Below are 72,089 nucleotides of genomic sequence, written 5' to 3' on the forward strand. Positions count from 1 at the left end.
CGTTATCGTTGGGGATTAGTACTTAACTAACATTCCTTCCTTGTATACACCTATCGGTGCACTGGAGAGGAGGTCCAATTGTAATTAATATAGATCATACGCTTCACTAAGCAGCAATCTTTGTGATATTACAGTACTGCTATTATTAAAAACAATTATTACATATATTAGATCTATCATTATTAATCCCCTATTCATCTGAATAATTTGTCATGGGTAGGACAATATTTCTATTATACAGAGACAAAAAAATCAGACGAGCGTCTGTACCCGCAAGGCAGTGGTCTAGTTTACAAAAGCATCTTCTAGTCCTACTTGCGCATCTGCAGACGATTAATTCGTAAGATGTTTTTGTTATTTTTCTGATCTCATAATGTTATATGTTTGCAATATTTAGGTTGTATGTATGCTAGGGATGGGAACGAATATTCGAATATTCGAAAATCGATCGAATATTCGAATATGAAAATCAAATTCGAATATTCGTAAATTATTGTATTTTTTTTTTCAAAATAAGTATCATTGATTTTGGGCAATATGAGCATGCTAATTCTACAGATTAAAACCATGTCATGTTTGTTTATCGCGAATCAAAAGATGTCCAATTAACAAGAAAATAGCAATGCATAATTGGCAGGGGCCATCGTTACGGATTAACAGTTTGCAACAGGCGTCAATGTGTCAGATGCATGTCAAAAGATGTCCAATTAACAAGAAAATTGCAATGCATAATTACCTGGGGTCATCGCTATGGATTAACAGTTTGTATTAGGCGTAAATGTGATCTCTTTTTATCTTTTGTTCATTTTTATTGGCGCCTGTTTTATGTAACAAGTTGTAGATTTTTTTTTTGAAAACAATACCAACTTGTAGATATTGTCGATCTTTTCACAATATTTTGTACGACGTTTCAGACCATCCGCAGAATCGGTTTTCATCCGCCATCGGCCGTATTCGAATTAAATTTTGAATTACTTTATAATAAAATCAAGCAATACCATATGATTGATGCATAAGTTCATGTTGAAGGAGGTTTAAGTCTGCCTTACTTGCTTTTTACACGACGATTTTTACACGCCGATTGAAAATTTTCAAAATGGCGGCGGTAATACAACAGCGCGTCACGTGTTTAAATAGGACGACCTGCTATTTTCAGATAAAATTGCGACGGTCTAAATTATAATCGTTTTGATTTTTTGTATCATTTTGAAGCTAAAACACTGAATTAGTTAAATCTGTTCATGATTATACTGATAGAATCGTGAAATAAAACGCTAGGATCGGCGGGATTTGCTAGGTTGGATCGGGTTACCCGAAACAGACATTTTTTGGCCTTATTACGTACGATGATCCACGCTTTAAACAAATGAATACGTTGTGTATATGCCAATCACTTAATAAGAATTTAAAGCTTCCATAAAAACAAACCGAATATTCGAATATATTCGAATATGGCAAACCGAATATTCGAATATTGATTTCAGTATTCGTTCCCATCCCTAATGTATGCACATGTTAATTGAGAGTACCGCAAATAATGAGAATGAAAACCATGATGGCCCTACATCACTTAACAAGTTAAGTTCTACAAAAAGCCTTGCTTTATTTTAGTGCTCATTACTTATAAAACATCAATACTGGACAACCTTTTCTTAATAAATGGTTACTCAAATTAACTACTGTACCCCAGCTTGAATATAGTTTCCAGATTTGTTATTTGTTTCTTTGTTTTGAGTTTAGTGTGGTATTTCAACAGTACAGTCAATCTTGTGTTAAGAGACCACCCAAGGGACAGGCAAAAAGTGGTCTCTTAAGACAACGGTCTCTTAGGACAAAGTACAGAAATTGGGCATAATATATTGGACTTAAGTTTTCATGTGGTGTATATAAGAGACACATTGGGTAAGGATGCAGATGAAATACATGTTATTCATATCAATTTAATAGTTTGAAATTCTCTTCATTTGATGCAAGTGTTTCAGAATAAAGATTAACATATGCATGAAATATTTACATACATCAATAAAACTTTAAAGTGTAATAAAGTGTGTGTTTTACTTCGATAAAATAAGCTGAATTTCACACAATGTTATTACATTTCAACAACGAAGCAAGCCATCCCGTCGATGCCTTAAAGTTAATGTCCCCAAGATCACTCGCGAACTTAAGAGCTTGAGTGCACATGATAGGCCCAGACACGGGCATTCTCCTAGCAGTCACATCCTTATACCACTCATATACCAAATTGTTTACATCCTCGTGAACAGTTACTCTCCTCGCACGTTTACGATCACCTGAAACATTGTTTTCAATATCCTCCAACACTTCTGCTTTCTGTTTCAGAATGTTTTGGATCTGGGTTTTTCCTACGCCCATTTCTTCTGCCAATTTACGAGCACTTTTGTTCTTAATTCCAACACACGAGCTCTATCATCCAACGTTAACACTTTCTGTTTAGACATATTCAAAATCAATCAGTTACACATAGGATAGCTTACAATGCATGTATAACACGATATGCGATTTTCCTTATTTATCAAGGTCAAGTTATTATTGGAAAAAATGGGCGGATCTTAAAATCAACAACGAATTTGATTGGTCATATCGGTCTCTCGCTAATAATTATGCAGTGATTTGGGATCCCATCAGATTTTACTTACATTTCTCACTTTTTGCAATCGAGAATTAAGTGTCAACACGTTCTCATAATTAATCGGCGGCAGTGTTTGATGTAAAGATGATTTAATATGGACATTGTTGAATTTTAGCAGTCGCTTAACCAAAAAAGGCCAGTCAGTTTTGCCGAAAATCAGCGGTCGCAGGTCGCGTTAGACAAAAGTCGTTTAGCACAAATATTTTAATAGTAAAATTGTTCGGGGGGAATTTAAAGTGGTCGTTAAAGACAAATGGTCGTTGAGGACACTTGGTCGCATCCACAATATTGACTGTATTTGGGTTATGTTAACTAACCAGTATTCGTGGATTGTGTAGCAGTACTTACCTTGTTTCCACAACTAAATGCCTACTTCTCAACATGGATCAGAGGTAAAAGACTAACTATTTCAGACTCAGCTTCTTTTTCAAATTATCATTGAGAACATATTTCACGCTCAGGATATGCCCTATGATACATAGAACTGCATTTCCCGAATTCAGTTAAGAAGATTGGAATTTTTCCAAACTGGAAGCAAAATTTGCATATTTTGTCTTAGAGAAACGCAGAAAATCTTGTGCCTGAAGTCAGCATCAAACAAACAGTTTTTGGGAGAAAATTGTCAAAATATATGCAGGATGATGATTCATCGCTGGCAGTCCTCTACCCTCCAAGTAAAGGAATAAATTTCACATTCAGATTAACCAGACCTTGAAATCACTTGCCCCTCATCGATGTGGGTTCAAGCCTCAAATCACTTGCCCCTCATCGATGTGGGTTTGAGCCTCACTTGGGGTGTTGAATTCTTTATGTGAGGAAGCCATCCAGCTGGCTTACGGAAGGTCGGTGGTTTCACCCAGGTGCCTGCTTGTGAAATAATGCACAGAGGGGCACCTGGGTCTTCCTCCACCATCAAAGTCGCCATATAACTTAAAATGTGTCAGTGCGACGTTAAATCCCCCCCCCCCCCCCCCCCCCCAAAAAAAAAAAAAAAAAAAAAAATAACCAGACCTTGTAAATTCTAAAATGGTATTTTTATTAACTTAAACGCTGGGTCCTACCTGGCTGATATTGCGGTGGTAAAGCCATTAAGCATATTTAGAGAGTAGGCTTGGTTTATCTGACAGATGATGGGTGATAACACTGAAACTTTATCACTAGTAAACAGAGCCACGTGTGCTTTTGTATATTTTTCAGATCCGAATAAATTGTAGTAAATACTCATCTACAAATTAAAAAGCCTATGTATCTACAAGGGTATCTACAAATATTTTCCATTGTTGAAATACTAATAATTTACATGACTGGATGAAGTTAAGAAGTTTAAACTTAACATTGCTTTTGTATCAATATCAGAGCAATGGTAAACAGGAATTAGCATTTCATGTAATAAATATTAAAATGTGGAAATATTTTTGCTTACTTACACAATTCTTTGAAACATATTCCATAGACTTTTTGAATCTCTCAGAGTTATAACAATATATGTCAGTATGTGTATTGCATAATGAATGTTAGAATATTTGTTTTTACATCTCCCAGACATTGAATTTTGAAACTACTGGCTCTGATATCCATATTTAATATGCATGTAAATACTAACAAACTGCACTAAAAACATACACCTGGTGACTAAATATCCTAGGAATGTTTTAGTTCAGCTTATCACAGTGACCAGAATACCCCCATTTTATAAAGTAGGGTACTCAGAGTAATCAGACCTGCTAATTTTACTAGTACTTATTTCAGTATACCAAAAATACTCATCTGGTTGTAAGAGCTATATATTTTAACTGTAACAGTTTCAAATTATACAGTTACTGTTCATTTGTTTGAAGTAGGTCAACACTGAAGGAAGTCAAATAACCTTCTAACCTAATGGGTCAACCAATGTTTTGGGAACTAGATATAAATCACTTTTATCTATAGCTTTCAGGTGGCGTAGCTAATTACTGTTATGTGTGCAATACAGGGATGCTGGGGATTATAACTCTTGATAATTGAGTGGAACAAATGTAGAATATGTGAACAATGTTGTAATGTTCTCTAATAGGGTTCTATCATTTTATATTCATATGGAATAGTATGTGTGAGTCCCTGATCCACAGATGTGGTTGAAAGAAACAAATACAAGTGTACTGTTCAACATTTATTCAGAAGACTGATGCTGGCGGGAAATGGTCAAGATCTTGTAGGCATGCACATGTAATGGAATTTTACTGGGTTCTTTGAGAGTTCATGAAACATGATCTCATTACATTTCCCTCTCTTAGAGATATTTAGAATCTTAATTTCTAAATCAAGTAATATTCATTAATTAAGATCTAACAATATTATTAACATAAACATGTTACAGAAATAAAGATATAAATATATAAATGCGTTTATTATTGAAAACTGTTGCTCATGGCTAATTCAAATGTTCTCTCTATGCATTTATTATTTCGGAAGTGTTGCTCATTTATAAATTAATCAAATGTTCTCCGGTGTCAGTTAATCAGCTTCTATTATATCATGTTTAACCATCTAAATCAATGTTCTCCAGTGTCCGTTTTGATCAGATTTTTTTATAACATGTCTAGACATCTTTCCCACGAGTGTTTCATTGATAGAATGCTAACACTTAATTTTTGTAAAGTTCTCGTTGTAATAACGTCTGTTCTTAATCACTTGTCTACCATAACCAGAGCGTGTTTTAGGACAAGGAGGGTTAGAGCAGGGCATATCAGGTAAATGCGGGGTCAATGTGTGGTCATTCCTGGCATTGGGGCGCGAAACGGGAGAATTCTGGGAATATTCCGCTAAAAGTTTAGGCGTGGTATCCCGTATTTCTGGAAATATTTCCTTGGTTTTGTTTATCATAACTCTGTTTCGGCGGTAAATACCACCTGATTCGGTCTGGACTGTGTACGACCTATCATTGTGTGTCTCTATGACCTTGGCTGGTTCCCACATTTTGTTTATCTGAATTCTGACGTATTCGTTTAACCGTAGGGGAGGCAGCTTTCTAGCTGTCTTGTCATAATTTGACTTTTGCTTTTCTTTGATTTTCTGCATTTTTGTTTTGATCAGTTTTGGTTCGATGGTTCTAGGCTGGAGCTGTGCGTTGGTTATGGGTAGAATAGATTTTGTTCTTCTACCCATTAGGAGCTGATTTGGGGAGAAACCACATTCAAGGGGTGTATTCCTGTATTCGAGAATAGCTAAATATGGATCTCTGTTGCTTTCTTTAGCCTTACGAAGTAAGCGCTTCGCAATTGAGACGGTTTTCTCAATTAAGCCGTTTGAGATCGGATGGAGGGGGCTGGATGTGACATGCGTAAAACCCCAATCATTTGCGAAATCTGCAAATAATTTTGATGACCATTCTGGACCATTGTCTGTAACCAATTTCTGGCAAATCCCGTATCTAGCCATATGTACTTTGAGTTTTCTGATGACCGTCAAACTTTGCTTATTGGTTAAAAGATCTATTTCAAAAAAGCGGGAGTAATAATCCGTCGTTATTAAATAGTCTTTGTCATCAAGAGTGAACAAGTCAGCGGCAATGTTTTGCCATGGTCTGTCTGGAATTTCATGTTGTTCAAGGGGTTCTTTCGCATTTGAGTATCTGTGTTTCTGACACACAGAACACTGAGAAACATAGTCAGAAATTTGTTTGGCCATGCCTGGCCAGAACATGAGTTCTCTTGCTCTTAGAGTGGTTTTTTCCACCCCAAAGTGACCTTGGTGAACTGCCTCTATCAGATGTTTCCTAGCAGTGGCGGGAATAACTATCGTCTGACCTCTGAATATTAGGTCGTCTGCAACGGAAAGTTCGTCCCTGTGATTAAAAAATTCCACTATTTCAGCTTTACAGTCTGCGCGGGAAATTGGCCAACCGTCAATTATTGTTTGTTTTAGGAGCTGCATGTTAACATCGTTTTTTGTGTCGAGCCTTAACGACTCTAGACGGCGGTCAGAGATGTGCAGACCTTTAAGAACTGTGTGAACATGAATGTCAAGGTCATTGTTTTCAAATGTCAGCTTCAGAGGCTGTCTAGACAGAAGGTCGCTAGTGGGAATTTCTTTACCCGGTACAAATTGCACGTCTAAGTCGTATTTGCTTAGTGCCAGTCTCATTCTTTGTAGTCTTGGCGGACATGCACATAGATGTTTTTGCATTATCGCACATAGAGGTTTGTTGTCGCTATGAACGGTGACCTTTCTACCATAAATATACTGGTGAAATCGAGAGCATGAAAATACAATCGCGTTCATCTCTCTTTCGATATTGGCGTATCGGGACTCGGTTTCCGTCAGGGTTTTACTTGCAAATGCTACAGGGCGGCCATTTTGGAAGAGGGCGGCGCCACACCCATATAAGGAACTGTCACATTCGAGTATCACCGGCTGTTTAGGGTCAAAATACGCCAGAACAGGACTGTGCGTAATGATGTCTTTCATTTTGTCAAATGACTGAGTCTGTGGTACGTCCCATAAAAACTCAACATCTTTTTTTAACAATGCTCTCATTGGGCTAGTTACCTCTGCCAAGTTTGGTGCAAATTTCTGCATGTAATTTGCCATACCAAGAATATTTTCTAATTCTCGTCGTGTCTTCGGGACTTCGAGGTTTGCAATAGCCTCGATTTTTGAGGGGTCAGGCTTTAATCCGGTTGACGTGATCAAGTGACCAAAGAACGGTACTTCTGTAACCCCTATCACGCACTTGTCAGGATTGAACTTGACACCTTTTGACCTTGCTCTCTCAAGAGCGTTCTTTAAGTTCAAGTCATGTTCCTCTCTTGATCTACCATACACAAGTATGTCATCTACAATTGCCGTCAGTCCGTCAAGTCCTTCAAATACTTCGTCGATTTTCTGCATGAATATGTCACTTGATGCAGATATACCGTAGGGCAGTCTCAGCCATCGGTATCGCCCGAACACTGTACTAAATGTCGTGAGAAAAGACGATTTCTCGTCGAGCTTTACGGACCAGTAGGCATGTGTAACATCAAGTATACTGAAATACTTTGCGCCGGTAAGTCGTGACGTCACATCGTCAATCGTTCTCATGGGGTAATGTGGACGTTTTATTGCGTCATTAAGATTCTTACTGTCAATACATACCCTCAACTGTCCTGATTTTTTCTCAACTATTACCAGGGAGTTCACAAAATCTGTTGGGACAGTGACCTTTTCTACGATTCCCTCTTTTTCCATGCGATTTAGCTCTTGCTTTAATTTCTCTCTCAGGGCTTCAGGAACTCTTCTAGGGGGGTTGATAACCGGTGTGGCGTCCGGTCTAATATGCAAACTAGCTTCCCCGGGCATGGTCCCCACCCCTTTAAATAGGTCGCCATATAGAGTCATCATTTTGCTCTTGTCTAAGGGTTCACAAGTATCGATAGAGTACGTTAACTTGACCAGACCTAGTGTAAGACATGTGTTTAAACTCAGCAGGGGAACAGAGTTGCTCTCTACAATGTAAACAGCTGATAAACAGCTGACTCCGTTGTGACCTAGATTTAACCTAATCATGCCACGAATTGGCAATGAGTTACCTGTATACGAGGTTAAACCATTATCAGGGGGTTCTAAGGGGTAACTGATTTTAAGTTTTTCAAATGGCTGACTGGGATTACATCAGCTGAGCTACCTGTGTCTATTTTAAATTTCAGTGGGGTCTGGGAGGGGCCTACGGACAAAACTACAAAGGCTTGCTCTGGAGGAGACAAATTTTTCGAAGATGTACAAGTATTTACCATGTCAACAAAGAAGGTATCCTGATCACTATTATCACTCATATTTAATCCGTTTAAATCCAATTCATGCACTGACTTGTTTCTACATACGCGTGCGAAATGATCTTTAAATCCACATTTATTACAAGTAGCGTTTCGAGCTGGACATTGTTCATGTCTTTGGTGTTTATTGTATCCGCAGTAGCTACACTTGGAGTTCGCCGTCGTCGGTGGTTTTCGCCTTGGTTGTTGTTGTCGTCTGCGTTGTGACGGTTGCGTGTCTGGTTTTGAGGGTCTTTTCTTCACTGCGTCGATGTTGTTTGCGTTAATTGCCTTCAGTTGTTCCTGGCAATATTCAAGGTTTTGCATAATTGAAATAGTTTTGTCTAATGTTAATTTCTCTCCTTCGTTTATCAATTTCTCTCTTGCCTTGGCGCTGTTCGTGCCAAAAACGATTCTGTCCCGAATCATTTCATCGTTGTTGTGGAATTGGCACTCTCTTGCACTTATTCGTAGACGGGTTAGAAATGCGTCGAATGAGTCCGATCCCTGGACTTCATTGAAAAACTTATACCTGGCAAAAATCGGGTTCAGCTTCGGTTGCACGTAACTTTTGAACCTTTTGTAAAACGTGTTCAGTTTTTTGGCTTCAGCGTTGCTGATAACCCATGTCTGTTTGATTTCTCTTCCGCGTGCACCGACCCATAGAAGCAGATAATTTACCTTTTGTTCTTCAGTTTTTTCACTCAGGGGTCCTTGAAAAATTAGCTTCACATGCTCTTCAAATTTTTCCCATTCATTAACAAGATTAGATGAGTTCCAGTCAATAGTTGGCGTTGGTATTCCTTCCATTGTTTATAAACTATGTAATCCAATTTTTTATTAATATTCCATACTGTCACAATAATCCAATAAAACACTTCTGATACCATGTAATGTTCTCTAATAGGGTTCTATCATTTTATATTCATATGGAATAGTATGTGTGAGTCCCTGATCCACAGATGTGGTTGAAAGAAACAAATACAAGTGTACTGTTCAACATTTATTCAGAAGACTGATGCTGGCGGGAAATGGTCAAGATCTTGTAGGCATGCACATGTAATGGAATTTTACTGGGTTCTTTGAGAGTTCATGAAACATGATCTCATTACAAATGTGATATAATATGTGCTCAACATTTTGAAGGTTAAATCAGAAAGTGAATTATCATTTATGGAATAAATCTAGCTTGTTTATAGAAAAAGCAGAAGATTTTATTTCTTTTCTTTATCTAAATGCTGAATGGAGTTATTTTTTCATCTCCCGCCATCTGTCAGATAAAGATGTTACTCATGTAAACTTCCCTATTCTGTTATTGGCTGAAAGGGAGGCCATAACCTTTATGTGGGCTGGCTTTAGCAAGTAGAGGTAAATTTGAATTTCTAGCAGACAACAAAAAACTTTTTTTCAGAAAGGCAGTAATTACTTGATAAAAATTTACAAAATTTTACACACTGAATTCTGTCATACTAGAGAACATATGTTCCAAATTTCAAAAAATAAAGTTCAATAAAAGTAGAGATATTAAGAAAAAATGTATGAGTTTTCTGTTGTTCACAGCACTGTGTTCAACTGACAAGTAGACATTTTCTGAGCTTGTCTGCCTTTTATACTTTTACCCTGGTGTTTAAGTGTAGTTAAGGAACTTAGCAGAATTTATTTATTGGTAGATTTTCATTGCCAGCAATACCAGAGACAGATAAATGACTTTCTTTTAAATGCAAAGATTTATGTTTGAAAGCTATAAAAACGATAGTTAACATTTTGAAATATGTGGTAAAATCCAAATAATTTACAATGCAAATTTCCATGTCCACCTGTATGGGTGATATTCCCAAAGAGATGAAAAAAGATCCAGTGATACTTAAACTTTAACCCTTAGCCTCCTAACTTTCTAAAATGGACTGGTCCATTATTCAATTTGGGCCATACCACATACTAATCAAAGGATTGTTAATCCCCCGCCGTGGCGGAGGGATTATAGGAATGGTCTGCGTCTGTCCTTCCATCCGTCAGTCCTTCCGTCTGTCCTTCTGTCCCTAACACTTTCGTGTCCGCTCCATATCTCCTAAACTCCTTGAAGGATTTTCATCAAACTTGGGTCAAATGATCACCTCATCAAGACGATGTGCAGAACCCATGAGTCAGCCTTGTCGGTTCAAGGTCAAGGTCACAACTCAAGGTCAAAGGTTTGAGCCTGCCATTTTGTGTCCGCTCTATATCTCCTAAACCCCTTGAAGGAATTTTATAAAACTTGGGTCAAATGATCACCTCATCAAGACGATGTGCAGAACCCATGAGTCAGCCATGCCAGCTCAAGGTCAAGGTCACAACTCAGGGTCAAAGGTTTGAGCCTTCCATTTTGTGTCCGCTCTATATCTCTTAAACCCCTTGAAGGAATTTTATAAAACTTGGGTCAAATGATCACCTCATCAAGACGATGTGCAGAACCCATGAGTCAGTCATGCCGGCTCAAGGTCAAGGTCACAACTTAGGGTCAAAGGTTTGGGCCTTCCATTTTGTGTCTGCTCTATATCTCCTAAACCCCTTGAAGGATTTTCATCAAACTTGGGTCAAACGATCACCTCATCAAGGCGATGTGCAGAACTTATGAGTCAGCCATGTCGGCTCAAGGTCAAGGTCACAACTGAAGGTCAAAGGTTTGAGCCTTCCATTTCGTGTCCGCTCTATATCACCTAAACCCCTTGAAGGAATTTTATAAAACTTGGGTCAAATGATTACCTCATCAGAATGATGTGCAGAAATTATGAGTCAACCATGCCAGCTCAAGGTCAAGGTCACAACTAAGGGTAGAAGGTTTGAGCCTTCCATTTGGTGTCCACTCTGTATCTCCTAAACCCCTTGAAGGATTTTCATCAAACTTGGGTCAAATGATCACCTCATCAGGAACTCATGAGTCAGCCATGTCAACTCAAGGTCAAGGTCACAACTGAAGGTCAAAGGTTTCAGCTCTGTATCTCCTAAACCCCTTGAAGGATTTTCATCAAACTTGGGTCAAATGATCACCTCATCAAGACGTTGTGCAGAATTCATGAGTCAGCCATGTCAGTTCAAGGTCAAGGTCACAGCTAAAATCAAAGGTTTACCCTTTCACTATCCATAGCAGTGGCGGGGGATTTAGCTGTCATTCAGACTGCCTTGTTCTCTAATAATAGACTGAATAGCGACAGTACAGAGGCTAATTTTGGTTTGCACTTGTGGCAAAGGCAGAATCACTTGCCACCAGCAGGCTAAAGGATCATACCTTAGTTCTTTGGGAGATCTATTACTCTGATTGCTTTATTATTCTAAATTATCATTAATAAAGATGACCATGAAAGGACACAAACTTTAAAATATTCCTATCAGAAATTGCTGGTTCTAAAAGAAGTGATGTTACATAAATTTTCTTGGTGAAGCCAAGTTGCTTGGTCAATAATTGAGGCCTATAAGGGTAAGGTCAGTATTTATTAAAGATAGGTAGGGGACAACAGTTGCATTGTTACATGGGGTTACATAAGAAATTATTTCATATCTGTGAAATAGTAACTGTAATTCAGCATATATTAAATTATCCTTGATGATCATTCAGATTGACAAACATGCAAATTGTTATTTCCAAAATATTACTTTTTCACTAATTCCTGCCTTTAAAGGTGCAAAGAAAAAAAATGCCAAAATTAAGATTTGTTATTTTGAATGGTGACCATGCCATGGATATGTTTTTGGTGCTAACTACTAAGTACAGATACTTGTACCTTCTTTTCAGTATTTATAAATATATTATGCTGTTACATTTCATATTTTAAGTAACAAGCAATTTCTATTACATCTAAAGGTAACAGTGTAATAATCCGCAGAAGAGTATGTTCCATTATGAGTTAAAAAGCAAAATTGTGATTTTGTATCTCGCATTTGAGTTGGGAGGCATAAACATGCATATCCAAATAGAAAGCAATTACAGTGGTGAGAAAAGGATGATTTTTACTGTGGTCACTATCATGCCTCTCAGAAATGTAAAGCCCGTCTTGCTGGAGGGTTTGACTGTGCTTTTGATGTTGAGTTGCTCATACACGACCACTGACAGTGTTGTTTCAGAATGTAGATACAACATGTGCCTGTCAAACACCAAAACACATTGGTTGAGAGAGTAGGTCGCTTTCTATGGAGCGAAGGCTCCTGGTCGATTCCTTGCTACTCCCAATGTGGTGCATTTTATCATGATTGCAGTCCGCCTGTTGCATGCATTGGTTGAGAGAGCAAGGTCGCTTTCCTAAGAGCAAAGGCTCCTGGGTCGAATCCTTGTTACTCCCTTTGCAATGACTACATTTATCATGACTGCAATCTACTTAGCTAGAGATGGAGGGGGGTGGGGGAGGTAAAATTTAACAATGAATGATGATGCTACAAAGTCTATTTTGCTTTGTAAATCTATAATGTACATATTCTACTGTAGGAACAAAATTCAAATGAAGTCAGATGAATCACTTGCAATAAAAGGGTGGTTAGCATCAAGATATAAGATGAGACAAGGTTATTGACAGTAGTAGAGGGAATTTCTCTAGAACTGACGCCTTCCACACATTGAATATATTACATTAAGGATGCATTCATATGAAGTCAATAACCAAACAGACAGACAGACAGACAGACAAAAAGATTGGGAAAGACAGTTCCAAAAACAGACCAAGTAATTATTATTCTTACCAAATAACTTGGCTTCTAAGAAAATGCATTAACATCAGTTGGAGGGTTACTAAGGGAATAAACTTCCAGGGAGGTATAAGATTTCCCATGAGGTGAGATTTTTTTGGCGCATAAATATTGTTATTTTAGTACTGGTAAAATGAGGAAAATGTATTGTAAATTAAGGATTTTGGAAAAAATATGATGGTGTTTAAAAGCTACCCTTCAGGAAGGGATTTCTGTTTCTAGGCACTAAATGCATAATAATTATAATGCAGCTGAGGTAGTAGCAGCTTTGAGGTTGAATCTGATGATTATCATAGGGATACCTCTTTATGGCTTTAATTTCTTGTTTTCACCTGGGGGGGGGCGGGCCTCCGTGGCTGAGTGGTTAAGGTCGCTGACTTCAAATCACTTGCCCCTCGTGGACGTTGGTTCAACCCTCACTCGAGGGGCTGAATTCTTCATGTGAGGAAGCCATCCAGCTGGCTTACTGAAGATCAGTGGTTCTACCCCGGTGCCCGCTCGTGATGAAATAATGCACGGAGGGGCACCTGGGATCTTCCTTCACCATCAAAGCTGGAAAGTCGCCATATGACCTATAATTATGTCGGTGTGACATTAAACCCAACAAAAAAATTGTATTTACCTGCTTTTGTGTACTTCTGTTAGTTTTTTTTTATACTCGTACAGTTGTTTGTTGTTTTTTGTTTTATTATTTGTTTTTGGATTTTTTTCACTACATTTTTACAAATTAAGCAAAACTGTTTGATACAGTCAGACTATGAAACCATATCAGTATATTGAGTCCCTAAAAATACCTGCCAGTGATGAACTCCGAGCATTTTTGCTATATAATAGAAACAGAAGATACCAAAATAATGTTAATAATGACATTTTTGGATGCTGACTTGATGCACATGATTTTCTGTGTTTCTCTCGGCCAAAATATGCAAATTTTGCTTCCAGTTTGGAGTAATCCAGTCTTCTTAGCTGAATTAGGGAAATGCAAACCTACGTATCATAGGGCTGATCCTGAGCAAGGAATATGTTCTATGATAATTTGAAAAAGACATTGTGTCTGAAATCATAGTCCTTTACCTCTGATCCATGTTGAGAAGTAGGTAGTTAGTTGTGGAAAACAGGTAAGTACTGCTACACAATCCAGGAATACTGGTTAGTTAACATAACCCAAAATACTGCTGAAATACCACACTAAACTCAAAACAAAGAAACAAAAGAACAAATTTGGAAACTATTTCCAAGCTGGGGTACTGAAGTCAATTTGAGTATTCAACTGTGTATTAAAAAAAAGTGTCCAGTAGTAATGTTTTATAAGTAATGAACACTAAAATAATTTTTTTTTTGTAGAACTTGTTAGTTATGTAGGGCCACCATGGTCTTCTTTTTTTATGAAAGAAAAAAATGTAATAATTGTATGTTAAACATGTCACAAATAAATGATATCAATAATATGCACAGGAACTAAATATCAAATGATAAACATACTCACATGATGTAAATGCTTATAAAATATTTTGTTCATATAGAAAATATTGATCTTAATTAAATTGAAAAATCTAAAAAAATGTTCAACTTATGAAGGGGTAAGCTTGTTAGACATTTTGGTTTCCAATCATTAAAGACTAAGGGAATACCTACAGAGATATTTTGGGATTAGTAGATCAAAAATCAAGATTACAGTGATCTCCAAATACAAAAGAGTAATGGATCAATAACTGTAATATTAATGTATAGGATAATTAAAATTATCAGAAACAGGCAACATTATGAGCCTTTAGCCACGCCAGTGTGTGTGGCGGGGAGAGAGGGGATCTGTGGGCACCTCACCCAGTTAAAAGTGATTTCCTGTGGTTTCTGGTTATTTAAATGTTGTTTTAAAGACATTAAAAAGGTAACAGATATGTGATTTATAAAGTATAACTTTGTTTCACTTCAATATTCAAGAATCACAAGTCGGGGAGAATCACTTAAATGAAGACTTTTCAAATTATCATTAGGTGTAATGTGGTGCCATTTTTAGCTAATCTGATTTTTTGAAAAAAAAATGATAGTTATTGTCATCACTTGATTGGCGCCGGCGTTGCCTGGTTAAGTTTTATGTTTAGGTCAGCTTTTCTCCTAAACTATCAAAGCTGTTACTTTGAAACTGACCCTGTACAGCAAGAAACATATCTCCATCCTGCTTTTTGCAAGAATTATTGCCCCTTCTGGACTTAAAAAATAAGTTTTCTTGGTTGAAACCAGTAAGCCGATTGTCCTTCATTGTCAATTTGGTCCAAGTCTTAAGTTGTCTTAAGGCAGTGGAGCTTCTTTCATACTAGCAGAATCCAGGAGGTAAACATAGAATGCAGCTGGAATATGGCATTTAATTTAATATTTGGAAAATAATTTGTTTCCATCTTGTTTCCATCTTACAAGTCTTGTCTCAGATTGACTTTCCATTGTTAACTTATGAGAAGCAAGTGTGCCAAAGTGTCACAAAATAAGCATTTTAAAGAAATCTGCTATCTGACTAAGTTTGCATATCATTTAGAGAAGAATTGCTTATTATATACACTGGGACCCCATTATAACGCAGTCGTCGGGGTCCAAGGTCAGAGACCCACGGATCTAGCAGGATTAAATTTATAATGTGGGTTGGACGTATATACGGTATATGCAATACTCCACCCACCGGTAATGTATTAGGCATATTTTGAAGGCTGTTTTATGTTACATAAGAAATTTATGTATAAACGGGACATTTATTTACCTTAAATGCTACTGAAAAACACATTAAAAGAATTATAACGCTGTGTCAGCTTCTCATTTCATCGTGATTCTAAAAGAAAGTTGGAATTGTGTAACCCGTAAGTAAACATATAACGCTGTGTGAGGAGTGCACGTTCGTGAAAATTACATATGCAATGCAATTGCAATACGGTTTAATATAACTTAAACACGTGGACAGTCTTTAAAAATTTAATTTTGAAAACATGAAGAAAATCGATAAATTAGATAGAAAATTGTTAATTCACTGTCGTTTGCAGCAGTCTAGTCGTCATTCCTGTGGTCTCTGGTGAAGAAATCTGTCAGTCTTCACTGCAAAGCCTTCTCTCTTGCATCGGCTATGGCATCGTGCATGAGATTTCTGACTTGCGTGACCTTGGATACTGTGCCACGCTCTGATGTTTCAATCCAGTGCATCATAGTATCCAAGGATTGCAACATTTTAGAAATTGCTGGAGGTGGTTCATACACGATGGACTCGTGCTCCTCATCTTCTTCCTCGGTGATGGTTGGTTCATTCCTCGCACTCACGATGATCTCCTCATCTGTCAGTCGCTGATACGTTGGTCCATCGTCGTCCACTGTGATCCAATTCTGCAAGGTTTCGTCGTCGAGGTCCTGTCCAAAAACCTGCCTGGCACTCTACAGATCCTCCTCGCAAAACATAGCGTTGTCCATGGCCCTTCGCTCCGAAATCCCTAAATCCTCGTTGTCTGAGCTGTCCTCTCCATCCTTCTCAAATGCTGGACCTAATCCCTTCCTCCAACACCCGATGATCGTCTTTTTAGTGACATCACTCCAGGATGTTCCGAAGAGATGAGTTGCCTCCATCAAATTCAACTGACGCAGGTAATCAAACATTTTGCTGTTAACCATGCCTGATTGATTACGCTGGTAGTTGCGCTTAAGTGTGGCAATTATCCCCTGGTCTAGAGGCTGTAGCTTTGATGTTGTATTCTTTGGTAAGAATACAGCCTTGATCTTCTTGTCCAGAAGTCAGTGACTCAACTCCTGGGTGGGCAGGACAGTGGTCCATGAGAAGAATGGCCTTCGCTTCCTTTTTATTAAGGCGCAGGTATTTCCTGACCGAGGGCACTAACTCCTCATGAAACCAGTCCTCGAAAATTACAGAAGTCATCCATGTATTTTTTGTGTACACCTATAGCGCAGGAAGACGTTTCATGTTGACATGATGAAAGCATCTCGGCTTCCCAAACTTGCCAATAACTACGGGGAGCAAGTTTATGCGTCCCTGCCATGTTACAGCATAACAAGACAGTGATGCGATCTTTCACTTGCTTAAACCCTAAAGTCTTCTGCTGGTCTGATTTATAAGCAAGAGTTTTGTCAGGGAGCATCTTGAAATACAGAGCTGTCTCATCACAGTTGTAAATCTTCTCCGCACTCAAATCATGCTCCTGGATTATCTTCCATAATTCCGCTAGATAATTCCTGCTGCAGCTTCGTCCGCTGAACGTTGTTGCCCTCTGATGGTGTATATCGAGTAGCGCTATAATGGGTTTTGAGTGTAATAAGTTATTATTTGGCAATTGTCAATTTTTGCTATTTTTGAAATTCAGGGGCTATAACCCAAGTTAAGTGAATATTTGATTAGAACTACTAAAGTTAGAAAGCAGACACTGTTAATTAATCCAAAGGCCATAACCATGTAGATATTGGTCCAAACTGGCTGGTTATCAATCCTTACCTAAATGTTATATATCATCTTTTTAAGTATGGTTTACATTAAAGAAAAATTAATCCATATCTAGTTCTGATACAAAATACTCTTATTTACTGATTGGACATGATTTGTTACAAGTATGAACTAGTAGAGCTGTACCATATGGAAAAAAGTGATTTTCTCAATGGAAAACTAACTAATCATTTTCCGGGTTTGGACGTTATTGCTAATACATAAATAAATGTATGATGCAATTTCAGTTTATCCTTCACTCTGTCAACAAGGTAGCTCTGAACATGTCCCACACTAACAACAATTTCTTATTCAGCATAGTACCAGGACACTTGAACCAGACTTCCTCAATCCACCTCATGAGTACAAATTCATCTACCCAACCATTTCCCCAAATGAACACCACAGTATCGGAAGGAAGCTTTTCTCTTGGCATTGTCTTCCTCTTAGATACTACGGCAGGTTTCAGTTTCGTTCTGTAGGCCAGACAGTTAAATGAGCTTTGTCACTGCCTGACATTTTCACCGTGACAGTTAGTTCCTTTTATATCAACTGTTCATTTCTAGCTAGTGTATTTAAGTGTAGTTGAAGCCTGACCCTGAAGTAATATATATATATATGACAATGTTTTCTGAAATTTCCATTCTTGTCACTGTCAAAATTTTGTTAGGTCCCTTCAGTTCATGGTGTCATCAGTGAGCATTAATTGCTCGTATCTTTCCTTCAGATGTCTGGTACAGAGGACATGGGTTGCTTCTGGAAAAACAGTTGTTACTGCTTTGACCAGAGCATGTTCATCATCACTGCTTATAACTAGTTTATTCCATGTTGTGTCAATGACCTTCATTTTAAGATGATGGAAAAAGTGGCAGTATGATTCAAAATTGCTGTTGTCATGTATGTACATTGGGCCAACAAACAATGGAGGTTGACTGGTGGTATTTATAACAACAGTTACTTGTTAGACGTAAAAGGCAAGTGCATATCACATAGGTTGAACATATTGTCAATGTCTAAAACAGTATGACCTTCACAGCACAATTTCTGTTAGTCCATAATTTGTTTGTCCATATATACAGAATAATACATGGTGTTTTGCCATTAGTTCAAACTGTTGACCTACCAAATTTGTCATTCTATGACACCATGTTCACTGAGATGTTTATTTGGTCACTACGATCTTCTAACGTCCAGATTGTGGATTTTCATTTTTACCTCGCCTGAACTAAAGTGCCTAGGGTGAGCTATTTTGATCGCTCACCATCCGGTGTCCGTTCAGGGTTTGTCCGTCCACACTTTACTTTAAACAACATCTCCTCCTAAACCACTAGGCCAATTTTGATGAAACTTCACAACATATTTTTTTTAGCTCACCTGAGCCAAAGGCTCATGGCGAGCTTTTGTGAACCCTCAGTGTCCGTCATGCGTCGTGTGTCCGTCAGTATTTTCTAAAAAGATCTTCTACTTAAAAAGCACTGGGCAGAATTACACCAAACTTCACAGGAATGATCCTTGGGTGGCCCCCTTTCAAAATTATTCAAAGAATTGAATTCCATGCAGAACTCTGGTGGCTATGGCAACAGAAAGGGGAAAAAAATCTTGTCCAGAACCACAGGGCCTAGGGCTTTGCTATTTGGTATGTAGCATCATCAAGTGGTCCTCTCCAGTATTATTCAAATTATCCCCGAGGGTCAAATATGGCCCCCGTCCCCACCCCAGGGGTCGCAAGGTTTATATAGACTTATATAGGGAAAACTTTGAAAATCTTTTTGTAGAAAACCACATGGCCTAGGGTTTTGATATTTGGTATGTATGATTATCAAGTGGTCCGCTAACAAGATTGTTCAAGTTATCCCCTCAGTGTCTAAGATGGCCCCGCCCCGAGATCCCAAGTTTTACATAGACTTATATAGGCAAAAAATTTAAAAAAAAATTCTTGTCTGAAACCACAAGACATAGATAGGCCATTGATATTTAATTGTCCTATGGTCCTTAACCAGATTTGTTCAAATTGTATCCCTTGGGTGAAAAGAGGCCCTGCCCTAGGGGTCCCAAGTTTTCTATAGACTTATATAGGAAAAAAATTTAAAAACTTTCTTGTCTGACACCACAAGACCTAGGCTTTTGATATTTGGCATGATGCATTGCCTAGTAGTCCTCTATCAAAATTGTTCAAATTATACCCCTGGGGTTAAAAGAGGCCCCACCCCGGGGTCACAGTGATATAGGAAAAAATACTCAAAAATTATCTGATCCTATTTCCAAGACTGTTTAATAATTACTAGCTGATGACCCCAAGTAATATGATGTCACTTTACTGTGACCTTGGCCTACTGACCTACTTTCTTTCACAAAGTGCTTAGGGTGAGCTATTGTGGTTGCTCGGCGTCCAGCGTCCGTCCGTCCACACTTTCTTTTAAAAAACATCTCCTAAACCCACAGGCTAATTTTGATGAAACTTCACAGGGATGTTCCATGGATGGTCCCCTTTAAAAGTTGTTCAAAGAATAGAATTCCATGCAGAACTCTGGTTGCCATTCTAACCAAAAGGAAAAACTTGATAAATCTTCTTGTCCAAAACCACAAGGCGTAGTGCCTTGATATTTGGCTTGTAACATCATCTTATTGTCTTCTTGTCTGAAAGTTCAAGGCCTAGACATTTGATAGTTGTGTAACATTGCCTGGTGGATTTCTAACAAGTTTGTTCAAATTATGCCCCTGGGGTGAAAAGAGGCGCCCCAGGGGTCACTTGATATGAGTTATATAGGAAAAAAAATACTTCAAAAATTATCAGGTCATATTTCGTAGACTGCTTAATTACAATTACCTGATGACCCAAGCGACTAGGGATCACTTGACTGTGACCTTGACCTACTGACCTACTTTCTTTTTTTTAAGATACAGCCTTGAAATTTTCATGACAGTACAATTTTGCATACCAATCTTAAAACTGTCTTTCAGTGACCATGAATGTGACCTGCTGACCTACTTTATAATATTTTAGTGTCAGTTTGCCATTTGAAACATGTGGCTCATATTACTCAGGTGAGCTGTTCGGGGTCATCATAGCCCTGTTGTTCTTTAAGATACAACCTTGAAATTTGGATGTCGTAAACAGTTTTGCACATAGATCATAAAGCTGAATTTCATTGACCATGAATTTGACATACTGACTTTCTCATTATTCATCTAGCATCAGTTTGACATTTGAAACATGTAGCTCATATTACTCAGGTGAGCGATCCAGGGTCATCATGACCCTCTTGTTACAGGGGAATACACCACATTGCAACAATACTGGGAAGGAAATCTTTCAAAACTGCCTGGTATCTCTTTTCTGTAAATACTTTGTGCTACATATATGTACCTTATGTACCTTATCCAACTTTACTACTATACTTCTACTATACTAATAGTGAACAGTGACAATATTGAAAGGAACTTCTTTTGAGCTTCTTGATGGCCCTTAAATGGACTTTTATTTCCTTTCATGACAGCTAAAATCAGCTTACAAAGCTGAGCATTGCCCCTGGCGTCGAGATGAACCCCATTCATTTCCAAGCAGTTGGGCTTTACGTGCTTATCACAGACTTCACATCTTTAACTCCATTTAACATGGAGTTTGGCCTTAAAGTTGGGTGAAAAAGGGATCTCGGTTCTCACAGGTCTACCAGGGCCCAACTGCAGCTTTCAGATCGAAGCTAAGTGCCTTCATTTCTTCCACAATTTCTCTGGCAACCCTCAAAGGACATTTCTGATTGAGCTCAGGATGGTTTGCAATCTTTGACTCAGTATTGTTGTTCCCGATATGTAGCACCATGTAGTTGCACCCTTTGCTTCTCACTATCTTAGTAATGGCGTTTAAGCCTTTATGATGTCAGATTCTTACCACAGTCGCACATCTGATGCAGAAACTGCATTCGACTTTGAAAGTCTTCTGAAGGCATACGAAATGACTGGATCCTACCAGGGCCATTTTTGAAAAGTAATATGGTCAGCTTTCTGGAGAAGTTTATACTGTTCCTAAGATAATTACGAGTAGGAAATGTTCAACCGTTTTCTCGTAGGTTCTCAAAATTGTCACACTGAGTAAATGACGTCTGTGTAATCATTACAGCAATTATACCAATCAAACAATTTTTTCAGCCAGTTAGTACACTAGTGATCTTTATCTATTCTGCTGGCAAATAGAGTAGAAAAAAAACAAGACCAAAAAAAAAAAAATTATAATAAAAATGTCCCCTTACTAGACAAATATTGAAACATGAAATTTTAATCAATTTTCATATATCTAAGCCTTATTTGCATCTATAGTTACAAGAATTAATACTTACTAGATATACAATATATATATTAGAGAATATGCATTTAAACTATGGACATTGTGAAAAAAGATTTAATGAAAGAGATGAAATGTCCATTTGTACCCACAATTAAAATACATACTTTTATGTATCAATATAGTTTTTATGTTGTCTATTAGTTCATTTATTTATCATGTGTACTGAAATCTTTATGTCTCCCGCCACCCCCCACCTCAGGGGGAGACATATTGTTTTGCCCTGTCCGTCCTTCCGTCCAGCCATTCCTCCTTACGTCAAACTTCATTTCAATAACTGGAGAACCATTTGACTTAAAACCTTCAAACTTCATAGGGTGGAAGGGCTGCTGGAGTAGACAACCCCTACTTTTTAGCTGATCAGTCTGTCAAAGATCAAGGTCACAGGTGCTCGGAACATGGATAACTCTTTCCAGTCAGTAACTTGAGAACCACTTGACCCAGAATGTTGAAACTTAATAGGATGATTGTCATGCAGAGTAGATGACCTCTATTGATTTTGGGGTCACTGTTAAAGGTCAAGATCACAGGGGCCTGAAGATAGAAAACCTTTTCTAGTCAGTAACTTGAGAACCATTTGACCAAGAATGTTAAAACTTCATAGCATGATTGAACATGCACAGTAGATAACCCCTATTGATTTTTGGGTCACTATTAAAGGTCAAGGTCACAGGTGCCGGGACATGTAAAATCCTGACAGTAACTTGAGAACAACTTGACCCAGGATGTTGAAATTTCATAGGATGATTGGACATACAGAGTAGATGACCTCTATTGATTTTGGGGTCAGCCTATTAAGGGTCAGTTACAGTGGACATAAAATGGAAATCCATTTTTGGTCAATAACTGGAGAACACTTTGACCTAGAACCTTCAAACTTCATAGGGTGATAGCACTTACACAGTAGATGCATGGCCCCTATTATTTTTGGGGTCACTCCATCAAAGGTCAAGTTCACAGGGGGCTGAACATAGAAAACACTTTCCAATCAAGAACTTGAAAACCACTTGACCCAGAATGTTGAAACTTAATAGGATGATTGGACATGCAAAGTAAATGAACTCTATTGATTTTGGGGTCACTTAATGTCTCTTTGACTTTCCCTCCTGTTCCCTATTGACTTTTTGCCTGTACGACTATGCATTGGGGGAGACATGCACTTTTTTACAAAAGCATCTTCTGGTTTTTCTGTTAATTAGTATGGAAAATTGTCCACTTTTCTGCACGATTAAAATACGTAATATATAAAATGAAATGATTTTAATAACAGCTTTAGGTATACTTTTTACTTTACGAAAATGGCCATTTTAGTTTTTTACGCTGCATTTTATCTTAAACGCTGCATGTATGATAGAATATTATATAATAATTTATCAGACTATATGGTTAAATGCTTATCAAGACCCATATAAAAATAAATCACGAGTCAATCTTCAAGCAATATCGTAAAATACCATTATGGTCATTTTGCAGACGGATTATTTAGATTGACTTAACATTTTGCACACTTGATCAGAAGTGATAATGTTAAGTCCCATGTTTAAGCCCCATTATATATTTAAACCTAAAAATCAAAGGGTAGTCAGTCTCTTTGGTTTGTCCTTCTTAGCTCACATGAGCACATAATGCTCATGGTTGAGGTATTTTGATCACGCTGTGTCCGTCGTGCATGTGTCTGTCAAGTTGCCGGCTGTCATCAACATCTGTGTTTAAGGTAGTTCTGCACATTTGGATTGAATTTTTTTCAGAAGTGATAATGTTAAGTCCCATGTTTAAGCCCAATTATATATTTAAACCTAAAAATCAAAGGGGAGTCAGTCTCTTTGGTTTGTCCTTCTTAGCTCACATGAGCACATAATGCTCATGGTTGAGGTATTTTGATCACGCTGTGTCCGTTGTGCATGTGTCCGTCAGGTTGCCGGCCGTCATCAACATTTGTGTTTAAATGACATCTCCTCCAAAACCAGTAAGTGGATTTTGGTGAAACTGGGCCATGATGTTCCTTGCGTGGTCTTCTACCAAAGTTGTTCAAACGGTTATGTTTGGTTGCACATAGTGACTGCCTGAGCTAAAAATAGAAAAAAAACTTTAAATGACATCTCCTAAACCCAAGGTCCAATTTTGAAATAATTTCACACAAATGGTCCTTATGTCACCCTCTACTAAGATTGTTTAAATTATTTTGTTTCATTAAAAAACATGGACGCTAGAGGGTGTGGTCACTTTTCCCTATATGTATATAGTGGAAACTTTAAATATCTTCTGTTTTAGAATAATTTTACACAAGTGGTCCTTGTGTGACCCTCTACCAAGATTGTTCAAATTATTTTGATCATCAAAAAACATGGCTGCCAGAGTGCGTGGTCACTTTTCCCTATATGTATATAGTAGAAACTTCAAACATCTTCTTGTGTGAAGCTGCTAGCCCAATTTTAGAATGATTTTACACAAATGGTCCTTGTGAGACCCTCTAGTAAGATTGTTCAAATTATTTTGTTTCTCCAAAAACATGGCCGCCAGAGGGCATGGTCACTTTTCCCAATATCTCTACCAAGATTGTTCAAATTATTTTGATTCGTCAAAGAACATGGCCACCAGAGGGTATGGTCACTTTTCCCTATAATGTATTATAGTGGAAACTTTAAATGACTTCTTGTTTGAAACTGCAAGCCCGATCTGAACATTTCTACAAGTCTTGCGATAGGAGTGTCCTCGACTTCATCATTGGAAACATCCAGGGTCAATTGTGTTTCATGTTTAAAGCCTGTGTGGGCATAACAGTTTTCAGTTGTGTCTCATTTACTAGTGACCATGATTGTCTTTGGAGACAACTCTTAAGGCCACTTTTATGACCGTATCTTAATGAAACTTGGTCAGAATGTTAATCTTGATGATCTGTAGGTCATGTTCAAATCTGGGTCAGGTGGGGTCAAAAACTAGGTCACCGTGTCAAATCAAAGGAAAAGCTTGTTAACACTCTAGAGGCCACATTTACGACTGTATCTTTATGTAAATTAGTCAGAATGTTAATCTTGATGATCTTTAGGTCAAGTTCGAATCTGGGTCATGTTGGGTCAAGAACTAGGTCACTGGGTCAAATCAAAGGAAAAGCTTGTTAACACTCTACAGGCCACATTTATGACTGTATCTTCATAAAACTTAGTCAGAATGTTAATCTTGATGATCTTTAGGTCAAGTTCGAATCTGGGTCATATGGGGTCAAAAACTAGGTCAACAGGTCAAGTCAAAGGAAAAGTTAGTTAACACTTAAGAGGCCACATTTATGACCATATCTTAATGAAACTATCTTGATGATCTTTAGGTCAATAAGTCAGGTGAGCAATATAGGGCCTTCATGGCCTTCTTGTCTTATAATTGGTGTCCAGCTCCAAAAAAGTATAATACCTGTGAATCGCTACAATCTGGAATATGTCAGACTGAGGATTAATAGGTAGAATACTGTTTTCCCTTTACCGCTGGATGCGGGTTAACTTACAGAGGAGGTTATTTTTTTTGTAAATGATGGACTGGTCACTATTACTGCTGCCTAAAAGATAGAATGTCTTGGGAGAGGTACCACTTTCAGTGTTCCAGATGCCACAATCGTCAGAAAAACTGTTTTTTTTTCCCTACGGGAACGCTTGTCAAAATTGTGTTTGTTATTTACTAAAATGTATCAATTTTCTTTAGTGCCCCCTGGAATTTTGCCCAACCCCTCACCCGAAACACTTGTTAAAAGATGGACAGCTTTTTCAGTCTCCATAAATGCTGAGTCAAGTTTCTCAGTGAAAATATTATTACACTGGTCTTCTCAGGCTCTGCCTCTGAAGCAGAATCAGTTGAACGTTTTTTGTATTTGTACCAATTTCAGCTGTCTTGTCACTACTACCAAGAGTTATGGCCCCTGAAATAGTCAAAAGTGCACATTTCGTCGTATGGCGCACTAAGCTCAAAAAGTATTTGATATAGAAACTTGCAGGAGTCTTTATTATGATATGACCTTGACCTTGTGCACATTCTATTTTCCAGATGGCACCACACACCCCTCCCAATTTCCAAAGTTGTGGCCCCTGAAATAGTGAAAAATGCACATTTTCATCTTTTGATGATGCACCTACCTCAAAAAGAATTTCATATAAACCTTGAAACCTTGCATGAGTCTTTAACATGATATAAACTTGGGCATCTCCTATTTTTTGTGGCTCAACTGCCTATTCCCAGAATTATGGCCCTATAAATAGTGACAAAATGCACATTTTCACCATGTGACTCACCTAGAATCTTTATCATAATGTAAACTTGCACATCTCCTATTTTACACATGACATCAACATCCAGTTAAAAGCAACATTGCAAGATTTATCATGTATATATTTACCTAAGGCAAAGATTTAAGTCACTTGATAAATGAATATCCACTGAAAGACAGGGTCTGTATTAAAAGTTGCAAGGGTAGGCCACCTGTCAGAATAGTCATCTGTCCAGTGTCTCCTAATTGCCTGCAATAAAGAATGCTGTCCATGCAGTGCATTATTCACCACTGAATTTCATTCTAAGATATCATTAAAGTACCATTTATATTCATTGATTTACCATTGATTTTCATTAGATGTCATTGAAATTTCATTTTTTTAAAGAGAGCTTATTTGCATATTTCGGCCCATTTCAATGGTTTTTCGATGGTGTTTCAGTGGTGTTTTGATGGTTTTTCAATGATTGCATTATAATGTATATGTGAATAAAAATGGTATTTCAATGGTTACTTTCCCAAAGAATAAATGGTAATTATGTCTCCCCACCTCTGGGGGAGACATATTGTTCATATTGTTTTTGCCCTGTCCGTCCATCGTCCGTACATCACACTTCATTTCCGAGCAATAACTGGAGAACCATTTGACCTAGAACCTTCAAACGTCATAGGGTTCTAGGGCTGCTGGAGTAGACGACCCCAATTGTTTTTAGGGTCACTCTGTCAAAGGTCAAGGTCACAGGGGTCTGAACATTGAAAACCATTTCCGATCAATAACTAGAGAACCACTTGACACAGAATGTTGAAACTTCATAGGATGATTGGTCATGAAGAGTAGATGACCCCTATTGATTTTGGGGTTACTGCATCAAAGGTCAAGGTCACAGGGGCCTGAACATTGAAAACAATTTCCGATCAATAACTAGAGAACCACTTGACCCAGAATGTTGAAACTTCATAGGATGATTGATCATGAAGAGAAGATGACCCCTATTGATTTTGGGGTCACTCCGTCAAAGGTCAAGGTCACAGGGGCCTGAACATTGAAAACCATTTCCGATCAATAACTAGAGAACCACTTAACCCAGAATGTTGAATCTTCATAGGATGATTGGTCATGAAGAGAAAATGACCCCTTTTGATTTTGGGGTCACTCCGTCAAAGGTCAAGGTCACAGGGGCCTGAACATTGATAATCATTTTTCGATCAGTAACTAGAGAACCACTTGACCCAGAATGTTGAAACTTCATAGGATGATTGGTCATGAAGAGTAGATGACCCCTATTGATTTTGGGATCACTCCATCAAAGGTCAAGGTCACAGGGGCCTGAACATTGATAATCATTTCCGATCAATAACTAGAGAACCACTTGACCCAGAATGTTGAAACGTCATAGTATGATTGGCCATGCAGAGTAGATGACCCCTAACCATTTTGGGGTCACTCTGTTAAAGGTCAAGGTCACAGGGGCCCGAACATTGAAAACCATTTCCGGTCAGTAACTAGAGAACCACTTGACCCAGAATGATGAAACTTCATAGGATGATTGGTCATGCAGAGTAGATGACCCCTAACGATTTTGGGGTCACTCTGTTAAAGGTCAAGGTCCGGGGGCCTGAACATGGAAAACCATTTCCAATCAATAACTTAAGAACCTGTCAACCCAGAATGTTGAAACTTCATAGGATGATTGAACATGCAGAGTAGATGACCCCTATAGATTTTGGGGTCAGTCTATTAAAGATCAAGGTCACAGTGACCTGTTTCATGTAAAATCATTTTTTGGAAATAACTTGAGAACCACTTGACCTAGAATGTTGAAACTTAATAGGATGATTGGACATGCAGAGTAGATGACCACTATTTATTTTGAGGTCACTTGATCAAAGGTCAAGGTCGCATGACCCTGAACAGTGACTTGAGAACCACTAGGCCAAGAGTGTTGAAATTTAGTGGGATGACTGGACATGCCAAGTAGATGATCCCTATTGCAGCCAACCATCAGTGTCTCTTTGACCTACGCTCCTGACTCCTATTGACTTCTTGCCTATAGGACTTTGCATTGGGGGAGACATGCGCTTTTTTACAAAAGCATTTTCTAGTTCACTGATGTTTCAGTGCCATTGCATATCGCAAGGGTTGTTACAATTAAAATGTATAACACTGGCGTCTACTGGTAGTACAGAAACATTTATGTCATTGATGTTGACCGAGCACTTTCAAGAGTTCTTCTAATTTTTGAACTTAGAACAAGCGGAACAAAGTGATTTGGCTGCAACTGTGACTTTTGCAAGGTCATCTGCATCCACATCATGCTCAGTTCTGGTGCCATATCTCTACATCCTCTACCTATCACTCAATACCTTCTGATGTGTAATCTGAGAAGTTTTGCGGTGGGTAATAGGATTTTATGGTTTGATTAAACACTGCACTTAAAACAAATATTTGATCTATTCCGGAGAAACTATTTATCACTATTGTATCATGCAGCAGTTTTGAAAATTCATGTTTATTTTGTTATCTGGCAAGAATTCACTTGAAGTGTAATAACTCTTGTTCTCTATCAACTCTAAAGCAGACGTGTGCTGATCATCAGTACCATTTACCGGTAAGCATAATGATAATACCACACCCTACACCGCACCCCTTCGGGGGAGTCCAGTCTTCAAAGATAGCAGAGTATTATACGCTAATGAAAACCGAAGGGAAGTACTTTTATATAAGAATAAGTACTTTATAAGGGACAATAGATATATAGTCATACCGCACCGCACCATCTATATTAGAAGTATAAGTGGGAGACTAGGAAAAGACCATTATGACCTTTTAATATATACAACACCGCACTAAGTAAAATATTAAGTAAAATACTGGGTGCAGGTGTGAAACTAACTATTAAAATAGTCGGTGTGAGGGTGTGGACATGTCGATGAAAGGGCATTATAGTGTTTTTCTACTAACTACAAATCAAACAAAGATTAAGTGAGTTTAACTATGTTTATTCATTCCTTGAAATCATAGTAAACAACAATATTTGATGCTGAACATATATACAATACATATTAGATTTTAAACAGTCTTGCAACTTTCATTTTGTCCTTTTCATATTGTTCCAGCACATGGCGTGGAACACTAAGTGGTACATAATACACAAAACAGAAATCTGAGAATGCATAAATAACATAGAATTTTGTGTTATTCAATATATACATCATTTCTACTTGAACAATAACATCTCCATGAAGTACAACTCTGTTATTAAATGCATTATTACAATAGTACATGTTAACAATTCTATAATCTGCAATTTGCCTATGGAATGGTACCATGTCAGGTGTGTATATTCCACTGAACGGGTACATGGAAAACTCAACCTGAAATAATTAAGGAATGACTATAGCGTCTGAGTAACCAAGTGAGTTCTCTTCATTTAAGCACCCACCGAAACCCATATGGGCTCTTTGGCCAGGGGCATCAATCTCACAGCCTTCACAAGTAAGTTTGAGCTTTTTCTTATCTGGGTTGGCCTTGTCTTCTAGCTTACGTTTTTTCAGAGGGGACATGGAAACAGTCATCTTATCTACTTGCTCATTGACATAGTTCAGAATTTTTCGGACAATTCCTCTCAGTATTGTTCGTATCTGTGGAGTTTTATTCATTCCTTCACAGAGAACTTTTGGCCAGCGGGATATCTGAGACCAGATGTAATTTAGATTGACCTGTATGTTATACATTTGTGTCTGGGTCAGTTAGATTCATTAGGGAATGTCAGATGATTCGAAGAATCAATCCTAATACCTAACGTGCCTTGACCTAAAGGAGCACAGCATATCTTCATTAGAAGTACTTTGATAGCATTTAACAACGTACCATCAGTGGTGTCAGTATCAATTTTACTCATGACTACATCTGAGATTTTTGCTTCTTCTATTGTTTCCCAATACCTTTCATCTTGAAAGACAACAGAAGATTGAAATTCAGCTTTAAGGCTGTATGGAGGGGATGTTGAAGACTCAGCCAGATTCTCAATGACAATAGCCATTGTGTCATCTAGTAACTGAGTATCTTCCTCTTCAGTATATGGCCAATGTTCATCTGTTGTGAGATAATTCTTCATGTACTTGAAGCACTCAACAAAGAAGGTTGGGTCTGGGGTTTCAGCAGACTTCAAGAGGGGACATTCGGACACTGAGTGAAAAAACATTCTATTTCTCATAGGCTCTTCCTCCTGTGAGAAATGTTTCCAAGGTTCAGTATTACTTGTCAATATGACAGGTGTTGTAGGAAGTACTGCTGACTTCTGATGCTTGACATTTACAAGAGTAGGTAAGCCCTCAGTAATTTTCTTGAACATTTCTACTTGATCATATCTGCCTAACTGTAACTCTGGGATATATATGAGTTCTTTATTTATGCACTCCTGCCACATGAAATCAGCACTGACTATACTTTCCCCTATTACATCTTTAAGAAAGCATAAAGCATTCATCCAAAAGGACTTTCCAGCATTAGAGTCTCCTATCAATGCAAAAGTGTTTATCTTTGGCAAGGCGCAGGAAAGGACTGTGTATAATTCCCTGATAATGGCTGGGGGGCTCAAGTTTTGCCATTCACACCAGTTTATAAATAGGGCTGCGGTGTCTGACAGACTCATAGTTTCTATGTCAGCAGAAGGGACGTGGTTAAGGAATGAGTCTATGAATGTTGTACCAGAGCTAAGTTTCTCTGCTGCCATCTCTTGGATGACTTGTTCCCATATTACATTGAAGTTTGGGCTAGTTCTCAATATCCTAAATTGTTTCAGGTCTTCTGTGTTCTTCCCAGATACAATAGCTTTCAACAGTTCACCCTTATCGAATCTGTTGTATTTCTTGACCAACTCAGTGAGGACAGTCATTTTCTTGACTGTTTGGGTAGTGGGTAAGGTAGGGACTTCCTTCTTATCTGAGACAATATCTGTAAAGGGTGTGGTGTTATCATTTTTAGGGGTTTCTTTCCCAGCAGCAAGGTTCATTATATACTGAGAGATTGTTAACTCTCCATGTATAGGAGACTTATCTGGGTCACTTACTGTAGATGTGTTTTTCCAGCCAGTAAGATCTGCCATGAACGACATCTGATTATCATCAGCACAGTCAGTCATGACTAACTGCTCATCCTCTGTAAAGACTGTAACAGTGTCATTAATACTCTGTTTGGTTTTGAACTCAACTAGTTTTGCACAAAGGAAGGCGTTGTTACAGCCTATGAGTACTCTAGGACTGCTCTGTAGATGGTGCAATAGGCCAGGGAGATATTTGATAATCTGCGTTTTGACAACTATGCCAGCACTCATCAGTTTTGACCTAGTACCCCTCCAAGAGTGGTCAGAAGACAGTTTTGTTGGACTATGAACTACTAGATGCATGTGGAATCCATTGATTCTACAGTTATCGTCAGTTTTCCCATTATGCCAAAAAGCAGCACATGGGTGTTCATTACAGAAGTTTTTCAATGCATTGAGTGGGGCTTTCTGATCAATAGTAAGGTTCTTGTAAACCTCATTGGGGGTAGCAAAGTTCAGTGTTGGTCTGGTGGCAATGCCATTGGGACTGTTGTAGTGTTCTACAGTGGCATTAACAGGCTGGTAACATTGCCCGATCGGGCTTATGACACAAAAAGTAATATTTCTTGACAAATAATGAAGATAATTCTTTCAAACTTGGTCCATTTATTAAGTATTACATATAATGCTTATCAAGATAGAAATAACTTTGTTGCCTTCAGTTTAATTAGAATTACTTCCCTTTTTCAGATTTTTATGATGCATAACTTTTGAAGTCCAAAAATATTATGTTTTAATGCAATGCATAAAACAGAAAAGGGTTCAATGGCTTTCTAGTGCTCCAAACTTGTGCGCCAATACCTTTATTCTATATATTTAGGGTAAATACTTTGTTTCTAGTGCAGATGTATGAGCAATTTTTTTAGGACTAACATTTCTCTATAATGTTGTAAGTGAAAGCAGAGTAAAATGTTTACATTCATGTACTAGCGCAATAATTTAGAGCATTAGAAAGCCATTTAACCCTTTTTTGTTTTAAACTTAGCATTAGAACATTGTTTTTTTGGACTTCAAAGATTATGCGTAATAAAAATCTGAAAAGGGGAAATAATTCTACCAAAACTGAAGGCAACCAAGTTATTTTTATTCTAAGTTGTATCATTTGTTATGCTTAACAAATGGACCAAGTTTGAAAGAAATATGTTCATTATTTTTCAAGAAATATTACTTTTTGTGTCATAAGCCCAATTGGGCAATGTTACCAGCCTGATTAATGCCAGTGGGCTGTTGTGACTTAAACTGTTTTTTTATACTGCCAAACTTATCCAAGTCATAAACTCTATTGTTAAAAGTATTTGGATTAATGTATTTCTCTATATCTGAGAGCACTACACTATACAGTTCATTTGTACTAAAGACATCATGAAGAATCTCTAGTGGAGAACGTTTCTTCCGACTGTCGTCGAACATGTTACTAAACTGTTGAAACCTGAAATTAGAAATTATTTGGTAACAACCCAGACGTGTAAGACATAACTAAGCCCCTAGTAACTGTTTCTTGGGAATCTATTTTGTCTATTCTCTCCTCTAAGGACCTGTACATTTTTGTGAACTTAGCTAAGTATTCACCCTGCAAGTAACCTTTGAGTTCTTCCTGCATTTGCAAGAAGCTTTCATGTAGCTCTGTAACATCTTTCCTAAGGTTAAGGACGCCAGGAGAGTCCTTATCAGGGAATGCATGACTTAAATCCATTTTTTCTAACCTATCATCTGTCTTCTTCATGTAATTGACAAGTTCAATGTTTGATTTGTTGATAATTGCAATTAATTTTCTCAAGACAGATGGCAGGTCTTACCCTATTTTATGTAACCCTGCATCCTCTGTTATTGCTGCAGTTAGTACATTTTGAGCAGCTAACATGACCACATTTCTTAATGGACCATTCCTACCTATACCCTGAGTAATAGCTTTCCCTAAAGTTCTATCACTATTAATGACTAAGTCTAGCCACAAGTTAGTATCAACCTTCTTCAAAGCATCCCCTATGTTCAAAAGTGAAGCTGGGTCATCTACTTTGGCCAATATATCATTCATACTAGCTTGGATATTCGCTAATTTTGTCCTTAGATCAGGTATATGTAACAAATCTATTTGTTTACCTACAGTATCTAAAATGTCTTGTAAACCAACTTCTGCGCCTTTATAGTCATACAATCTTTCATATTTATGAGTAACAACATTCATCATACATGGACATCCATAGTATTTATTAACACTAGTCAATGTTGAGTCAGTACTGGTTCCCCATCTCCAAAGAAATTTACCACTGTCTGGTATTGGTTCTAATATATGACAGAAAAACTGTAGGTTAACAATAATCCTTTTCTTGTCAGCATCGAACGATGCAGAGTTTGGCAAGGTAACTACTGGCGTCTGCTGGTAGTACAGAAACATTTATGTCATTGATGTTGACCGAGCATTCTGTCACTTTCAAGAGTTCTTCTAATTTTTGAACTTAGAACAAGCGGAACAAAGTGATTTAATTGCAACTGTGACTTTGGCAAGGTCATCTGTGTCCACATCATGCTCAGTTCTGGTGCCATATCTCCACATCCTCTACCTATCACTCGACACCTTCTGATGTGTAATCTGAGAAGTTTTGTGGTGGGTAATAGGATTTTATGGTTTGATTAAACACTGCACTTAAAACAAATATGGGATCTATTCCAGAGAAACTATTTCATCACTATTGTATCATGCAGCAGTTTTGAAAGTTCATGTTTATTTTGTTATCTGGCAAGAATTCACTTGAAGTGTAATAACTCTTGTTCTCTATCAACTCTACAGCAGATGTGTGCTGATCATCAGTACCATTTACCGGTAAGCATAATGACACTGCTCTGTAGAGACAATTGCTTCACCTAAGGATTTAATTGGAACATTATTCCCTACTTTTGAGGGATGAAAAATTCCAAGTAAATCAGTTGAGGTCTGATCCCTGCTGCTTGGTGTGTACGTTACATCAGTCTGCATGAAAGCTATGTTGTAACTCTCCAGAAGTTTTCTTTCTGATTTTGCGGCATTGTTAAGTGCTGTTGTTTTTTTTAAACTGCAACGCAGACTCAAATCTGTAAGTAAATATACTGTACAAGTATGGACACTAAATTACTCATAAATTAATAAAATAAATATTTGACGCCAAACCTGAAAATATTACCCAAGGTTTTTATATATTATGCTGTTATTGTTCACTTTACATTGTTATTTTATAAATACAGTCGAAACTCGGTATCTCAAACTCGCTTACCTCGAAATTCCGCTTAAGTCGAAGAAATTTTCAAGTCCCGTCAAATTTCCTTCTTTATTTATGTAATTCAACTTCGGTTACGTCAAAATTTGACTTACCGAGACTCCGGATGTCTCGAAAGGGATTTTCAGTCCCGTCAATAAAATTAAAGTGCATTGTAAACTCGGTAAGTCGAAGTGAGAAAAATATGCGAGTAAATTTCGCACATGTCATTGTAAATGTGGTTGGTTCTTAACACATGTCTATGTTTATTGCCTAACCAGAAAGCCGTGATGCCGACATATCAAAGGTGCGGCGATTATCAAAGTTAGATGACGTCATCCTTGTTTGCACGTGCCATAATGATAATTGTTTGATGTAAACATTAGATTTCTTTGATCAGCAGACATTTATTTTTTGAGACATTGTGTAAATTGCTTTTAATTTAAACTAATGAATTAATTGGTTTAACTAGTTGGGATATTTAATAAGGATTCAGAGGTAATCGCGATGAGACAGTATAAAAATTAACTTCTTGGGGGAAAGTATCATTCGTTCAAAATGTCAGATCGAAATGCTGTCAGTCCTCTGGGAAAAAAGCGTAGTACAAAAAAACTTGAATCAAGAACATTTGAGGTTAGTATCATTTTTATTCTTCGAAAAACTTAAAACTTTGATAAACACAAACTGTACAGAATCGTGTTCGCGTAATTGCCGACAACGTATACACGACATCAAGGAAACAGTTCTGATTTTTCATTAAATCTGTTTGTAATTTGTACTCATTTCGTCTGCATACGTCCCTTCTCATAACTCGAATTTCGGTTATCTCGAAATAAAAAGCATGGTCCCTTGAAATTCGAGATACCGAGTTTCTACTGTATATATTAAAGTGGAATTATACGCATTTTACAAGTGAAAATACAGCAATATATGCACTCATAATTTTACTGAAACTTCCAGGATGGATAGAGTAAATGCTTAACAAATACAAACAACTGTAAATCCAGCTCTCCTGAATCAGTTTAACTGAAACTTCCAGGATGGATAGAGTAAATACTTAACAAATACAAACAACCATAAATCCAGCTCTCCTGAATAAGTTTAACTGAAACTTCCAGGATAGATAGAGTAAATGCTTAACAAATACAAACAACAATTAATACAGCTCTCCTGAATCAGTTTAACTGAAACTTTCAGGACGGATAGAGTAAATGCTTAACAAATACAAACAACCGTAAATCCAGCTCTCCTGAATCAGTTTAACTGAAACTTTCAGGACGGATAGAGTAAATGCTTAACAAATACAAACTTCCAGGATGGATAGAGTAAATACTTAACAAATACAAACAGCCATAAATACAGCTCTACTGAATAAGTTGAAACTTCCAGGATGGATAGAGTAAATACTTAACAAATACAAACAACCATAAATACAGCTCTACTGAATAAGTTGAAACTTCCAGGATGGATAGGGTAAATACTTAACAAATACAAACAACCATAAATACAGCTCTCCTGAATCGGTTTTACTAAAACTTCCAGGATGGATAGAGTAAATACTTAACAAATACAAACAACAATTGATACAGCTCTCCTGAATCAGTTTTACTGAAACTTCCAGGACGGATAGAGTAAATACTTAACAAAATTTTAATACAAACAGCTATAAAAACAGCTCTCCACACATCTGCTTTCAAAAGCTGTGGTATATTCCACTTCTGAGGAAACTTGCTACCTTTACACATACAGTAAAGATCTGCTATTAAGACCACTCGAGGGACTGATAAAAAGTGGTCTTATTATCGAGTCGGTCTTATTATGGAGACCCTACAAAATGATACTCAGAAAAAAAATCCATGTTATAGAATAAACCTATGTTTGTCAGTTAATCTCTAATACATTGCACTAAAATAAAATGTCTAATTACCCGCTCTTACGCACCCCCCCCCCCTCCCCTCCCAACACAGCACAGACATTTACTCTAAACAAGTTCTGACCACGTTCTTCATTAAATTTTATCAAAAGATTGAATTTTCTAAAATGCAATAATGCAATGATTTTGAAACATTCATATCCTATTAAAAAGTAAAATTATGTTCAAAATATAATTAGTTTAATTGCTTGCTCATCTGAAAATCGGGTACAGTTACCACTTGCTGCAATTCCAATTATCTTATTACTTTATACATGTGCCGAATCAATACACTTCAGTTTCGTTACATAGTTTTAACTGAACAAACAATCAGTAATGCCACATGATATAAACAAACAATAAACAATTAGCCATTACTCGGTCGCTTATTTTGTTTTTCACACGTCTCTGCCGCATGTCATAAACCGTCCTTAGGTAAGGTTGCAAAATGAAACAGTCCGTGCGTAACCGCTAATTAGTTGACACTCAATAATTGTTGAGCGGTCACATTAAAGAGAAAACAACATAATTTGACAGTTTGGTTCTTTACAAAGTAGTCGTATTATGTAATAGCAGACCGGTTGCATTTTCGGACCTTACGACCATTAAATTATAGAGGAAAAAAATCGGTTCCTTAAAAAACTGCTCGTATTAACAGAATCGTCTCATTTTCGGACCGGTCGTTAAGCGGAACTTTACTGTACCTTGGAACATTACCGCATGGTTAACTTTCGGGAGCTCGGTCTCATACAGTGATACCTTTTCATGTAACAGAACAAGTGAAGACTGATCAATAAAATGTCACTTCCTCAGACAAACTTCCACAGTCTGTTTATGACCCACTTCTGGAAGTCTTCTTCATTGAACCTGGTTCTTTGTTTATTAGAACATTCTGCTCACATCCTGGAGCAAAAACTGGGATATTCCACTTCTGGTGAAAACTTGCTACCTTTACACATACTTTGGAACATTTCCTTATAGTTCACTTCCAGGAACCCAGTCTCGGCCAAGCCTAGAACAGACTAACAACAGTGTTACCTGTACAAAATCCAACCACTCTCCACCTGACCAATCACTGATCATGTATTCCAACACATCAGTGATTCCCACAGATAGATGTGCTACAGTTTTGCAGCTATACTCCATAACATGCATTAGATTGACACAATTCTAGTTTAATTTGTGAGAAAATTGACAGTTTTTAAGGAGACTATTACTGATCCTTAGCACAAAAATGTGTTGTAGCTAACTGCCAAATATATTACTGTAATTTTGCAGAAAAACAAAGACAAAATAATATGATCTCAAGTACCTATGACAAGCTTCAATCAGTTTAACCAAAAGTGACTAAGGTCACTGATATTTTTAAAATTGACAGTTACATTGGAAAAGTGGTTAAAAGGGGAGAAAAGTCTCCTGATATCTTAAAATTTAATACAAAAATTATAAAATGCTTTGAAATAGGTGAATTCAATACAGATTTGTTAGCAAAACACAGTAACTGATTCAATATGTTTTTCATTTCTTTGAGAGGTAAATACAATGACTTCAGTTTTATCGGCATTGATTTTCAACATGTTGCTGATCATCCAAGATATAATTTCTATGAGACAGCTTTCAACACGGCGTAAAGCATCCTTTTAAGAGATCGGATTTGTCGGTTTGAAAGATAAATAAAAACTTCCCATCGACGGCATAAAAATGATGATTTAGTCCATGTTTCTTGCATATTGTACCAACTGGTTTAGTGTACATTGTGAAAATTTTGGTCTGAGAACGGACCCCTGTGGGACACTGTATGTCATTTGCACGGTTTTGACAATTGACTATCAGATATTCTGTGGTCACTGTTTGGTAGCGGTCGCTTGGATATGAAGCTATCCATTTAAGTGGTTTCCCTGCGATACCAAAGTGGTTATGGAGGCAGTGCAATAGTGTCTTGTAGTTGATGGTATCAAAAGCAGCCGAAAGGTCAAGCATCACTAACATTGTTACATCATTTTGGTCAAGGGAGTTGAGAATAATTTTGGTACATCCCGTACGAAAAAGTACTCCCATATTTTAGGCGGAAACCGCCCAGAAAAATAAGGCGGTTTCCATCTTATGTTGCTATTAAGCGTAATATCAGCCTTAGGGAGACCTAAGGGAGAATAGGGCTCGAAATATGCAAATTTTTTCCTGTTAGTAAGGCGGAAACCACATAAATTGGCGTAAAAATGTTTAAGCAGGAAAAAATTCCATCTAAGGATATTTTCTGCTTAGGCGGGAAAAAAAAAACACAGAAAAGCTTGACCGGAATAAAATCCGCCTTATGTAAAACATAAAAAAGTACCCTTAGTATTTATCTTGAGCATGAAGCTTTTCACATTTCACTAGATTCATTTTGCTTTGCCAAATACAATTTATTAATAAGACAGCTTCAATTTTACAAATATATCAGCTGTGGCTTAATAACAAAATTACTGAAGCAAATGCACAACAATACTGATTAAATATCATGAACATTTCTTGTGTTGTGGGGTATACAAATTTTGTTTTACTAAACGCTATCTTTTTGAACAGCCTGTCTATAAGTTCGTTTAATAGTTTGCTTGGAAGCAGTGGTTAGCAGATTACAAGTAGTAAACTATTACGTCAGAATTACTGACACGTCAGGATGACACTTAGAAAGGGAAAATAAAAACACAAATACTGAATAAATTTGAAAACCAACCAAATTTTTACTTATCTTTCTAAACTAATATTTTACAAAGCGATCCAAATATACAAGTTAGAAAAATGCCAAAAATACTGATAAAGATGACAAATCAGCTTAGTGAATAAAAAGATGTAAGTTTCAAGTTCTGCCAAAAAGTAAATAATTATCTTAATAAATGTTATTATTAAAGTATCTAAATGTATTTTGTGACTCTGTACTTAAAATGACTCTGTGCCTAAAATAACAGCAATGTAAATTTATTACCAATAATTACTGAAGTATTTAAAGGTGAAAATCTGAAATAATTGCTGTTAAAACAATAGAATTTAAGTTACTTAATTAAAGAAAATTACTTACTAATTTAGAGAAAAGTTACAATGAATTTAGTAAAACTCTTAGGTATAATAAATAGCCAAAAATAAATGCAAACTTAATTGATTATTAATTACTAAACCCTAAGAGAGTTTTTAAGATGTTGTCAGTCCAAAAATTCCTTACAGAGAGAAGATGGCTGTGAAATTCTACTGAGGTAAACTCTTGGTCACAATAGCCTAAATAGTTTTCCCTATATATTCTATATAAAACTGACCTTTTACAAAGAGGTACCAATCATAGCTAGACCCATTTCAGAGAACAAATCCTTACCTCATTTTAAAGAGTTATGATAAAACTGATATAAAATGAAGAGAAAAGTAGGGGTCATGTATCTTCTAAGAGAGATTTCTCTGCTCACATTTACTTACTGTAAACTGACATCAAAATCACACTGCTGTGACCTGGAAGTACTACTCATACTAAAATTGAGCTTGACTTCACCAAATACAACCTGCTCTCCCATTTTTCCTACCAAAATGTCAACAATACATCCACAATGAAATTTAAACAAAAACTAGCCTCAATTTAGACCTCTGTTGCCATGCCAAGTGAAAAATTAATGTTCAAATACCTGGCAGCCATTACGCGACTAGACCAGATGGCTCCCACGCTGGTTCCTTTAGTTTAGTTAGGCCTCTTCCAGAATGCAGTCAACCATGAAGGATGTAAAGTACATTCTGATTGGTCAGCATCTTTCTGATAAGCCATTCAACATTTATCTTACAGATCAGCTATGACCTTGGCAACGCTTATGTAAACTCTTTGTCTATAATCTAAAAATAGCTCAAAGTTCTTTCATAACTGGTCTTACTTAAAATAGCTGATGAAAATACAAAATGAAAATATGTAATGATATCAAATGCAAAAGTTTGTTGCAATAAAGATAAACTGAAAGTACTGATGACTATGAAGTATATAAGCAATAATAAAGTGTCAAATGAATAAACTGAACTGAATGATCTGTCTAGGTAAATCAGCAGTCTTTAATAGACTAGCTGAATGCCCTTAATAGACTAGCTAAAGTCTATGCTTTCAAAACTTAAAATACCATACTATTTGTAAATGATAAAATATTAGACTGTTAGATAATATTATGCAATACTGAAACTATGTATTATGAAACATTATGTTGTAAAAATCCAACTTTACAACAACACACTGGTTTTGGGAAAAGAAAAAATTTATTACTTTAAGAAAAGTAATAAATTTTTTCAAGATGAAACTTGAAAATTCTAAAAACGAAAGCTTGCGAAACGTCAAATATGCTAAAAACTCAATGTCACTTCATATTAAATAATGACATTTTAGCTCAAGAAACAATCTTTTTGAGAGTCATGTATTCAGGAGTTATCGATGTAATCGTCATGTCCTGGAATATGAAAAGAAGTACATGTTTAATATAATGTGAGAATACAAATTACAATTATTGTCTTCTTGTTGTCTCTTCACATCATCTTCTTTTACGTCATGTTCGGGGTTTATCATACTAGTGTGCTGACACAATCACCTTAAATGTTCATTGCGCCCAATGTCTTTGCACTAGATTTTGTCACATTAGTTTTGGGTAATTTTATGTCACGTTCGGGATTTATCATACTAGTGTGCTGACACAATCACCTTAAATGTTCATTGCGCCCAATGTCTTTGCACTAGATTTTGTCACATTAGTTTTGGGTAATTTTATGTCACGTTCGGGATTTATCATACTAGTGTGCTGACACAATCACCTTAAATGTTCATTGTGCCCAATGTCTTTGCACTAGATTTTGTCGCATTAGTTTCGGGATTACTGATGTCTTCAGATGTGCGTTTATTTGAGAATATATATGTGTGTGTGGACACAACCACCTTAAATGTTTATATCGTGCCCACTGTTGTTAACTTATATTCAGTACGCGTGTTTGTGTGTGCAGGTACAATCACCTTAAATGTTCATTGTACCTAATGTCTCTGCACAAATTGATTTCTCTCAATAGCATATGTAAACGTACCTTAAATAGTCATGTAGATGTTGCACGGTGCTATTCTGATCGAAACACTTTTTCACTTATATATACACTACTATGCAAATGCATTACTTTTAAATAGTTTTTTGTTCTATCGAATAACGAAAACATTTTACTCTGTTACATCTCCATTAAAAATACAATACAATAATAACAATAAAACTATGAAAACTCAAGCATTAAGTAGTGCACATACTTAAAACTTAGAGTGGGCAGACCAGTGCTCGGCGCATACCAACGCTCGGCGTATATCACGTTTCTCTGGGAATTTCTTAATATATATATAAAATATCAGCTCTTATGAGTCCCCTTTCGTTTGTTTACATCACGCGTAATTTTATCCCAGTGCGGTTCATTTCCGGTATGGTCACATGGTCACAGTAGAGCAGACGATGCAAGGCTAAAAGCCGTTCAGTTTTTTGTGTTCTACTCTCGTTAAAACAGATTTTCTGGTAAAATTGGTATTAAAAAAGTAGCTTGCAGGCCGAATTATGGAGAATAAAAGCATTTTTATTTTTAATTATTCTATTTCTTTATACTTAAATAAACTATAAATCCTTATCATGGCATTTTATACGGACCCATTGTACTGCACTTTTCTGTAGCTTATGCTGTCGAAGTAATTGATATAGATCTACTATGTGGACTAATGACACTTTTGAAAAGATTTCAAAAATAATGGAAATAAATCATCAGATATCATAATTTATTGATTTCTTGAAGTTAGACTCACAGAATTGTGATAAATTATCTTCAAATGAATTCGTTAAGATAATTGTTGTATAAAATGTGTTTATTCAATTTATAGATGCAGAATAGAGAGAGGGGTAATTTATGTAACTGTTTATGTACTTTAGAAAATCAGTTAATCAATACAACCTATGTCTTGTGTTAAATATGTCTTATACTTTACTTTAATACATAAATAGTTCAAAATTACAACCTGCAGATTAATATGCCGTACGCCGAGCGTTGGTATACTTCCGCATGAACCGCATAGGTTTAATTGGTACTATTTTTAGCTCCCGCCTATTACGTCAGGGTGTGACTAGAAATATGTAAACAATATAGTTGAATACTCAAAGATTGTTCTACAAACTGACGATAAAAAAAGTACGGTAATTTAATGTAAAATCAGTTTTTAAATTTAAAATATGTAGTTTTTACGCCGAGCATTGGTCTGCCCGCTCTACAAGTTCAGACTAAGGTATTTTTATCTTTCACCTATGCATCATGTTTAAATGAAATTATTAAAGCAAAACTCATTGTCAGTCTGTAAATCTATATGTGAAGAGGATGTTTTTAAGTCTTCATAATCTGATTAACAGTTCTATAAAGAAATATACTCTGTATGTAAATATATATATCAACTAATCAACAAAATTAAAGTTCACACCATTGTGAAAACTCACAAAAATACTATGCATTAGACTTAGCCGCGAGTGGGGCTATATGCACCAATATGACACGATCGCTTATATCCCAGGGTTACAATAGCAACAAAAATATGTCTGTGATAAACATCCAACAGACGCCTATAGAAATTAGATCCTATAGAAAACACAAAAATTTGATACCTATTATACCTATATAATGATATCAAGCCCATAGAAACTTAGATTCTATGTAAACGAACCAAAAATCGCTAAGAACCCTAAGGAAGCCTTACAGAGACTCATTCTGAAAAACTTCTCTTAATATGACAGCTAATAAACATTTTCACATATACAAGACATTCTTAAGTAAAACTTTTTACTTATCGTATGTAAATATTGTTAAAATTACTGAAATATATCAGCCTGAATTCTTAGCATGAAAAATGTATGGTGAACATCAATTAATAGGTAAAAGCAAAAATCTTAACATGAACAAACAGAAAATCAAATGATATACAATGATTTACACAAAATTATTTTACACTTTAAAATGGCATGGCATGGAGTTGTAACATTTTAAATGTGTGATACTTAAAATCTTAGATCACCGAAATCATAAATTGAGCCGAAAGAAAGTGATGTTTCTTACGCGAATACTTAGTAACACTAATACTTAACACTGGTCTTTACCGCGATCAAGTGGAATATCTTTCATCATCTGGATTGAGCGATATGTAGTTGGTTGCAAAATTGTAGACATTGGCTTCTCTGGGTGATCTGGACATCTTGGAATGACATCATTGATGGTATACATCTGGTGGTTCTTCATGAACTTCTTGTTGACAATTCGATGGTTGATTGTAACCGCTTCATGGTTTTCTTTGGTAGTGTGTTTTGGTAGAAAACCTGGAGTAAACCATGTAGGAAGATGGTTATGGTCTGAACAGGGGTGGTCTTCTGGATAACTGCCTCTTGGTGATTTGGTGTTTCTTGTTTCTTCTTTGAAGTATGGCTTTGGTATTACAGTCCTCTGGTGTTTCTGGTTTGCCAAAGAAGGTACAATGTTGTAGTTTTGCAGTGGAGGACAGATGAGGCACTGCAGTCTGGTCTTGTTGTGGAGCCGGGTTGGTAGGTTGTGTCCCACTACAGGAACAGGATACAATTGTGGTAGTGGTGGTAGACCATCTTGAAGATAGTTGAATTTGATGTTGGCAAGAGCAGTGGTTTGAGGCGTTCTATGCTGGCCTGCTTGAAGCTTTCCTCTGTGACTGTATAAAGCTTCAAAGGCTGGCTGATGGTTTGTGTTTTCATCTGGTGTCTGCTTGTAGAAGATGGATGAGCAGGTAACGGATCATGCAGAGGTTGGAGTTGTATTGTTGCTTCGGTGGTGGTGTTTCTTCTGCCTGCTTCCAGTACAGGTCTATTCTGGTTTGTAGTTATTGTAACATCTTGCAGCAGTGGTGTTTTGTTTGTTGCCTGGTCTTCGTCAGAAATTAAGTTTTGACTTCTGATTTGGTTGCCTGATGATAAAAAGTCATCACATGTAGGCATGACATGATGGTTCAGTTTGTAGTTGGTGGAGAGCGGTAGGACTGGTAGAGTACTGGTTTCTGGTGTCATCTTCTGTAGTTTTGCTTGGCAGAATGTACGGCTGTTTTGTGTTTCTTGGCAGCTGACAATATCTTGGTGTGACAATTACTGAGAGAAATATTCTTTCTCTATTTGGTGGAAGCCAATATACGGACAGAATTTTGAGGTTAATTTAGTAAAATGCCTGTGGAGCGCTCTGATGTTGAAAATTTTGAGAGGGTAGCCTTTTCGGACAAAGTAATGAAATCATCCACACAATAAAGCCAAAAGTAAATTGTGGACTTAAAAATGTAGAGCACTTACGGACGCTGAAATGAATGAGTTATTAGTTGGCTAAAGACTTCACTTCATAGATCTGAAACTGGGTCTGCTGCAGATCTCAGTGTAATATTGGAGTACTTGACTTGAACTGCTTGAGGGTCAAGGTCTCTAAAGGGAGTTGGCCTTTATAATTTAAAAGAGAACAGTAGGCCAGGGCAGAAGAAAGAAAAGAGGTGTACAGCCATAAAAATCATATACAACACTTGCGTGCTCCAGCTTCCTCAACGTATAGCCAGAAATATGCTCTTACCGCTGTACTGAAATAATAATAAAACGATAAAGTCATACAACTCCCAGTTTTACCCGACTTCCACACCGTATAGTCGGAAGGTTGTCAATGCATTTACCGTTCTATCTTCTCCCACACCGTATAGTCGGAAGGTTGTCAATGCATTTACCGTTCTGTCTTATATGCTATTAAGCTGAAACTAAGCTTTCTGATCAAACTCACACCGAGCTTCAACCTTACGGCAATCCTTGTCAGTTGAAATAGAACAAATTGCTTAGCTCAGTTGAAGGAAGAATAGATAGGACAAGATAATACTGTAGTGTGGCAGTTCACTTAGATACTTAATTGCTGAATTTGCCTTTAAAAATAATTTTGAAAAATCTACTGTTTCAAAAATACAAAAATTTACTGTTTCCAAAAATAAGCTGCTTCCAAGTTGAGAAAATTAACAATTTTCAAAACTATCCCGATTCTGACGCCATTGTTGTGGTGTATACAAATTTTGTTTTACTAAACGCTATCTTTTTGAACAGCCTGTCTATAAGTTCGTTTAATAGTTTGCTTGGAAGCAGTGGTTAGCAGATTACTAGTAGTAAACTATTACGTCAGAATTACTGACACGTCAGGATGACACCACCCTTTACTTAGAAAGGGAAAATAAAAACACAAATACTGAAGAAATTTGAAAACCAACCAAATTTTTACTTATCTTTCTAAACTAATATTTTACAAAGCGATCCAAATATACAAGTTAGAAAAATGCCAAAAATACTGATAAAGATGACAAATCAGCTTAGTGAATAAAAAGATGTAAGTTTCAAGTTCTGCCAAAAAGTAAATAATTATCTTAATAAATGTTATTATTAAAGTATCTAAATGTATTTTGTGACTCTGTACTTAAAATGACTCTGTGCCTAAAATAACAGCAATGTAAATTTATTACCAATAATTACTGAAGTATTTAAAGGTGAAAATCTGAAATAATTGCTGTTAAAACAATAGAATTTAAGTTACTTAATTAAAGAAAATTACTTACTAATTTAGAGAAAAGTTACCATGAATTTAGTAAAACTCTTAGGTATAATAAATAGCCAAAAATAAATGCAAACTTAATTGATTATTAATTACTAAACCCTAAGAGAGTTTTTTAAGATGTTGTCAGTCTAAAAATTCCTTACAGTGAGAAGATGGCTGTGAAATTCTACTGAGGTAAACTCTTCCAGAATGCAGTCAACCATGAAGGATGTAAAGTACATTCTGATTGGTCAGCATCTTTCTGATAAGCCATTCAACATTTATCTTACAAATCAGCTATGACCTTGGCAACGCTTATGTAAACTCTTTGTCTATAATCTAAAAATAGCTCAAAGTTCTTTCATAACTGGTCTTACTTAAAATAGCTGATGAAAATACAAAATGAAAATATGTAATGATATCAAATGCAAAAGTTTGTTGCAATAAAGATAAAATGAAAGTACTGATGACTATGAAGTATATAAGCAATAATAAAGTGGCAAATGAATAAACTGAACTGAATGATCTGTCTAGGTAAATCAGCAGTCTTTAATAGACTAGCTGAATGCCCTTAATAGACTAGCTAAAGTCTATGCTTTCAAAACTTAAAATCCCATACTATTTGTAAATGATAAAATATTAGACTGTTAGATAATATTATGCAATACTGAAACTATGTATTATGTAACATTATGTTGTAAAAATCCAACTTTACAACACTTGAAAAAATTAAAAGTTATTAAACCTTCACTAAATTAGCATGGACATATCATGAACTACTGATTATTACTGAAATTATCATTAATGTTTGGTGCCAGTGCCATACTATTGTGATAAAATATCTATAATTATGGCAATAATTATGATACTAAGATAATAACAATTAAATACTAACTTAGACTTGAAATCTTATTTAAATTGTTTGCTACCTTGTAACGACTATGCATTATACATGTACTTCTGAAATGTAAGTAATCAATTAACAGATAGTGATTTGGTTAAAACAGAAAAGATGTTCATTAAATCCTCTACACCTTAATTTGCTACTTCTAAAGGTTTACAGATGTAAATTAATTAAATTCTAACTCACCACAAATATATAATGTACTCCTTAGTCTATTTAACTAACAACATCCCATGTATAAATGCCTTCAGAAAGGGCATGTTCTAATCTCTGGCCTGGCCTGGCCCGATGAACCCAATTTTCGACTGGGCCGGGCCAGGCCAGGCCAGGCCAGGCCAGATTTTATTGTACATAGAGAAAGGAATGGCATAAAATCTACATATACAGTTACAGTAGCAGGCAGTATTAACCTGTATTGTTTACTTGCTGCAGGTCAAACAAAATGAGAAACCAGGCCTATGGAGAATCATTAATTAGCGGTCATTCATCTTATTTGAAATACAGATTTGCACTGAAGAAAATGGTGTAACTAAATGATAACTACCCATTTTTTCTGTGAACAAATTATTTCAATTCAACTTTAACACTTGGTTTTAAAACTAATGGTTAATTTCATTGATAAGTTTACCTGCAGCAATATAACTGAATATTTGCATGCAGTGAATGCATCCCTTTGGGAATTGTAATTACAGGTTGTGTCCCTACTATCCTTAGCTGACCTTTTAACTGTTCAGTTGAACTTTTAATGTGTGTTTGGTTTAGTTAAGCTGATGTTCAATTTATGGAAGAGTAATAAAAATAATATTCATTGTGGGACCTCTAACTTATTGTCAGGGTGTTGGCATTTTAGATTGTTGATATATTTCTTGCACAAAAAAATAATGCTGCATTGTGTTTATGTTATTTCTAAGTGATATATTTAATGCTAAAAGATGCTCTTTAGCCTGTTTCACAAAACTTTGTAGGATTTTTTTCCACATACTTAGATAAATATAAAAACAATCTTACAATAATATTCAGTATGTGTTAAACCTAAACTACAAAATTTATTTATCGCTTCCCCGCACCATACTATCCCAGATTCTAGAACCGAGATAGCATTATTAGAAATTGAAAGTTGTTGTCCGTTAGTATTGACAGGTGCCACTCATTAATCTTCGCCAATATTTTTGGGCGTTTTCTTTATTTTACAACATTTGTAACCTGAAAATATCTAAATTGACCAAAATAAAATGCATAGTTTACCAATGGCACAGTGGCGTAGTGATAAGTTTTCCTACTTTCACACATATTAACGTGGGTTCGATTTCAATTCAGATTGTTTTCATCCAATCAATATAATGTCATTTTATTGATACTGTTTTTATTCTTACAACATTTAATGGTAATAACTTGTATGTAGAAGAATGTCAAATACTTGTGTACATTTTGTATTTCTTTCAATAAATGAACAATAAATCACGATAAGTGACAATTTTCCTGCATTCTAAGTTTACAGATGAAATTTTAAAAAAATGATAATGAAAATGGTCAAACAGGTGTTTCGAACTTACAGTCCCTTGATTGGTAGCTGAACGTTTTGTCAGCACAACTATACTAGTATCTGCATGTATAAGACCTGGCGGTAAAGAATTGTTTTTATTACAGACCTATATAAATTCTGTAAAAAATCGGTTTGTATTTCACGATTAAATATGAACAGACAGACAAAAATTCCGTATTGTACCTTTTAAATTCCGTATTGTATGCTGCCGGACTATTTTCATTAATATGCATGACCCGACACATTTCTATAAATAGCGCACATAAAAACTTCAGTAAGTTCCATTTATTATCGACAAACATTGAAGATTTCATTCAAGAACAAAACAAGAATCAAAATGGTAAAGGTATATAATAAAAGGGTCATTATAACAGTAGCTAGATCTGGGACTTTGTATTTGGCTCGAGTAGATTTTGCCAGGTCGAATCACACTCGGCGCTTGCACACCTCGTGCAATCCGATCTGGCAAAATCCACTCGAGCCGAATACTGCATCCCAGATCAAGCATAAGGAAGCATACGGGATATTCTTGAGTGCTAGTTCAATAATTTTGAACAATACTAAATAATCCTCAATAGACAAAATAATAAAAATTAGTTAGGTTATTCAATTGGGGGGAAAACAAACCACCAGTCAAGAGTCAATTGAGGTGGAGATCCCCTGATAATAGTCATAACAATTAATCAGGCATCACCTTTAAATTAGACTTAATAGTTATGTTAGCTACAGGCTTATTCCCAGGTGTATAATTTTACAGAGTGGGAATTCAAAATGTATTTATATAATGTCTGAAATATCCAAACTTATTCCTCAATAAGTTCCAAAAGTCAGATTTTAAAGATGCTATAGAAATCACTTTCACCTTTTACGAAATTGATATCTATGGCCTGGCCTGGCCTGGCCCGGCCCAGTCGAAAATTGGGCTCATTGGGCCAGGCCAGGCCGGGCCAGGCCAGGCCAGAGATTAGAACATGCCTTCAGAAAGTGCTTTCTCTCTAAACAGGAGTCACAACATCTGGATGTAATAAACTCACTGGACCCTTACAGTGATCCTATTTCAAATTAATTGATATACAATCACCACCTTCCAAAATTCCGCCTTATCTTAGTAAAGCCATTTTTTCTAAGTTCAAAATTTCCCCTTATTTTATCTGAAAATTCCGCCTAGTGAGAATGCACATTTTTCTGAAAAGCTGCTTAACCAGAATGTAAGAAAAATTCCGCCTTCCTGTTAGGTGTAATTTTTAGAATAATCCGTGTCCGCCAATAGTCCGCCTTTGAATATCCATTTTAGCAGGATTATGCCCTTAATACGCTTTAATTCAGAGCGGATTCCGCCTTATTTTTTTATACGGGATATGCTTTCTCCAAAGAATAATTGATTATTTTAGTGAGAGATGGTAGCAGTTCTAGAATTCTAAGTATTCTTTCAAAAGCCATGTTGGAAGTGGATCTAGCTCACACGATTTACTTGCAGATTTTAAAATAACTTTTTTCACTTCATCCTGTGAGACTGGACTGAATTCAATAAGTTTATCTATTTGCGTGTTCGAAACACCGGTTTGTAAGTCTGTTTCTGACCTAATTTTATGTCTAATTCCTTCATTTTATCAATGAAGAAATCGCTGAAAGTTTGCGCTAGTTCTTTGGAAGAAGATGTTGGCAGCGAGGCCTCCTCGTCTCTACCAAGAAGATTCTTTGTCACTTTGAATAAAGTTTTCTGATCTCATCCGCAGGACTTTATTTTTTCAGAATAGAAAGTTACACGTGTTTGCTGCAGCAATTTATTCACAGAAGCACAGTGATTTCTGTATATCCCACGATCCACTGTCAGATTTGTTTTTCTCCATTTGCATTCAAGTTTTTGTTTCAAATGTTTGGGTTTGCGTAGTTCTTCATTATACCATGGGCAAGTCAATCTAAACACTTATGTTAGCTCACCTGTCACATAGTGACAAGGAGAGCTTTTGTGAGCGCGCAGCGTCCGTCGTTCCTGCGTGCGTAAACTTTTGCTTGTGACCACTCTAGAGGTCACATTTTTCGTGGGGTCTTTATGAAAGTTGGTGAGAATGTTCATCTTGATAATATCTAGGTCGAGTTTGAAACTGTGTCACATGCGGTCAAAAACTAGAACAGTAGGTCAAATAATAGAGAATCCTTGTGACCTCTCTAGAGGCCATATTTTTCAATGGCTCTTCATGAATATTGGTGAGAATGTTCACCTTGATGATATCTAGGTCAAGTTAGAAACTAGGTCAACTGCGATCAAAAACTAGGTCAGTAGGTCAAATAATAGAAAATCCTTGTGACCTCTCTAGAGGTCATATTTTTCATGGGATCTGCATGAAAATTGGTCAGAATGTTCATCTTGATGATATCTAGGTCAAGTTTGAAACTGGGTTACATCCAGTCCAAAACTAGGTCAGAAGGTTAAATAATAGAAAAACCTTGAGACCTCTGTAGAGGCCGTACTTTTTATGGGATCTGCATGAAAAGTGGTCAGAATGTTCACCTTGATGATATCTAGGTCAAGTTTGAAACTAGGTCAACTGCGATCAAAAACTAGGTCAGTAGGTCAAATAATAGAAAGTCTTTGTGACCTCTCTAGAGGTCATATTTTTCATGGGATCTGCATGAAAATTGGTCAGAATGTTCATCTTGATGACATCTAGGTCAAGTTTGAAACTGGGTTACGTCCAGTCCAAAACTAGGTCAGAAGGTTAAATAATAGAAAAACCTTGAGACCTCTGTAGAGGCCGTACTTTTTATGGGATCTGCATGAAAAGTGGTCAGAATGTTCATCTTGATGATATCTAGGTCAAGTTCGAAACTGAGTCAACTGCAGTCAAAAACTAGATCAGTAGGTCAAATAGTAGAATTTTTCAATGGGATCTGCATGAAAATTGGTCTGAATGTTCATCTTGATGATATCTAGGTCAAGTTCGAAACTGGGTCACGTCCAGTCCAAAACTAGGTCAGCAGGTCAAATAATAGAAAAACCTTGTGACCTCTGTAGAGGCCATATTTTTCATGGGATCTGCATAAAAATTGGTCAGAATGTTCATCTTGATGATATCTAGGTCAAGTTCGAAACTGGGTCAATTCCAGTCCAAAACTAGGTCATTATGTCAGATAATAGAAAAACATTGTGACCTCTCTAGAGGCCATATTTTTCAATGGATCTTCATGAAAACTGGTCAGAATTTTTATCTTGATGATATCTAGATCAAGTTCAGAACTAGGTCACATGAGCTCAAAAACTAGGTCACTATGTCAAATAAAAGAAAAAACGACGTCATACTCAGTTCATGTGGGCACAGGTGAGCGATTCAGGACCATCATGGTCCTCTTGTTTTAGTCGGCCAAGGGGCATGCTGGTCAATGAGTGATATCAAACTGTTGTTTAAAGTGGAATTATATGCATTTTTCAAATACAAATCAAGCTTAAATAGATGTGCATGTAAAAAGGATGAAGGAAATTATAGCTTTTAACCCAACATAACCAAACTCTTCCTGTTACCAGTACAAAATAATAAGTTTCCAAATATGACTTTTCTTATTAGTCCCCTACTGGTTGAAAACCAGTTTCGGGGACTATAGGAATGCACTTTTCCGTCATTCCGTCTTTCCGTCATTCTGTCATTCCGTCCGTCCGCAATTTCGTTGTAGGGTAATGGCCTCTAAAAGCCACATGGCTCCAGTGTTACCAGACTTGTAAAACCTGTGGTAGAACTTTCACACACATATATATATGATAAAAGATCGAAGACACAATAGTTCATTTTTGATGTTTATTTAATTTCAGGTAGTTAAAGAAAGTCTTTTAATACAAGTAGTTTTATTGTCTCAGTGTCCATCTTTCAAATAATATTTAGCTACTGTAAAATGTTAAGAACTAATTATGTTTGAGTTGTCTTTCATGAAATCTACATATTTGGAAGGTAACCTAACGGGGCATAATGGTACTTTGACTTACGTTGGCAGAACCACGGTTGGTGGCTCTGCCGCCTCGCCTCCTCGAATGTCTAGTACATAGACCTTTTATATGCACCGGCCAGACTGTTGATTACCAAATTAAGATGTAGTTTTCCTGGTGTTATGTCTTAACCTGCCCAGAGCTACGCTAACTTGTCAGTTTAATATTTCAACATTTTAAAACAATAGCCTAGCACCCTTTTTTGCAATTACATTACATCGTGTCCGGTCCATAACTCTGTCATCCATGAAGGGATCTAATATTACTTGGCACAAATGTTCCCCATGATGAGACGACGTGTCATGCGCAAAACCCGGACCCCTAGCTCAAAGGTCAAGGTCACAATTGGAGGTCAAAGGTCAACAGGGCTTTTTTCCTGTCCGGTCCACAACTCTCCCATCCTTGAAGGGATTTTAGTATTACTTGGCACAAATATTCCCCATGATGAGATGATGTGTCATGCGCAAATCCCGGACCCCTAGCTCAAAGGTCAAGGTCACAATTGGAGGTCAAAGGTCAACAGGGCTTTTTTCCTGTCCGGTCCATAACTCTCCCATCCATGAAGAGATTTAAATATTACTTGGCACAAATGTTCCCCATGAGGAGACGACGTGTCTTGCGCAAAACCTGGACCCCTAGCTTAAAGGTCAAGGTCACAATTGGAGGTCAAAGGTCAACAAGGCTTTTTTCCTGTCCGGTCCATAACTCTCCCATCTATGAAGGGATTTTAATATTACTTAGCACAAATGTACCTCATAATAAGACGATGTGTCATGCACAACTTTCAGACCCCTAGCTCAAAGGTCAAGGTCACACTTAGCAGTCAAATGTTAACATAGCATGAACAGGGTCTGTTTCGTGTCCAGTCCATAACTCTGACATTCATTAAGGAATTTTAATATCACTTAGCACAAGTGTTCCCCATGATGAGACGACGTGTCGTGCGTAAATCCCAGACCCCTAGCTCAAAGGTCAAGGTCACAATGGGGGGTCAAAGGTCAACAGAGTTTTTTTCCTGTCCTGTCCATAACTCTGCCATCCATGAAGGGATTTTAATATTACTTGGCACAAATGTTTCCCATGATGAGACGACACCCAGTACCCTAGCTTAAAGGTCAAGGTCACACTTTGAGATTAAAGGTCAAGAGGATTTTTTTCCTGTCCGGTCTGTAACTTTGTCATGCAAAGCAGGATTTAGATATCAGTTGGCACAAATATTCCCCTGGATGAGACAACATGTCATTTGCAAGAACCAGGTACCTAGGTCTAAGGTCAAGGTCATATTTAGAGGTCAAAGGTCAAATTCAAGAATGACTTTGTACCGAACATTTCTTCTTCATGCATGGAGGGATTTTGATGTAACTTGGACCAAATGTTCACCACCATGAGGCACCCTTGTTTTTAGAATTACGTCCCTTTGTTTTTACTATAAATAGATTTTATTGTAACATTTTTATTACTGGCGAAGAGAAAAATCGAGACCACTTTTATGTGGTACAGCATGCATGTTACATCCAATTTTTAGGTGTATTTTGACCTATCTCTACCTGGTTAAGAGTTTCTTGTGGACTTATATTATCTTTTTTCTTTTTTTTTAAGATTAATTTTCCTTTGTTGTTACTATAAATAACTTACATGATAACATTTTTATAATCAGCCAAAAAAAATCAATATGAAAACAACTGTGGGTTTTTATATATGCATATTTTAATCCAAGTGTGTTGTTATAACATATTGTATATGTAGTACAATATTGTTTATACATCATTGACAGATATCAGTTCATTATGTTATACTGCAGTAGAGAAAATTAGATGCCTTCCAGTAGGGGACTTTGTATTGCATGGCAATACTTCATTCACTTGTTTTGACTGGGGCAGTCTTTTTAAAAAAACGTCAAACTGCAAGCAGGAGTTGCTTCTCTTTTACTTCAGAAATTTCCATTTTCAGGTATAGGAAATCATTGCGCAGAAGACTGAAAAAATATCTATTACTTTATCCATCCTGTTTCTTTATTTTTAAAGCATCAGCTTCAATTTACTAAATTAAATGCGACATAATCATCTAAATGCACATCAACCGAAAATTGCTGTTACAGAACACTCACCCAAAACACACTATATGCAGTATTAGATGCGCATAATGCCGTTTTAATGATTCCACATGCTCGTCCACATCAGAAATTAACAGGTTCGTGGCAACAGTCTCCAAAGATTCCTGAAATTTGTCTTAACAAATTTAAGGAGTAGGTCAGAGATGCCCGCCCAGTTAGCTCAGTAGGTAGAGCGTTGGTCTATGGATCTTGGGGTCGTGAGTTTGACCTCGGGCTGGGTGTATGTTCTCCGCGACTATTTGATAAACGACATTGTGTCTGAAATCATTAGTCTTCCACCTCTGATTCATGTGGGGAAGTTGGTAGTTACTTGCGAAGAACAGGTTTATACTGGTACAGAATACAGGAACACTGGTAAGGTTAACTGCCCGCTGTTACATGACTGAAATACTGTTGAAAATGACTGAAATACTGTTGAAAAACGGCATTAAACCCAAAACAAACACACAAACAAAGGTCAAAGATGTTGCATTGTCGTACAAGATCTTGCCTGTTTTTTATATGACCAAGGTATTATGTTTTCATCTTTTATAGGCGGGCTGAAAAAATTAACTTGTACAAAGTGTTAATCTCTATAAAATCTAGGTCAAGTTTGATAACCTGCCAGAAAGGACCAGTTTCTACAAGTCATGACCCTTGAATTTGTCAAAGTTGCCAAAATTTACAGAGTCTGCCAAATTACTAGTCATTTTTAGCTTGACTATTCAAAGAATAATCTAGCTATTATACTCACCCTGGCGTCGGTGTTGGCGTAACACCTTGGTTAAGTTTTTGCATGCAAGTACATACAGCCATCAATTAAAGGCATATAGCTTTGAAACTTATTTTTTCTTTTTCTAGATCAATTATTAACCTCACTGGATCAAGTCCCATAACTCTGGCATGTATTTTGGGCAAATTATGCCCCCTTTTGGACTTTGAAAATTCTGGTTAAAGTTTTACATGCGAGTTTCTATCTCCAAAACTAATGCAGATATTGAATTGAAACTTCACATGTGCCTTCGGGGTTATAAAACTAGTTGATTGCAGCAAGTCCCATAACTGATATGCATTTTGGTCAAATTATTCCCCCTTTTGAACTTAAAACTCTTTTGATATTTAACCTTTTTGGGTAATATTTTCCTGCTTCTGGGACAATATTTCGAATAGTCGAGCTTGGCTGTCTTATGGACAGCTCTTGTTATATGTTCGAAGGGACATATTATGTTATGACACCAGTGTCCATCTGTCTGTCTGCCCATTAGCAATTTCGTGTCTGCTCTGTAACTCTTGAACATCTTGAATTATTTGAAAGAAATTTGACACAAACGTTCACTACACTGAGACTACGTGCAGAGCACATGTTTTGGATGGCTTGCTTAAAGGTCATGGTCACACTTAGGGCTCAAATGTCATATGACTTTGTTTTGTTTCTGTACTGTAACTCTTAATATGTATTACAGTAACTATAAAATCTAGACCATGTTTGAAAACTAGCCATGTCAGACCAGTACCTCCAGAGTTATAGCCCTTGAACTGGTCAAAATTGCAAAACTTGACAGTGTCCTCTTGATACCAAGAGGATTTTTTTTCAGAACTAAACATAACTTATAAAAAAGGTGCACTTATGTAAAAATCAAAGTCAAGTTTGCTAACCAGCCAGTTTGGATCAGTATCTCCAGAGTTATGGCCCTTGAATCAGTCAAAATTTACATTTTTTGCATGATAACTAAATGAAGTTTTAGCTCATCTGAGTATGAAGTGCTTAAGGTTAGCTACTGTGAATTTCCTGTGTCCAAAGTGCAATGTCTATTAAGTCGTCTGTTATTAACAGTTTACTGATAATGTGGTGTTCATGTCCAGTCCATAACTTTGACATGCATGGTCCAATTTCAAAATAATTTGACGCAAATAATAAGCATGGATAGACAATGTGTCATGGGCAAAACCATTGCACTAGCTTAAAGGTCAATGTCACAGTCCTTAGTTGAACCTAGCCAATTTTCATTACATATACAGAATACTAAATTTTCTTGTTTTCCTACAATATTTTTATGCCCCCGGCATCTACTGAGGCGGGAGGCATATAGTGATTGTCCTGTCCATCCGTCTGTCTGTACGAAGTTAACCAAATGGGACCATTTCGTCCAGCATCAATACCCCTTGCTAGAATGACTTGATACTAATGCAGATATAACCTGTGACCATTCCTCATCTTCAGACATCACCTGACCTCAGTTTGACCTTGACCATGACCTCATTTTGGACTTAGGTTGCTTTATATGGGTCATCTCTTGGTTAACCAAATGAGACCGTTTCGTCTAGCATCAATACCGCTTACAAGAATGAATTGATACTAATACAGATGTAACCTGTGACCATTCCTCATCTTCAAACATCACCTGACCTCAGTTTGACATTGACCTCATTTTGGACTTAGATTGCTTCATATGGGCCATCTCTTTGTTAACCAAATGGGTCCGTGTTGTCTAGCATTAATACCGCTTACAAGAATGAATTGATACTAATACAGATGTTACCTGTGACCATTACTCATCTTCAAATATCACCTGACCTCAGTTTGGCCTTGACCTCATTTTGGGCTTAGGTTGCTTTGTATCGACAAGGATGCCACCAGGGGCATCAAGCGTTTATTGAACACAGCTCCTTATTCTTTTTGTAAATAAACAGGGCCAAGGGCCCTTCTTTTAGTTTGTGAGCAGTACCATGCCTGTGACCTTTCTTATGTTGCAGGGACATCCGTGTCTGTGACACATTTCTAGTTAGTTTATTTCTTCACACCTTCAACCAAGAAACTTTCTGCAAATATTTCTTGCAAAATTTTTTTTCTTTGTTTTCATTTTTAGCTCGGCTATTTGAAGAATAGTCTAGCTACTCTACTCACCCTGGCATCGGCGTCACACTTTGGTTAAGTTTTTGCATGCAAGTACATACAGCTATAATTTAAAGGCATATAGCTTTGAAACTTATTTATTCTTTTTCTAGGTCAATTAGCAACCTCACTGGGTCAAGTTCCATAACTCTGACATGTATTTTGAGCAAATAATGCCCCCTTTTGGACTTAGAAAATTCTGGTTAAAGTTTTACATGCAAGTTACTATCTCAAAAACTAATGCAGATATTGAATTGAAACTTTCATTGTGTCTTTGGGGTTATAAAGCTAGTTGATAGCAGCAAGTCTTATAACTCTGACCTTTATTTTGGCCAAATTATGCCCCCTTTTGGACTTAGAAAATTCTGGTTAAAATTTTGCGTGCAAGTACATACAGCTATTACTAATGAAACTTATTTTTTCTTTTTCTAGCTCAATAACCAACCTAACTGGGTCAAGTTCCATAACTCTGACATGTATTTTGGGTAAATTATGCCCCCTTTTGGACTTAGAAAATTCTGGTTAAGGTTTTACATGCAAGTTACTATCTCCAAAACTTATGCAAATTTTAAATTGAAACTTCACATGATTGTGTCTTCAGTGTTATAAAACAAGTTGATAGCACCAAGTCCCATAACTCTGACCTTCATTTTGGCCAAATTATGCCCCCTTTTGGACTTAGAAAATTCTGGTTAAATTTAGTTTTGCGTGCAAGTACATACAGCTATTACTAAAAGGCATATAGATTTGAAACTTATTTTTTCTTTTTCTAGGTCAATAACCAACCTCACTGGGTCAAGTCCCATAACTCTGACATGTATTTTTGGAAAATTTATGCCCCCCTTTGGACTTAGAAAATTCTGGTTAAGGTTTTACATGCAAGTTACTATCTCCAAAACTTATGCAAATTTTAAATTGAAACTTCACATGATTGTGTCTTCAGTGTTATAAAACAAGTTGATAGCACCAAGTCCCATAACTCTGACCTTCATTTTGGCCAAATTATGCCCCCTTTTGGACTTAGAAAATTCTGGTTAAATTTAGTTTTGCGTGCAAGTACATACAGCTATTACTAAAAGGCATATAGATTTGAAACTTATTTTTTCTTTTTCTAGGTCAATAACCAACCTCACTGGGTCAAGTCCCATAACTCTGACATGTATTTTTGGAAAATTTATGCCCCCCTTTGGACTTAGAAAATTCTGGTTAAGGTTTTACATGCAAGTTACTATCTCCAAAACTAATGCAGATATTGAATTGAAACTTCACATGTGTCTTCAGGGTTATAAAACTAGTTGATAGCAGTCCCATACCTCTGATATGCATTTTGGTCGAATTATGTCCCTTTTTGAACTTAAAAATCTTTTGATATTTAACATTTTGGGTAATATTTTCCTGCTTCTGGGACAATATTTCGAATAGTCAAGCTTGGCTGTCTTACGGACAGCTCTTGTTTATTTGTTTGTGGAGACTTAGGGCACCATTGCCTCATAAGTTCATAAAATGCTTGTAGCATGAAGTACTTCCACAATTTTAACTCTTACCCTGCTAAATTTTTAAAATGAACTTCTAATCCAATCTTTCAACTGTTAAAAGGTGTGCTTACCAAAAAGCTACTGACTGAATCGCGAACATTGCAGAATTTGATCAGATTGCATGGATGTGCAGGCTGATCATGATCTGCACTGGTTGCAAAGGCAGAATCATTCATGTCCAGCATGATAAGGGATTAAGAGAGACAGTCCAATTTTGGATCACCTTGAAGGGCTGTAGTGTGTGACATACTCATTTACTGGGTGGTGAAAGGTTAAGGGTATTGGGGCAAATCATAGTCCCATAATTTCAGTAAATATTTGCAGAGTCAGAACTATATACTTGGTGAGTTTAATAGGAATTCCAATGAAACTTATACATTGAATCACTAAGGCCGGAGTCTGTGAACTCAAATATCCAGGTGGATATATGGCTAGAGGGGTGGAGTTTTACAACACTGTTACAGCACTGACCTGGGGTCAGATAAGTTTATAAACATTCACTCTCTAGTAAATAGAAGCACATGGTCTGCTGCATAGATAAAAGCTTTGGGGAAAGAGGTGTAATTTTGTACAATTAGAATTCAATTTAGCTTCTATTTAAACACAAAATGTTACAGAAATCTATGTAATTAAGGTTATATACCTGCAGGATAAATAATTAAAATATTACTCACATGATTGTGAATTCCATTGTAATTTTTCTTATACTATATATGACATATTACAGACCGATATTTTTTAGAATGAAGCAGAAGCACTATTTAAACGAATACACTATAAATGTACTTTTTGCATCAATTTTGTCATTTTACATGATTTGTCTTTGATCGAAGTAATGCTCTAAAATGTCACTTATTCATTAATGTCCTATATATATATATATACGAAAAAATGAGCCACATCACCGGAATATGTTCCTTCGGATATTTTCACGAATTTCCGGAACGTGTTTTTAGGCTGTCCTGTACATTTATGCATCTGATCAAATTAGGATAAGAAAATTGCATCTCCAGGTAGAATGAGCCTTCTTTGACGTAACAGTAAAATTATAGTGTCGGGGGACCTGATCAACCTGCACAGATGTGCAGGCTGATCAGGGCCCACACTGGTCGCAATGCCTCGAAGATTCCCGAAGACCTATTTTCCCATGATGCGGCTCAAATGTTCTTTTGTACATTGTAGAAAAGCATTTTAACACAATTTTCATGGCCTGATCTATTGTCTCCTCTGACGGCGTCTTTGGTAAATGGAATTCATATATTTATTCCAAATTTCATCACGGTATTTATAATTTAGTGACTTGTAGTTTTTTTTACCACGTTTCCTTCTCGGTGCTCGTGGATCACGTGGGTTCCAGACTGATGTGTACTCCCGGTCCACATTGGCATTCCAGTGCAGGACACTTAACATTGATCTGGTGTTGTATGTGGCATCACTGAAGGCAATCCTTTTGTCTTGGAAAATGTTCATTGTATTGTTGAATGATTCCACATAAGATGTGTCCCTAGCAAGTATGTAGTCCTCAGGACTCTTGTATATCACAGACTGCTCAATGACAGTCTGAAGTATCTTTTCAGCCTTTGGATCCGTGATCACTGTTCTTGAAGGTTCGTAGTTTGCATCAGTTTGGCATCTTGATGTATGGTGACAACTGCTGTGTTCATTTTTATAATGTGAAACAATGTTCAGAAGCAGCTTTTTCAGTTTTGCAGGATCATTATGACAGTTTGGGATTGCCCAGTGAAAGTGTGTGGCAACAGGCTCAACCTTATCCAGCAATTGTTTTGACCAAGTTTGTCCTTGTTTATACAGTGGTCCAGAAGACACTGCTTTCATTGCCTTTTTCAAATTCTTCACTCCATGCCAGGAATCATTTTGATTTATAGTAACACCCCTGCCTTTAACCATTTTATTTATTGTCAAATTTCTGTCATGGGTATGAACGCATACACTGACATCCTTGGAATCTAAATACTCGTACACTTTTGCTGTGCCAACTCATTCATGCCGCTGAGACACTATGTCATCTTGCTTGGTCACAGTAACACACTGAAGAACCTTGTGGCTCTTTTCTCCCAGCGCAACGATGCTACTGTCTTTTGCATTTTTACGCCAACCGTGGCGGGCGTCTGTCATGATGTCAATGCCATCAAGGTTTTCATACCAGGCAATTTCCTCCAGTAATGCCTCCTCAGTTGAAGAATTGTATGCCTCCTGGACACTTTCATTTTAAATCCCTGACATGGTTTTTCTTTCCTTTTTCGTTATACATCCAATTCCAGCAGCATTGGCACACCTTGTGTAATGAACAGGAAGCATTCCACTGCAAATAAATGCATGATGCATTCTGTAGTTTACAAGGAACTTGTTATTTGGTAGGTATGGGGATGATGACCACTTCATAACATGAGGTCTGTCTGCCTTGTCACACTGTAATGTATTAATTCCCACATGTCCACGACATACTGTTTTCACAACCCTGTTCGAATGCCTACACGACTTAGCATGTTCCTCAGTCATTGTCACCAATCGTTGCAGTGAAGAGCCTGCCACCACAAACAGGCTTTCTTCTGTCTCATTCCTGTCAACTGTTGTGAAGGATGCAGTTGTTGTATTGTCTCCTTCACTTCCATTAAAGTTATCAATCCAAAACGAGAGAGCAGTATCTAATATGTCCAAGTTGTTGGCAGGCTTATTGTATGTTCGTGTTAATACATCCCTGACACTTTTTATTTTTTGCAGAAACTCTTTCTTTTTATCTTCATCTCCAGGTACCTCAATCCTAAAACTAGGTGGTCTTCTATTCATTTTCAATGTCCAAAATAATATGTATTATAATAATGTATGTAAGTTGTAATAGAGAGCAATATCTATTGTAAAAGAGATTAGGATTCTGCACACAGGAGTGAATGTATAATGGGGGAATCCTTTACAGGGGTATTAAAGGTTAATGTAACAGCCCAGTTATCCCTTTAATTGGTTGTTATAATAATAAAAAAAACATCTTACATACGTTATATTGTACTTCATTGTGCTGCTATTACACAAAACTTTGTTATTACATGCATATAATAAGATGTCACAGTGACTTTCATTCAAGTTTTAATACCTACTTTACCTGCATGAACATAATATTTGACTATTCCAATGCCTATCTTGATCTTTATCCCTTCAGCATTTCTTGACCACATGCTGACCATAAAGTACCAGTACATTATGCAATTTTATCTATGTTGCAAATCTGATACAGATGTTGAGTGCCATTTATAAAGAAGTGTTATACATTGAGTTGTTAGGATTAGGAAGTTTTTAATTTATTTCAGATCTACAGGTTTACAAGAAAAAATAAAATCATTTCTAATTGCAGTATTGGATTTATTAATATAACATAATATGTGTGACTTGATATTAAATTATTATGTCTGAGGAAAGAATCAGAGTAACTCTTGAATTATTACCAACCCAATTAGAGACAGTAAATCAATTATTCAATCATTATGAGTGGGAATATAAGGAAATTCAAAGGCAGAATGGTTGCACCAGTAATACAGAAGTTTCAACTCAAACATGTGTAGAAAATGAATCGCTTCATAATGAGGAAAACAGCAATTGTGTAACTGATTTTCAAATTGAACAGGATTATTCTCAAGACGAGTGTAGATACTGTCTATGTAAGGCCATGTATTACGGACGAAAGTATGAGGCAACTTTGGTGGGAAACTGAAAATAACCCTGCCAGTGCGAGAAACAGTAGCTTGCGTAAGGAACTGTACAAACGCTTCTGGACAATGCTACTTCACCGCAAAGCCTGGTTTGATCCGCGTTTTGTTGAAGCAAAAACTGTTGCATTACAAAGAGACAGGCGATTTAAAAAATATGTAAGGCACAGGCGTGATATTATGCCAAAATGTGTCTTAACTGTCGTGAGGGAATGGTTCCCAAATCCAGTTGGAGATCCATACATGGGACATTTATGGGAATAAACAGTGCACATCATAATAAAAACATTCAGATGGAAACATTAATTTTTGTGAAGTTAAAATCAAATTTTATTCAATCAGTATTTATTATAAATGATTTCCATATCTATAACCAACACCTTGTTTACATTTTAATCGCTCTTCAAGGAAATCATTCAAGAACATTATTAGTGTATACTAATTCTGTGAAGGAAGTGTTTAATATAGTAAGATTATTTTCCAAAATGTGCATTCTGAATATGCTTTGATTCCTTTATACTATTACTAATGTACATTTGATTCAATAAGATACATCTCGTATTCAGGTAATTCCAGCAGTTTGTAGTATTTACTTCCCGCCATATGTCAAAACCTTAGCTGAACTCATTGCTGTGAGAAAGTTTACATTCCTACAGAAATCTTGTTGGCTGCTGGAAAGGTCATAACCTCTATTCACCTGTCACTCAAGCAACCGTCAGATTTGAATTTTTTAAAACTGCTTTGTAAAAGATTTTTGGATTAACACATTTATAAGTGTCAGAATTAAATAAAATTTTCAGATAATATTGCTTGTGTTCTAAATAAACAGTATGCCAAATTTCAGAAAAAAATATGCAGTGTGTCTTTAGAAAATAAAAAAAATAGCATTTTGATTTCTCTGTTTCTGCTAGCAGACAGCTCAGAGAGTTCAAAACAAGTGGCCATTTTTCTGGCTGGCTGGCTTTTATACTTTTCCTCTGGCCTTTAAAACTATGTTGAAAAGGCTTTTCCGGTTTAAAAGACTATTTAGAGCTGCCTCACAGCACTTGACGTGTGGCAGTTGTAAGATATATCTGTTTTCACCTAGTCTTCAGTGCATATTAATTGTGAAAATAGAGTACCACTGGAGTAGTTTTCACCAGTGCTCATGGATAGACTCAGTGAAACCATGCCTGCTATCTTATGTCTCCAGTACTCGGTAGTACTAGTAGCAGTACAACAACGGTAGCAAAATGTATGTCCGCACTGCCTTTTTTAGCTCACCTGTCACAAAGTGACAAGGTGAGCTTTTGTGATCACGCGGTGTCCGTCGTCCGTCCGTCCGTGCGTCCGTAAACTTTTGCTTGTGACCACTCTAGAGATCACATTTTTCATGGGATCTTTATGAAAGTTGGTCAGAATGTTCATCTTGATGATATCTAGGTCAAGTTCGAAACTGGGTCACGTGCCATCAAAAACTAGGTCAGTAGGTCTAAAAATAGAAAAATCTTGTGACCTCTCTAGAGGCCATATATTTCATAAGATCTTCATGAAAATTGGTCAGAATGTTCACCTTGATGATATCTAGGTCAAGTTCGAAACTGGGTCACGTGGGTTCAAAAACTAGGTCAGTAGGTCTAAAAATAGAAAAACCTTGTGACCTCTCTAGAGGCCATATTTTTCATGAGATCTTCATGAATGTTGGTCAGAATGTTTACCTTGATGATATCTAGGTCAAGTTTGAAACTCGGTCACGTAGGGTCAAAAACTAGGTCATTAGGTCTAAAAATAGAAAAACCTTGTGACCTCTCTAGAGGCCATATTTCTCAATGGATCTTCATGAAATTTGGCCAGAATGTTTATCTTGATGATATCTAGGTCAAGTTTGAAACTGGGTCACGTGGGGTTAAAAACTAGGTCAGTAGATCTAAAAATAGAAAAACCTTGTGACCTCTCTAGAGGCCATATTTTTCATGAGATCTTCATGAATATTGGTCAGAATGTTCACCTTGATAATATCTAGGTCAAGTTCGAAACTGGGTCATGTGCGGTCAAAAACTAGGTCAGTAGATCTAAAAATAGAAAAACCTTGTGACCTCTCTAGAGGCCATATTTCTCAATGGATCTTCATGAAAATTGGTCAGAATGTTTACCTTGATGATATCTAGGTCAGGTTCGAAACTGGGTCACGTGCGGTCAAAAACTAGGTCAGTAGGTCTAAAAATAGGAAAACCTTGTGACCTCTCTAGAGGCGATATTTTTCAATGGATCTTCATGAAAATTGGTCAGAGTGTTTACCTTGAAGATATCTAGATCAAGTTCGAAACTGGGTCACGTGGGGTTAAAAACTAGGTCAGTAGATCTAAAAATAGAAAAACCTTGTGACCTATCTAGAGGCCATTTTTTTCATGAGATCTTCATGAATATTGGTCAGAATGTTCACTTTGATGATATCTAAGTCAAGTTTGAAACTGGGTCACGTTGGGTCAAAAACTAGGTCAGTAGGTCTAAAAATAGAAAAACCTTGTGACCTCTCTAGAGGCCATATTTCTCAACAGATCTTCATGAAAATTGATGAGAATGTTCAGCTTGATGATATCTAGGTCAGATTTGTAACTGGGTCATGTGCGGTCAAAAACTAGGTCAGTAGGTCAAAAAATAGAAAAACCTTGTGACCTCTCTAGAGGCCATATTTTTCACGAGATCTTCATGAAAATTGGTGAGAATGTTCACCTTGATGATATCTAGGTCAAGTTTAAAAGTGGGTCACGTGGGGTTAAAAACTAGGTCATTAGGTCAAATAATAGAAAAAGCTTGTGACTTCTCTAGAGGCCATATTTTTCAATGGATCTTCATGAAAATTGGTCAGAATTTTTTTTCTTGATGATATCTAGGTCACATGTGCTCAAAAACTAGGTCACTATGTCATATAATAGAAATAACGATGTCATACTCAGTTCAACACTGGGTCATGTGGGGATTGGTGAGCGATTCAGGACCATCATGGTCCTCTTGTTGTAAAACGCGTTGCTGATTTCACCCAAAAACCCGCTAGACTCTGTTGGTTCGGATCCAATTTGGTCTTTTTTTTTCGGAGGCATCGTGTTTATATCCGGAGATTTGACAAACACAGTTTCCAATCGCGTGTACATACATTTTTCTACTGGTGTCTCGTACAGACATTGCAACCAAAATTTTACATGATGATCATTTTATATTTATAAGTGTCTGTTGATTGATTGTGCAATATTATGACCAATCTTCTCTTCCATTGTGGTGCTGATTGCATTCAACAGTTCTGACAATTGATTCTTCACTAGTGCCGAGTTGTGTTGGGTCTTGAAGATCAGGACACTTGTTCTTTATCTGAAATTAAAGGATGTCATTGTATATACAGTTAAGGACAATGCTGTTATATGAATTGTCTCATGAACAACATATTTTCAGCACATCTGAGCACGAAGTGCACGAGGTGAGCTTTTGTGATCGCCCTGTGTTTGTCGTTGTTGTCGGCTGTCAACAATTTGACATTTTATATACTAGAGGTCACAATTTTAGACTAATCCTAATGAAACTTGGTCAGAATGTTACCCTCAATAAAATCGTGGACAAGATCAATATTGGGTTATCTGGGGTCAAAAACTAGGTCACTAGGTCAAATCAAACGAAAAGTTTATGTAAATGAAACTTGGACAGAATGTTAATCTTGATGATCTTTAAGTCAAGTTTTATATGGGTAAGGTAGGGTCAAAAACTAGGTCACCAGGTCAAATCAAAGGAAAAGCTTATCTAAATGAAACTTGGTCAGAATGTTAATCTTGATAATTTTTAGGTCAAGTTTAAATATGGGTAAGGTAGGGTCAAAAACTAGGACATCAGGTCAAATCAAAGGAACATCTTATCTAAATGAAACTTGGTCAGAATGTTAATCTTGATGATCTTTAGGTCAAATTTAAATATGGGTCAGATAGGGTCAAAAACTAGGTCACCAGGTCAAATCAAAGGAAAAGCTTGGCAACACTCTAGAGGCCACATTTATGGCTGTATCTTCATAAAACTTGGTCAGAATGTTAATCTTGATAATTATGTCTCCCCCAGGAGACATATTGTTTTTGCCCCGTCCGTCCGTCCGTCCGTACGTCACACTTCATTTCCGAGCAATAACTGGAGAACCATTTGACCTAGAACCTTCAAACTTCATAGGATGATTGGTCATGAAAAGTAGATGGCCCCTATTGATTTTGGGGTCACTCTGTCAAAGGTCAAGGTCACAGGGGCCTGAACATTGAAAACCATTTCCGATCAATAACTAGAGAACCACTTCACCCAGAATGTTGAAACTTCATAGAATGATTGGTCATGAAAAGTAGATGACCCCTATTGATTTTGGGGTCACTCTGTCAAAGGTCAAGGTCACAGGGGCCTGAAGATTGAAAACCATTTCCGATCAATAACTAGAGAACCACTTGATCCAGAATGTTGAAACTTCATAGGATGATTGGTCATGAAGAGTAGATGACCCCTATCGATTTTGGGGTCACTCCTTCAAAGGTCAAGGTCACAGGGGCCTGAACATTGAAAACCATTTCCGATCAATAACTAGAGAACCACTTGACCCAGAATGTTGAAACTTCATAGGATGATTGGTCATGAAGAGAAGATGACCCCTATCGATTTTGGGGTCACTCCGTCAAAGGTCAAGGTCACGGGCCTGAACATTGAAAACCATTTCTGATCAGTAACAAGAGAACCACTTGACCCAGAATGTTGAAACTTCATAGGATGATTGGTCATGAAGAGTAGATGACCCCTATCGATTTTGGGGTCACTCCATCAAAGGTCAAGGTCACAGGGGCCTGAACATGGAAAACCATTTCCGATCAATAACTAGAGAACCACTTGACCCAGAATGTTGAAACTTCATAGGATGATTGTACATGCAAAGTAGATGACCCCTATCGATTTTGGGGTCACTCCGTTAAAGGTCAAGGTCACAGGGGCCTGAACATTGAAAACCATTTCTGGTCAGTAACTTGAGAACCACTTGACCCAGAATGTTGAAACTTAATAGGATGATTGGTCATGCAGAGAAGATGACCCATAACGATTTTGGGGTCACTCTGTGAAAGGTCAAGGTCACAGGGGCCTGAACATTGAAAACCATTTCCGGTCAGTAACTTGAGAACCACTTGACCCAGAATGATGAAACTTCATAGGATGATTGGTCATGCAGAGTAGATGACCCCTAACGATTTTGGGGTCACTCTGTTAAAGGTCAAGGCCACAGGGGCCGGAACATGGAAAACCATTTCCAATCAATAACTTGAGAACCTCTCGACCCAGAATGTTGAAACTTCATAGGATCATTGTTCATGCAGAGTAAATGACCCCTATTGTTTTTGGGGTCACTCCGTTAAAGGTCAAGGTCACAGAGGCCTGAACATTGATAACCAGTTCCGATCAATAACTTGAGAACCACTTGACCCAGAATGTTGAAACTTCATAGGATGATTGAACATGCAGAGTAATGCCCCCTATTGATTTTGGGGTCAGTCTATTAAAGGTCAAGGTCACAGTGGCCTGTTCATGTAAAATCATTTTTTGGAAATAACTGAGAACCACTTGACCTACAATGTTGAAACTTAATAGGATGATTGGACATGCAGAGTAGATGACCCCTATTTATTTTGAGGTCACTTGATCAAGGGTCAAGGTCACAGGAGCCTGAACAGTGACTTGAGAACCACTAGGCCAAGAGTGTTGAAATTAAACAGGATGACTGGACATGCCAAGTAGATGATCCCTATTGCAGCCAACCATCAGTGTCTCTTTGACTTTCGCTCCTGACCCCTATTGACTTCTTGCCTATAGGACTTTGCATTGGGGGAGACATGCGCTTTTTTACAAAAGCATTTTCTAGTTTTAGATCAATTTTGAATCTTGGTCATGTGGGGTCAAAAGTTTGTCACTAGGTAAAATCAATGAAAAGTTTGTCAACACTTGCTACATTTATGACCATATCTTAATGAAACTTGGTCAGATTGTTAATCTTGATGATCTTTAGGTCAAGTTAAAATCTGGGTCAGGTGGGGTCAAAAACTAGGTCACCAGGTCAAATCGAAGGAAAAGCTTGTTTACACTCTAGAGGCCACATTTATGACTGTATCTTCATGAAACTTGATAATCTTTAGGTCAAGTTTGAATCTGGGTCATGTGGAATGTGACCCACTGACCTACTTCCTTCTTTTTAAGATACAACCTTGAAATTTGGATGACATATACAGTTTTGCACACATATCTTAAAACTGACTTTCGGTGACCATGAATGTGACCTACTGAAATACTTGCTTGTTTTTAAGATACAGCCTTGAAATTTATATGACATGTACAGTTTAGCGCACCGATCTAAAAAATGACTTTCAGTGACCATGAATGTGACCTACTGTTGTATGTTATGCTCAGTATGCTCAGTACTTGCCACTGAAATTCTTCACCATTTTATTAATTCAATGTAATTGCTTCATACAACATTTTATGCATATAAAAAATGTTCTTACTGTAGTATATACTCAGTCAAATGTTTGTGTCTGTGCACTGCCATTTATTGTCATAAATCTTTTAAAATACGTCTTTTTGTAATAAATATCATCACACTGGCCATAGCTTCCGCTCCTCAGGGGCGTTACTGCCCCTGAAAGGGGCAAAATTTTCCATTTTGGCCCTTTCAGCCATATAGAGGTTTGATTTATGCTTTGATTTGATACAAACTTGCACAGAATGATTATCTTGATAATCTCTAGGCCTGGATTTAAACTGGGTCAAAAACAAGGTCATCCGCTCAAATCAAAGGAAAAGTTTATTAACATTCTTTAGGCCACATTTATGGGTCTATCTTCATGAAACTTGGTCAGAATGTTTATCTTAATGATTTCTAGGCAAAGTTCAAAACTGGGTCATATGGACTCAAAAACTAGGTCACCCAGTCAGATCAAAGTAAAAGCTTGTTAACACTCTTTAGACCACATTTTTGACAACTGTCAAAAACCATTGTGCCATTTAACAAAATATTGTTGACCTTAGTTTTACATAGTTGTTATAATGACTATGAACTATTGACTATAGACCAATGCAAGTTTAGCCTGTTTACTTTCATTTTCTTTATTTCCAGAAATAGCTGAAGGTTGTCTGTTGTCAAATACATAATACCTATGGCTTGTGAGATTGTGTATAAAAGTGTCGTAAAGGAGCTCAATTCCAGCTACATTTTAATCTACACTAAAGGCATGCTATGTACAGCAATTGTTTCAAAGTGATAAGTTCTCTTTCTCTCACATAATTACTTCTTCATAACCTATATAGAAGCCACGCCATGAGAAAATCAGCATAGTGGCTTTGCGACCAGCATCAGTCCAGACCAGCCTGTGCATCCATGCAATCTGGTCTGGATCCATGCTGTTCACTTTCAAAGCCTATTGCAATCAAAGAAACAGTAAGCGAACAGCATGGATCTGAACCCATGCTGGTTGCAAAACCATTATGTTGGTTTTCTCATGGCGCAGCTCATATTTGCTTCTTTGTAAGCTCAGGTCAACAAATCTGTTTATACCAGTTTCACAAGGCAGTCTGAAAGACAGCAATATCCCTAGCTGATGTTATGGAAAGTGAAAGTGTTGATGGTATAGGACGGAAGCATTAAACATTTATGTTGTGACCTTGACCTTAAGTTGGCTTGCTTGAGTTTTGAGTTCTGCACATCGTCTTGATAAGGGGAATATTACACAGGGTTCTTCCAAGGATTTTGTTACAGCCGGGCTCTCAAAAGTTATAGCCGGGTACACTTTTGTTGTAACTTATTGTTAACAGAAATGAATTATACAGTTAAAATTGTTTTATTCAGAGTAAGATAATCTAAAACATAATTAAAACAGCAAAAGTCTTAAAATCAAGGTATACAAGAGCTGTCACAGGAGACAGCGCGCTCAACTATTTTGATGCTGGATAGTGAAACTGGGCACATTTGTTGAAGCCGGAGCTGTCACTGGAATGTTTAATGACTCCTACGTGGATGAAATATTGGATAATAGCTCGAGTCTGTGTCAAAAGTATCAAGTAATAAGAGAGATAATTGTCAAGTGTTCAAGTGTATCAAAACATTAAATATTAATTATAATTCTTAGCAAAAAGGGAGCATAATTCTTGAAATATTGGTGCAACAGTGATGCACCTTGTTTCATGTTGAATCAAATCCATTTTGTAATAACTTGAGATATAGTGAAAATGCATCAAATTAACCTTTAATTCTAAGTAAAAGGGACATAATTCATGAAAAATTGGTGCCAGAGTTATGGAGCTTATGTCATATGATGTGGGTGATAAGGTGGAACAACTATTTTAAGTTTGAATCAAATCCATTCAGTTATAATTGATTTAGAGTGAAAGTGCATCAAAACTTTAACCTGAAATTATAAGCTAAAAGGGGGGATAATTCATGAAATAATGGTGCCAGAGTTATGGCCATTGTGTCACATGATGTGAGTGATGATGTTGAACAACTACTTGAACTTTGAATAAAATCCACTTAGTTATAACTGAGATAAAGTAAAAATGCACCAACTTTAGCCTTAAATTCATGAAATATTGGTGCCAGAGTTATGACTCTTGTGCCATATGATGTGGGTGATGATGTTGAACAACTGTTTTAATTTTGAATCAAATCCATTCTGTAATAACTGAGATAAAGTGAAAATGCACCAAAACTTCAACCTGAAATTCTAAGTAAAAATGGGGGATAATTCATGAAATATTGATGCCAGAGTTATGACCCTTGTGCCATATGATGTGGGTGATGATGTTGAACAATTATTTTAAGTTTGAATCAAATCCATTTTGTAACAAGAGCCATGTTAGACATGGCCAATCCCCCCGCCGGGCATATTATAATTGAAGGCTAAAGTTCCTGGCAAGTTAGTGTCTGAAAGTATTAATTTTGGGGAAAGCTTTGAAGAACCATTTAGTTGTGGTCCGCATCAGGGGTTTTAAAGATGTGAAAGAAAGAATAAGTCAGTGGTGAGGTGGTTTACTGCTAAATTTTATTAATTTTCATGAACAGTATAGCTATGATGTTTTTCTATATGGCTACTGTAAAAAGAAGGAATGGAAAGCTAACAGGGAACACGAGTGCTAGAATGTCACAATATATGCCCGTCACAGCAAATTTCTTTACTCTAGCAGCTGTATTTGCAAATGGAATTTTAATTTTGTGGTTGTTTAGTAATCATTGTAAGTCTTTTGTTTTTCTAAGTCCACAAAAAACTCCTTACCAGGTAGATATCTTAAAATACACGTAAAATTGGAAAGTAACATCCATGTTGTACCACAGAAAAGTGGTCTTGTTTTTTCCCTACG

The sequence above is a fragment of the Mercenaria mercenaria genome, chromosome 5, assembly GCF_021730395.1.
Source record: "Mercenaria mercenaria strain notata chromosome 5, MADL_Memer_1, whole genome shotgun sequence".
In the NCBI taxonomy this organism is placed as follows: Eukaryota; Metazoa; Mollusca; class Bivalvia; order Venerida; family Veneridae; genus Mercenaria; species Mercenaria mercenaria.